Genomic DNA, 69,237 nt, shown 5'->3' on the forward strand with positions numbered 1-69,237 from the left:
CAAGCATTTTTGAGGCGTCGTTACTTTTGTTCTTCTTTGCTGTTGTTGTTGATTCCCTCTCCTCTAAGTTTGTTCACTGTCAACCTAAACATTTTTCCCCCTAAAAATGGGTTCGATTTACTTGATCAAATATAGGTCAAATCAAAACCTAACGAGCTAAAAGTGATATTTGCCGCTGGTCAGATTGTTATGCATGTGCAGAGTACATACAGTATTTGAGTAGATGTTGACACATCAAAGCATTATGAATCTTAAAGCATTTGGATTGTAGACCCAGTCTGTTGCTGGAACTTCAAACGCCTTAATTTAAATTCATCAATCAACAGCACAGTACAATTGAGTGATTTTTATGTAGGATTAATTTTCTGAGTAAAAGTGAAGTGAAACAAAAAAAAAAACATCAAAAATTTCACGTCAGTTTTAGTTGACAAAAACTTGAATATACTGGATATTTGAATCTAGCCAGATGGAAAAGCTGATGTTTAAGTTCATGGAATTTTTTTGTCCCTCCGCAGGCATGTCAGGTATATATTTATAGACTCAAAATTTTGAGCATGATCGTTTGTCTATATATGCCCCATGATTGACAGGCGAGAGGCGACCAGTCTAGGGTGTACCCTGCTTTCTACGGAAAAGAGAGCTGCAACGGGACAAGCAGCATAGAAAATGGATGGGTGGATACCTTGCGTGTTAAATTAATTCAAATACAATTAATCGCTGTTAATTAGTGATCCTTTCTAAAGAGTGCAAAAAAATGTTAATATATCATTTCCAAAAGTCTGCCTTTTATTTTGGGGGAAAAAAAAGTAATAGCTTGTCAGGCAGAAACATTTAGCAAAGTGTATGATTTTGTCTTATTTTTTTGTTGATCCCTCCCTCCACTTTCTGAGCCACTTATCCTCACAAGGGTTGCGGGGGTGCTGAATCCTACCCCACCTTTCGTGTGGCCGGGGGCAGGGTTGAAGAGTCATACATGCCATACATGTTTTGGGGTTGTGGGAGGAAACCAGAGTACTATGTAGGCACGGGGAGAACATGCATAGTCCACGCATGCAAGGCCAAGATTTGAACCCCGGTCCTCAGAACTGTGAAGCAGATGTGACGTGGTAACCAGTCACCCCACCGTGCCACCCATTTTGTAGATTATTTCCATTACATTTTCATTGATTTTTATTTGGCTATATGCAGTTCTCATGTCTGTCTCTGGCAATGTGCTCTGAAATGACTGTTGCTCCTGTAATTGTTGCTAAGGTTGACAGGTGTATTTGCTTCTGTTTGACTCGGGTTGGTGACGCGTTGATGACCACGGTCCATATGTGAGCATGAAAACAATCAACATTTCCATCCGTCCATCTATCCATCCATCCATCCATCCATCCATCCATCCATCCATCCATCCATCCATCCATCCATCCATCCATCCATTTTCTGCATGCTCACAAGATTCAATCCCAGGTATTTTTCCAACGAATCTTTAAACTTTCAGGGATTAATAATTATTTTAGAAAATAACACTAAGACTTTATTAACACGTCATCACCACTGAAATTACCCAACAATTATTATTATTTTTTTTTTGCTCACGTAAACAGTAGTGTTTAGTTATTGTTATTAGCCATTATCCGTAATTGAAGCTGCTTTTGTTGTGCCGCAAGTAAAATGATCATTTCCCACGCTGCGCTTTCTGGCCCGTCATACCTGTTTTGCAAAAACTCACTTTCACTGGCACGGAGAAAAAAAGGCAGTCTGTTGTGTAAATTATATTTGCACCTTCTTATTTGAACAAAATATAAACTGTATTTTCCACAAGTTCCTTTTTTAGTTCCAATGTTGTAAGATATCTAAACTGCTGTCTCGAACCTTGTCTCCAAAACATCCAACTTTCTCCCGCTTATGAGCTCATTTCTAATCCTATCCAACCTGCTCACTCCGAGCGAGAACCTCGCTATCTCTTCTCCCTGGAGCTTCACTCTTCTCCCACCGTGTAAATCATATTTGCACCTTCTTATGTATTTTCCATGAGTTCCTCTTTTAGCACCAATGCTGTGAGAGTTACCTAAACACTTCCTTAAATGCTCTCCCCAACCCATCACTAGCAAGCTTCAGATTGAAATGTATCTATCAATAAGTCTAAAAAATAGAGAAAAAGACAGGACAAGACATTGTTTATTCACTTAATTATTATTTTTTCAATGCATCTTTATACAGGAAAAATGAATACAATGACATTGTACTTGGAATAATTGCAAAGCACATTTTGGGACACGTTCAACTACATCGTAGTTAAAATTCTTCCAATCTACTTGTGGACATACTAACTACATACTGTATATATGTAGCGTGTCTGCCAACATGCTTGTGTTTTCAGGTTTTTCAAGCATTCGTCTTCTGTATTTCCACTAAACAACAACGACAACCTATTATCTGATACATTTCTATACACAGTAAAATGTATTACATGATCATTTTGCCACTCCTCACATAGACGTAATTGTGCTACTTGTGAAATGAGTGAAACTTCGGAAGCTTCCAAGTCACTGTCGCGTATCACCCAGGGAGAGTTTTTCCGAGTGCGCAGGAGACCGACCGCCTGTGGCCTCGCTGAGCACGTGGTGTGAGGACGTGGGTGTGTGAGCGCACACCTCCTTGCTTCAAGGCAGAGTTTCCCTAAATAACAATGGAGTGGAGATGTCGGAAGCACATGATGACATCCAGCGGGATGGGAGGGCTGAGTTGATTTCCATCCAAACGCAGGTACCTGCAGCAGCATAAACGAGACTTCTTGACATGTCGATGTGTGACGTCTTGCTCCCTGACACGATATTGTAAGTCTTTTTTTTCCACTTCCTGTTTTCGGGTGCCTACGTCACCTGACTCACCTTAGTCGGGGAATCAGGTTGGAGTCGCTCGTGTCGGCCTGGAGGCTCCGTGGGCAGATTAGGGTGCCGTTGATATCTGTTTAGCAAGAAGCGCAATATTTATTTGCAAGAAACCCCTTCTACAGTTTCATCATTTTAGAATTCATCTCTTATGTAACTTCCATGTGTGCCTGCGTGGAGAATATGAACATACAAAGACACAAAAGGTGCGGCACAGACATTACTAAATGTTCATTACTTCTTTGGTAGTTGTGACAGGCTATATAAAATGTTGAAATTTGTTTTTTGTATTGATTATTTGGAAATATTAACATCTTCAATCTAAGGCAAGTATGTCCTACGCCACTTTATTATGGCGTTACAACATCTTGTCTGTTGTGGCAGAAAGCATAAAGGAAACGTTGCAGGCTAAAGATGCACGGCACTTTCCAACGAACCGCCTTCGACTTACTCTCGATGGTGTTGTGATTGAGGTGCAGGTGCTCCAGGTGAGAACTGAAGAGAGGAATGGAGGCCAGCTGATTGTGGGCCAGCTGCAGGTCCAGCAAGCTGGAGATGTTGAACACGGCCCTGGGGACGCCTTTGTCACTCAGATGGTTGAAGTTGAGCCTCACAAAGGCCAGGTGAGAGAAGCCTTGGAAGTAGTCTCTGAATATGAAAATCCCCTTGTGAGAAGTCACACTCATTGCATATTACAACACATGAACCAGCCTCAACATTAGGTACACCTGCTCCACCTCATATTCCAGGACATTAAAGTAAGAAAAATAAAGAACAAACAAAAAAAAACAACAACGCAATCATACAGCTAAATACCCATATTTTAGACATTGATCTCAGTACAATACAGTACCATTCAAAATCATGCATATTTTTTACGTTAATCCAAAGCTCTCTGAGAAAGTGAATGTTATTAGATTTGTGAAGCAGAATTTTTACACCACCTCGTCATGAAGTTTTTCCTTCTTTCCAAAATTTCTTTGAGATTCATGACAGAGAATTGATCAATTCACAAACACAAGTCAGCAGAAATTGCAGTATTAGTACTGCATCCATCATTGTGGCTCCTTCACAGCATCATTTCTACATTTGCTGTTGATCAATGCCGTATTAACACACTAAGGGACACTTAATATTGTAGTATTTCTGTTTGTTGTACATTTGTGTTTCTGTCCTAAAAGTATCTTTTGTTACAGTAACATTTTCTTCAGTAGCTGAGTTGGTCAGAGACAAATTCTTGGCAAGTAAATATGACTCCTATTCTAGTATTGATTCTGATTCAGAGTAGTGATTAAATTAGATTACATTTTAAAAATAAATTTGAGGCCCCGTAGCTCAGTGGTTTAGAGCACTGGTTTGGTGAACCAGGGGTTGTGGGTTTGTATCCCACTGGGGCCTCCACTCCCTGAGAAGGGTTGTGTCAGGAAGGGCATTCGGTGTAAAAATTGTGCCAAACATATATATATACGCTGTGGCGACCACAAAAAGGGACAAGCCGAAAGAAACACACACATTTTAAAAAAATCCTGTTCCTGCAAGTTCCATCAGCCTAAGATCCTAATGGGTTTTGATTTGTGTATACCAAATTGTTCGGCCTGTGAACTCTGCTTAGGAACAAGTGACCAGGAAAACTTAACTTTTTTTGGGGGGGTGGGGGAGTGTATATCAGAATTTCCACTAGATTTCGATTTCATTTGTGAGTTGGAGCTGATAAGAATGGAGAGGCTAGCTATGCTAGCTCAGAAATTACCCCACCTACTGTATTGAATACAAAAACTTTGCATCAGGCGGCTTAAGATGTGATTGTGTTAACTGTGTAGACACGTGAACTTTGTATACTTACTTGGGGATGTCTTCAATGCGGTTTTTGTCTAGGAATAGCTGTATGAGACTGTTTGGCACGCCAGGCGGCATCTTTTTTAGCACATTGTGGGCCAAATTAAGCTGCATCAGGTTGGACAAATCCTTGAAAGTGTTTTTGCCGAGGTCACTGTCACTAAGCTGGGAAGGAAGACGTCAAGAGAATATTTATGGAAGGATGCACAGAGAACACATCGTGCGTCGAAATAAACGTTCACCTGGTTGTGGTAGAGGTCAAGTAGGGTCAGGTTCCCCATCTTACTGAGGGCGCCTGCAGGTATTTTGGAAATGCGATTCTTACTGAGTCGAAGCTGTTCCAGACTTGCCGGGAGGCCCGAGGGTACCTCTTTGAGCTGGTTCCGTTGAACATAGAGGTACAACAGAGCAGGTGTTCTCTGGAACACCTACACAAGAGACATCAATAGAAAGGGTTTGACGTTCCAGGCATTTCATAACATGCATCATACTGCACCTAACAAGGAGGCTGCCCTACCTGTTTGTCTATTCTATGGATGCGATTGTTCGCCAGGTTGATCCAACGGACATCTGTGGCATTTATGAAAGGTTCTGCTGTCACCTCTGAGATGTAGTTGTTTTGTAGGTACAGATAGTGGGTTCTGGACGGGATGGCGGGGACCACACGGATGTTTCGGTTCTCACAGTTGAGGGAGTTGGGATAGTTTGGCGAGCAAGAACACTCCCTTGGGCAGTCGGGGTAAGGGGAGGGCGGACCGAGGATGAGCGGGGGGATGTCGGTTGGCTCCTGTGGCTCAGGCTGGGCGACTGAGTGCTGCCTGGGGGCGACCGGGCGCCGGGTGGGCTTTTTTTGCCGAGGCCTCTGGCTGAGTACCGCTCCCATCACAAGGAGCAGCACCAAGGCAGAGAAGAGTCCTGTGGGGGCCTTCATGCTCCTAAACAAAATATCAACAAATGTTTCAAATTTGGTATTTTCTCATTATATCCACCAAGGATTTGTGCTTGTTTGTTTGTTTTATCTACTGTGCGTGGGTTTTCGGTATGTGGGATTGTCTTTTAATGATGGCTGAATGTTCTTTCAAAAGATGTCGTCATTAAATTTAATTTCCTTCATCAGATCCTTTTTATATTTCTTCCATGTATTTTGAAGCTTTGGAATCAGAAGATATTGGATGGATCTGGATTTTCCGTATTTCCACAAACTGTGGGATCCACCCTACAAATGCCTGGATCGTTCAACTAGACAAATTTTGTCCATCACGATTGCACAATGTCAGGGAGATGCAGAAACTGTGTCAAAGGTCAACGTGACTGGATACACCCATTACCATGGCGACGATAACAACAATGGATCATGCCAATGTATTCTGTTGTGGGTAAAAAAAAATAAAAACAAAATGAGGAAGAATGTGTGGTGATTGTCACTGACGTTCATTCAAGGATTGCTCCAGTTATGTTGAGGTACTTTTAATTCAATATACCTCGCAAGCAGACAACAAAATATTATTTTCCCTAGGAAGCTAGAGCTGGCACTGAGGGTTCTATGTAAACACGCCGTGGTTCGGTCTAATCACATGCGAAAGCTCAGGTAAATATTAGATTGTGCGGTTGACAGCAGGAGGTGATACGCCGGTCACAATTCGCAATCCTATTGGTTGATGTCAAGGTTGATATGTTGCAGTACGAAATTCCCAAAAATCAACTACTCGTTTGAGGTCGTAGGGCAATTGTAGGGCAAAACTGTTGCATCGTGGATTATATCACGATACAAGACATTTTGTTGTTCCCGGCAAAAATATGTCGGGCCTGAGCAGGGAAATCCTCCACGACAGCTAATCAGGCCAGCATCAGTGCTAAAATAAAGATTACTTACTTATGACGATAAATACTGAGAACTATAATCACAATGGTAAGAAAATACAGCAAAAGTAAATGTATAACTTCATTACTTAATTAATAGCTCCAATCATGGAAACCAAAACTGAGCAGTACGATCTTTTCATTTTATCTTGTTTGATTGCACATCTATCTTATTTTAAGGCTTATCAATAAAAATTAGATTCATGCTTCAAGATTCTGTTTGGAATAAAACGTTGCGTCCTTGACTTTTGCTGTACTTTTTGGTGTATAATTTTTACATAACCTGCTGTTGCTTATTTGGTGTCTGTGCGTGAGTGGAAAGGTTGTCGTCACAAGATCAGATAGCCAAGCAGGAAATTAATAGTTGAGAAAAGGAAAAAAGAAAGTAATGCTGTGTTAAAAGAACCAAAGAAAGGATAAAGACTCTTTTGTCAGGGCTCCTCCTAAGGGACACTTGAGGAAGAGAAGACTGCAGTTCTGGAAGTTCCAGAGCTTTGCACACGCACTTTCACTAATAAACTTGTTGCGCACTGTCAGACACAGTAAAATGTTTATACAACCACTAATCCAGACTCTTGTATAAATTTCACTTTATAAAGTGAAAGAAAATACAGCAAGGAAGCCACCTCTCACCCTAAACAGCAGTATTCTAATCGGGTTGTCAAGACAGTTAGGAAAGTCTTTAGCTCATTAGGCAAACATGTAAATTTATATATAAATCACTGTGCGGGAACCTCCGACACAGCATTTGTTCTGCCTGGAAAAACAAGAACATTTCTCTGACGACGATCCCTGGCACTGCCCCTCCTTTTCCCTCTCAGTCATCCAGAGCCTTCCAGACCCTCGTTCCACACCAGAGACCAAAAGAACTTGCCCCGCTTCCTCAATTCTTTCAGACTGTTGTCATGTCTGATGGCTTCTTAAAACAGAAGATTGTGCAAAGCGTATGTAAGAGCTTTATACCCATGATTAAATCCCCCTATCATGTGGCTGTTTTTATTTTACATTCTCTTACTTGTTTTGATCATATTTCAACCAACAGCACAACTCTGATGTTCTTTTTAACTTTCAGTAGCAACTGAGTCCAAATTATACCTAGTCCATCCATCCATCCATCCATCCATCCATCCATCCATTTACTTCCTACCTATCCTCACTAGGGTCCTATCTTTGGCGAAGAGGCGCGGTGCACCCTGAGCTGGCCATGCTACGTTAGTTGAAGACACCAAATTGCCCACAGGTGAGAATGTGAGTGCAGGTGTTGGTTTGTTTATATGTGGCCTGTGGTTGGCCGGTGACCTGGGATAGGCTCCACCACGCCAGTGACCCTAGTGAGGATACGCGGTATGGCAAATGGATGGATTACAGCAGTTGTTACCAACCTTTATGGAGGCAAGGCAAACATTTTACCATTAAAAAAAATCTCAGGCCACACCAGCAAAAAATAAGTCATAAAAAGTGAATACATTAATTATTGTATGTACTTCCTGCTATCTAATAGAAGACCATTCATTTGTTGTCTGTCACAATGCCTCACTGGCATAAATGGATAAACAAACACACATTATTTCATGTAATTTACTATGTTTTGAGCAATTAAACAACATTTTTTAATTTCCAGCGCCACACCTGAAGAGTGATCACAGCACACTGGTGGAGAATCACTGGATTGCAGCATTGTTATCATGTAGGTGGGGGTACACCCTGGACCGGTCAGGAGCCAATCGCAGCGCACATCCAGTAAAGACAAACACCCGTACACATTCTTATTCAAAGCTATGGAGAATTTTGAGTTTTGGGGAATGTGGGAATATCTGGAGAAAAGGCACACAAGCACGGGGAAACTACGTAAACTTGGATCGTAGCAAGTGTACCTAATGGTGAGTCGGTGGGTGGTGATAGAAATGTACAATCTAACCTAAAAATAAGCAATATCATGATGTGCAACAATAAAGTACACAGACTAGCTATAAATTATTGGTATAAGAGTATACACCATGTTTACAGGAGATTAAACAATAATGAGAACCACATAAGAGCCATCTTGCTGTGTTGAAAAACATCACCTCTGCTCAAATAGGCAAAAAAACAAACAAACACTTGAGTCATTTGCGACTAAACAATGAAAGCACAGTTGCATGTCTAAGTATATGTTGGCCACTGTGATGTCATAGAAAAAGCACACTTGGGCTGCTTTCATGTTTCTTTCATGTCTACAGCCCGGCTTGGAGGAAAGGAATTGCGTGGAATCGTGTGCCCCCCTTTGAATCACTCCCCACCAACACACTCTCTGCATTAGGCTGAGCACATGATCGCCAAGCATGTTCTCATGTGGGTGTGGCCGCTGTACCAAAAAAAAAAAAAAAATCTGCATCAGACCATCCATCTGAATGGACTGAGATGAACCTAGATGACAAAATCAGTACAGTAAATAAAATATTCAAAGCTAACTCAATTGAGAGCTGTGATTTTGCATTAGATTACGAGTACTTTATTGTCCATGGAGAGGATTTGAACCCTTTAATCAGTCTATTAAGCTGTAAATAAATCTGGATGATGGCTGAAGCAAATTTTGAATCTTAATTGTCTTTTTTTCAAAATTTTCTGATGGTTCACAGCAACTCCTTTGTGCGTGTGTTTAAAAAACATACCAGAATGTTTTTCCCTGTAAGAAAATATTAATTTTCTTCTTGAAACACTTTGACGCAAAAGGAATTTCTGCAACAACACTTGCTCTGTGTCATGATCCAGAAATGTAACGGAAAAAAAAATGTCAGCATCAAGCGAAGTGGACCTTGGAACAATTTTGGTCATTTTGGAAAGTTTGGAAGGAACGCATGAGTAAAGTAAGGATCTCATGAAGTACCAAAGTGTGGCAGGTATGGCACAGCACATTATCACCATGGAAACACTCTGGCTTTTGGCGTGCATGTGCCAATAAACTCATTACACAACACACCCTCTCTTTTCACACCCAAACAAAATTGTGGGGAAAAAAAACAAAGCCCTTACCTGCCTTTGGTACCTGCCCTCTTTTGTCAAGTCTCAAGTTGTGTCTTTTCTTCTCTCTGCCTTTCACCCTCCTTCCCTTAGCCGTCCACTCCCTCACCCTGCCCAGCCTCCCTCCTTCATTCCCTCCCTCCCTCGCTCTCTTTTCCACTCTCTCAAGGTCACAGTGTGTCTTTCTTCACGACCCATGACATTTACTCTTTGGAGTGTCCGGCTCGGGTTCCTTCAGTGAAAAAAAACAAGTAGCATGGTCAGTGTTGTACATTTGCATAGACGCAAAAAAAATGGGAAAGATGGAACACTATATATTTGTTCAGAACCACCCAGATACAGTTGCATCGGCCTCTCTCTCTCTGTCTCTCTCTCTCTCCCTCTCTCTCTCTTTCTCTCCCTTCTTGTTTAGATAAAGGCGCTCACATCTCATCATGTGGTTTTCATTAGCAGCATCCAACTGCAAACTGCATCCATGGCTTTTTTTTCTTTTCCGTGCGGGTTAAGTGGGCCCAACTCATTGTGTTCTACCAGAAAAGTAGAAATATCAACTAATGTGATGCATGAGGCGTATATTTCACCCCCCCCCCTTCCTCCACAGAGTCATCATTTGTCACCAAAGTTAAAGGTCCCCTTCCATCATTGTTTTCCCCCTCATAATCTTTTATTGGGTTTGCAAGACTGTATTGGAAATGCCCAGAATGTTATTTTTCAAGCTATTCTAGTTAATATGTTACACTTGGCAGTTGAAAAAGGTGCCTTTCTCATTAATATGCAACACATAAACAAGCTCTGATCTGGGTGGATTGCTGATTCCCCCCAATTTAAATATGGAAAACAACTTGGCTCTTTATGGGCTACATCATGTTGTCAACTGGCATTTAGAAGCTTGAGGCGGCCAAGCGACCTTGTGTCCTTCAATGTCTTTGTGTCATTGTGAAGATGTGGATAGGCCATGTTGTTTGGAAGCTGGGGAACTGCCTGCCCAAAATCGTTCTCTTTGGAGAACATAAAATGCCCGTGGCACGGTGATCCAGCTGGAAAGCGTTGGCCTCACAATTCTGAGGTTCAATCCCGGCCTCACCTGTGTGGATTTTGCATGTTCTCCCCGTGCCTGTGTGGGTTCCCTCCGGGCACTCTGGTTTCCTCCCACATCCCAAAAACATGCAACATTATTTGGACACTCTAAATTGCCCCTCGGTGTGATTGTGAGTGCGGCTATTGTCTGTCTCCATGTGCCCTGCGATTGACTGGCAACCAATTCAGGGTGTACCCTGTCTCCTGCCTGTTGACAGCTGGGATAGGCTGCAGCTCTCCCTGTGACCCTTGTGAGAATAAGCGACAAAGAAAATGGATGGATGGATGGATGGATGAATGGATGGATAAATGCACCATAGTGTGTTAATGCTGCATTGATCGTATCAAATGATGCACTGGAGAAGCTGCAATAATTAATGTAATATAACTGGGATGTCTGCTGAGTTCGGTTTCTGAAATGTTCAATACTCAATGATAAATATTAAAGGCATTTTGGAAATAAGGAAAAACATCATAATGAGGTGAGGCTAAAATTCATTTCAGAAATCTAACAAAGCTCAGTTTTTCAGAGAGATTTATAACAAATTAATGTTATCCATCAAACTTACAAAAATTGATAGTAGGGGTTTCAAGGTGTGTTATACAGTTAGTGCATCAATTAACTTCTTCCGACACTTGTTTGACTGTTAAGATTCATCAATCCATTCATTGTCCCTTTATAGTTTTATAAATCACAGACGACTTTGGGTCAAGACCTGCAGTATGCCTGGACTGGTTGCCAGGCAATCACAGTGCACATATGTACCGTATGAAAAAAACTGCCACTTTCACATCTTAATGCAGTTTAGAGTCTTCAATGACACTAACATACATGTTTTGGGAATGCGGGCGGAAGCTGCAATACCGGGTTAAAAAAATCCAGCAAAGCACAGGGAGGACATCCTAACGTCACACGAATCACACCCCCAAACGTCAAAAGTGATGTAGGGCTTGCGGTGACCTGGAAAAGAGGAATTCGATCCGCAGGCTTATTGTGACAGCTCAGCCGGGCCAAACATCTGGATAAGACTGACCTCAACCGGAAAAGGACAAGTGCTTAAAAATTTCTATTCATTCACTTGTTGTGATTATCTCATTGTGGTTAAAGTTGGTTCGTTATTTAATGCTGTTAAAGGGGAAATCCACTGGTTTGCATTAACAATGTATCCAATAGGTCATGTAATATGTAATCTATTTTGACAATGTGATGTACAGCGGTGCTCACGGCTGTGCATGGAAGTATTTCTCCGTCTTCCCAATCAACCGATACTGCTATTTCTTCATCAGATAAGGATAAATCAGAGAAATCAGGGCTGGGCATAAATGGTGTCTCACGTAATCGAGCCTTTGTTGCGGCACGGTACACGTCAGCTCCGCGGACGTAGCTCATGTGACTCGCGAAAATGGCAGCGCCCCTGAAAATTCATAATTGTCGATAAAAATCTTCTCAAAACACTATTAAATGAAAAAGGATTTAACATCACATTGTCAAAATGGAGTACATATTATATGACCTATTGCAAACCAGTGGATTTCCGCTTGAAGTATGGAAAACGATTAGCCGCCATCTTCACAGATACAAAGAAAGAAAAACTTCAGTCAAGTGTTGATTTCCAAATCAAATCGCAAGGAAGTCCAAAAATGAGTCCCATGTCCCTTCTGGCTCTTTATTAAAAATGCATCCCTTTTCAGGGGGATGTCCGAATTGTTTTGTTAGAGGTGGTGAAACCACAAGGTTACTTGTGTGGTTTGTTTCTGTATGTGCAAACTGTGTCATGTGACTTGTGGAATGGAATTCTGGCTCGCAGTGCTCAAATCCACCCAGATGGACAACAACAAAGGGCGAAATGTTTGAATCTGCGCTTCTACCTGTTGATTCTTGAGGGGGATATTTATTGGGGGCTCACACTTGCTTTTACTGCAGGAAACATTAAAAGTTTTGCTCTCTATTACATCGTGAAGCAGCTGTTTTCCAAACAGATGGTGAGGGGCTCTGGTCCAGAATGATGTTTATAATAATCAAATAGCTATCTAACAACGGTTTCTTCTGTCATCTGTGAAGCATTTAGTCTGAAGGGGTGAGTACTTGGTGATTTGAAGAGGATAAGTGGGAATCGGGGCAAGAAAGATTCCCAGAGGAAAGTTAGAGGAACTTATATTTTAACTCCAGTATCAGCAGTTTTGTACTGAAATGTTGTTGCACACATTGATATGAGACAACATCCTGCTAGCTGTGTGTGAACATTCTTGTCTTTTCCATGCCGCACCCAATCAGACCCCATAAACTCAGGCCAAAATCCACGTTTTTCAACTTTGTGTGAGCCAACATTTTTGCCTTCCAGCTTTTTAGTAATGTCAACACGTCTGAATTACAAGAAAATAGCAAAACAAATTTGATCATAAATCACTTACTGGTGACACAAATCCAAGTTGTCTTTTTGGTATATGAAAACAGACAGAAAACTGATGAAATGGAATACAATTTATTTGGTTTTTAAAAAATATTTTTCAGCATGAACAGTGTATAGTGGGTGAAAAAAGTTTTTTTTTAACACCTCACCATTTTTCTCATTAAATATATGTTCAAATGTGCTATTGACATGAACCTTTCACCAGATGTTGGGAACAACCCATTTAATCTATTCATACAAACTAGAACAAAGAAGATCAGAATTGACGTTGTATGTAATGTGAAATGACAGGGGAAAAGTATTGAACACGGCAAATGGTATTTATTTAATACTTTGCACAAAAGCCATTATTTGCAATGACAGCGTCAAGACGCCTCTTTTATGGAGAAACTAGTTACATGCATTTGTCTGGTTAGGGTTAGGTTGCGATTTGGGCCCGGTCCCCACACAAGCAGTCTTAAAAAGGCTTGAAGGTTCCGCTCACTTCTTTCCGGACTTTGAGTTTAGGTTATGGAACTTGCCAAAGTTTCTCGCTCATCTCGGATAGGTTCAAGCTTCCATATCACCATTTAACATCATATCTGAATTTATATATGTATATATATATATACACGTGGCTGCATCTGTGAATATAATGAGAAAAGGATAAAACTGAGTTTTGCTCAGGCCAGAAAAAAAAAAAAGACAGCATCTGTGCTGTTCCACTCCAGTCCTGTAGTGGCAGTCATTACAAAGTCCCACACACAGCAAGCTTTTTTAATAACAGCGCCACCTACTGGATCAAGTGTGTCGCTGCCTCACTTGGCCAAAATACAAGCAGCCAGTAAAATTGAAATGTGACAAATACTGTACATTTCTTCTTTCAAAAGTCTTCAAAATTCTTTTAGGCATTAAAGAGTCTTTTGGGGTTCTTCTTTTATATTATGACAGAGTCACATCTATATTTCCAGGCTTTTACTCTCTTCAACCCGACAAAGCTGACTTGTCATAAAACTCCACATGGACACGTGGTAGGAAGACACTGAGGACCGGACCAGATGAGTGAGTGAAGCTTATGTGTTCCGTGACTTGTTTCTGGGGCGCATTGTTTCAACTTTGTGGTTTTTGAAGACAGTTCAAAACCTAATTGTTGCCAGAAGTTGAAAAAAAAAAAACCAACCCAATGCCATTTATACAGCAAAGGTTTTTACAATCAGCTGACTTGAGAAAAAAAGTCCTCCAACCCACTCCCCACCCCCAAAAATGTGTTCAGGCTGTGATTGAGTGCTGCAACATATATAAATAAATAAAACCCCTAAATAGTATGACGGAACTCATCAACCAATGAAACCAGAAAGTGCTGAGCCAACATTTTTGTGAGTTCTTTTTCTTTTAATCATACAAACACAAATGGGAGAAACATAAAATCCACGCGTACCCCCCCCTTTTAATAGCGTAAGGTGTTAGATTGACTCGTTAAAGGTTTTTCTGCAAAACAACATTAGTGAAAGGAAAATCTAGCAGAAGCTCAATCTTTCAATCCCCAGTTGATTTAAGCATTCAGCAAGTGTGCACTTTGGATGGAAAAGACTACCTGATCTTGACACTGACACACACACATGCACACACACGCACACATGCGCACGCATGCGCACACAGTCCAATATTATTGTTGGTGATTTGAGAAGGAATGTTAGGAGTCAAGAAAACGTTTTCTCCACAATAAAAAACAAGAAAACAACACTTTCTAATGTTCAAATAGTGTACGGACCTGCCATCTGTTTTAACTTTTAAAGTTATGTAATGTGAAAATAATGTGTTGTATAAGAATAGCAGACAGTTAACGTCACTTAAGTATTACACTCTGTGTTTTGCAGGTAGGAAAAATTCAAAATATTTTCTTTATGCATTTGTAATCCATAATTGCAAGTTAAATGTGAAAGAGTCATACCTGTCAACTTTTTGGAGCGCCAACCAGCATAAACTACCAGAAAAATCCTTATAACATACTGAAGCAAATTATACGTCAAAATAACAGAGGGAAAAAACACAAAGTTTTTCAATGATTTTTATTGTAGATCTCCATAAAGATAATATCTGAAGTTAATGTCTAATCATCAAAGTCCATTTAGTGGCATTACTGTGTTCACAATTGTATTCATGTGTAACTTTCTTCACCAACTCTAAATGCTGAATTTTCAGAATCTGTATGATTTGTGATATACGGCCGTATATGTAAGATTCACCACAAAATCCATATGAACTACGACTAAACCGTGCAAGTTGACAGGTATGAAGAGTGTTAACACAAGATGGGTTCGACATAAACATTCTTTTTGGAGTTTTTGAATGATCTTTCTTTTGCCTTTTGGGGTTCGTTGCAGACATTGGTGATTTTTCTCTTTTTTGACACTCAAGGTTGAACTCCTCAAGATTCCCAAAATGCACGGCTCTCCATCAAGAGGTGCAGGCCAGATTTTTTCCCCCTTTTTTTTTGTGATGTTGATATTTTCTATGCCTTTTTTGTGTCAACTTCCATCCTGAGGGTAATGATGATGATGGAACTAGAAAATAAACATACTGCCATCGTTGCTTTCAAATGAAAAGCTTATCCTGCATGTCTCAATCTTGGGTGGTTGTTTTTATCCAAAACAAAGCAAAATGCAGAAACAGCAGTAAATGCGGATCCACATTAATTATACATCAGCTTTACGGTATTTAAAGTTGCTAAGTTTGTTGAAACAGGCCACTGCTGTCCAAGTACTTTAATGGCGGCCAAAACAAGGAGCCACTGAGAACCATCTGGAAACATTAATAGTCTTACAATAAATGCAAATACTCGTGAACAAAAGAGCTTTGTCTTTGCATCAGGTCATGTCTAAGCTCAGTACTTGTACTTGAATACTTTTCAAGAGGTTTCTAAACTGTTAGTGGATTTTTACTGCTCTTCTGACCCCACAGGAGCTCCTCTGTGTGCAGATTGTTTTGACTGCAGGTTTCAAAGTTGGAATTCATTCCATCAAAGGAGAATGGACGTTTTTATTGCTTTTAAATGTGTGAACAGGTCATCCCTATGACAACGAGTCTTTGTGGGAGAGATTTCTAAAGAAACAGGCGATATTGTTGTTTTTAGGCCAAACTGAACGTACTGGTCTGAAGAGAATTGAAAAGTTAGCCACCTGCTCATAATGGCTTTAACATTTTTTTTTTTAATTTTGCAAATCTGCATTTTTATTTATGTTCTCTTACGTTAGCAAAATCTGTGCTCGATTTAACAACATAAGCCATCGCCTACTAAAGGTTGAGCCAGGGATTTGCATAAATCGATCATTGCGGGCTAATTAAGCAATTGTGATAAAAGCTCAGAAGAAAGTTTATCAGGTGCATCTGCTTGTGCAACCAAAATCGGTCTGTTCATTATGCCACTTAACAACATAACCAGTGTAACTGAGTACTAATACACAGCGACCGAAAAATGTATATTTCACATATCTGTACTCATTATTTGAGTTTCTGGCAACATTTATTTTTACTTTGTAAAATTTCCCAAGTGAAATGCATGTTTACTCTGATCGCTTTCCCTAATCGTCTTTGCAATTACAAAAACAAACACACATTATACCCCCCGCCCCACCAGTTTACAATCTAAAAGTGGTTACATTTGTTTGACACCCCTGCAATAGATCGAAAGTCATACATATGCTCTCTTCCTGCTCTCTCTACCTGTAAATTGGTGCAAACAGATGAGACCCACATGCATGCTAAGTGACGGTTCTGCCAAAGATTTACTTCTTGGACCAGCATTTATTTTTGTCTGTTTGGGGTTTCCTTATATAAAAACTATGTGAAAGGCCCTCAGCTGCGTTGCTTTTGTCGTGATACAAATAATATTGATTTTACACTGATAATGCAGCCAGCTTTTAATGTGTTTAATGTGTTATCCACCCCTGCAATGCTTCCTCTCACAGCATAAACATTTGACATCTGGAACAGCCCTCTAAATCCATTTGGAGAGATGCATCGGTAGTCTGGCTCTGCAGAACAAGGCTGACTTAATGAGAATGCAGTAAAACCAGATTAATAGAGAGAAAAATATGTGGGGAAGAGTTGGACCACCTCCCAGCTCCTCTGAAGTGCCCTTTTTGCATGTAATACTGACCTGTTTCTTTGTTTTAGTGAACCTCACAAGATGTACTTTTAATGCACATGTAATGATTGACAGCTGCATAATGCGACAAGTCATTAATTCATTCATTCATCTTCCGTACCGCTTATCCTCACAAGCATTGTGGGCGTGCTGGAGCCTATCCAGTTAGCGTTGGGTGAGAGGCGGGGCACACCCTGAATTGTTTGCCAGCCAATCACAGGGCACATGTAAACAGACAACCTTTTGCACTCGCATTCAACACCCACGAGTAATTTTGAGTCTTCAATAAACCTGCCATCATGTTTGGGGGTTGTGGGAAGGAACTGGAGCATGCAAGCTCCACACAGGTGAGGGTGTATTTGAACCATGATCCTAAGAACAGAAAGGCAGATGTGCTTTAGTGGTTGTCCGCTGTGCTGCAAAAACTATTCCTGCAACGCTTTCTAAATCTGTTTTGTTTTTTCAGAAGTGTTTGAGTTTCCTTCAACGCCTTTTGGCGTCATGTCAATCAAGAGGAGAAAACAGGTCTAGTATGACTCATACCAAATGGAGGACTTGATCCAGACAATGTGAGCCCGCTCACAGCATCACAAGCACTTTGCAATGTTCATAGAGGACATAGTAAGATCTGGAAAATATGGATGGGGGCTTCAGCCATGCCGCATAAGACGCAGACTCAAAAACAGTGATTATGCTTTGATGATCACATTGACAGGAAAGTTAATGCTAAAAAATATCAATACATAGGTGTAAGTTGTCAAGATTTTTGTTACATTTATTTTATTCTATTCATCCATATATCCATTTTCTGATCCACTTACCCTCACGAGGGTCACGGCAGAGCTGCAACCAATCGCAGCTATCTTCGAGCTTGAGACGGGGTACACCCTGAACTGGTCGCCAACCAATTGCAGAGCACAAATAAACCAACAACCATTCTCGCTCACATTCACACCTCCAGGCACCGGAGTTCAACCTAACACTCATGACAAACAATGAGTTTGTTCCACCTCTGGTGAGAACTTTACTAACAGAATGAAGAATATAGTGAATTTTTTTTTTTCATATGTGAGTGAAGAAATGGGTCCAAGCGGGATGGAACAGTTGGCGGAAGGTGTCTGGTATTCTATGTGACAGAAGAGTCTCCGCTAGGATGAAGGGGAAAGTTTATAAAACAGTGGTGAGGCCGGCCATGATGTACGGATTAGAGACGGTGGCACTTAAGAAACAACAGGAAGCAAAACTGGAGGTAGCGGAAATGAAGATGTTGAGGTTCTCGCTCGGAGTGAGCAGGTTGGATAGAATTAGAAATGAGCTCATTACAGGGACAGCCAAAGTTGGATGTTTTCGAGACAAGGTTAGAGAGAGCAGACTTCGATGGTCTGGACATCTTCAGAGACGAAAGAGTGAGTATATTGGTAGAAGGGTGTTGAGGATGGAGCTGCCAGGCAAAAGAGCGAGAGGGAGACCAAAGAAAAGGTTGATGGATGATGTGAGGGAGGACATGAGGACAGTAGGTGTTAAAGACGAGGATGCACGAGATAGCTTTAGATATAAAAAGATGACACGCTGTGCGGACCCCTCACGGGACAAGCAGAAAGGAAAAGAAGATCCTAATTAATCACAGAAAGACACAAGTAAGGTCAAGTATATGGAGAATTCTAGGGTACCATCCCAAGTTTTAGATTGAGCACACTGTGAGATGACCCCAGGGCCTTATAGCACCCTGAGAGATTCCGTAAAACTGGGTCAGTTTCAATGTCAGCCACACACCAGGTGATGAAGTTAAACTAGACAGAACTGTATAACTGCCAATTAATTACAGTAGGCGGCTGACCTGTTGCATACCTATCGGGAACCACTGTTTTCAGGCATTACTTTTTTGTACATTATTATATTGAACCACAAACAACATGGTACGATTTCCAAGCAAGAAGCAGCATGCCCTAGCCACTGTAGTTATAGTTCTGTGTGGTGAAAATACTAAGAGAAGAAAGGGTGAGGAAAAAAGTAGACTGTGGTTATTTGCCAATGTGTATGTCACTGGAAGGACAGGACAGGACAGTGAACTCCTTCTTCTTCGCGGGAAACAGAGGATGTTTGTACTCAGAGAGCAATGGAATGGTGGTATGCTAAGGGAGGCACTAGGCAGGATGTTGCAGGTATACTTGTTCCTTGCTAATTTGGAGTCCAGGTGGAAAGATTAAGATGGAAGGGAGGGTAATGTCCAAGTCTTAGTTGGTGCACTCGATCTGACCATTTATCTGGGGATGAGAATCATAGGAGAGCCTGACGGAGATGTCCAGAGCAGAACAGAAGTACTTTCCGACCTAAAAAGTGAGAAGTGGGCCCTTGTCAGACATAATATTAAAGAGAAACATAAATGTGTTCGACCAGCATGTTTGTGGTTTTGGTGACAAAAGGCGAGCTTGTCTCGGGTAATGAAGTGGGAGCTTTAGAAAATGTATTAAAAACCGTTAGGATGGCTATATTGCCCTTCGATGGAGGAATACCAAGAACAAAATCCAGGACCAGTTGTGGCTCGAGATGGGAAATAGGCAGAGGAATGCATAGTGGAGGACATCTCCTTCCACACACTTACTCTGCATGTAGCAACAAAATACCAGTGATCTGCCTCCAAGGTTGGCCACCAGAATAATAGACAAAGGACCACTAGCGTTGTATGGAACCGTGGGCCACATAGGAGGCCCACCTCAGAGGCATCCACTTTCATACCTAACTGTCAGAAAGGGTCAGGATGAACAAGGACAGAGCCCAATGAAAACCATCTTTGAGGTTACAGATGGACTGCTGTGGAGAAAGCAAGAGACAGACGTTAAATAGGAGGTCAGTTTGCTAGAATGTGTCTTTATGTGCGCAGCATTGACATATTGGCCAAGCAAATCAAGCGATGAGATGGATGATTGGCTGATGTCTATTTTGGGGGGAGCACGTCGTTACGCGATCAACCAAAACTGCCTCTGCGATCAACTGGGCTGACTTTTTTTTTTGGGTGGGGGGGGCATTTTTGTCATTCAATCTTGACCTCTGCATCAGCTGCAGGGCTTCCACATGACACGGGATCGGGTGAGTAGAATCAGGAGCGCAATAGTGTGCAACCCAAGAGAGAAGAATTTCCAACACGACCACGACGGGAGCAGACCCTTCTAAAAACAACAACTTTTTCTTTTTCATTTTGGAATTTTTTTTTATTTTAAGATCGCTTGCATGCCTTCATATTTCATCTTTTTTTATCACACTTGCCATATTCTGTTATATATCTTTCCAATGTAAAATCAAAATTGGCACAAGCCTCAGCTTTGTTTACATGTTTCTGCATGTGCATACGTGAATAACGCTTTGAGACTTTTATACTGTAAATTCTTTTGACGTTGATCTTGCAATACCTACCCCCGTGGGACTCATTCAGCTCATTCAAAGCCACTAAACTGCATCCTGGCTGCCAAAACGAGACGGGGAGCTGATGACTTGGAGGAGCACTTTCATGAACTGGTGCATCGCAGCCCAACAAATATCTGGTTGTCGGCACTTAGACCGGCTGGGACCGTTACCTGGCCCAAGGGAAGGAGAGCTGCTCCAGAACCCCATATGTTCACAAAATTCCACATCTGTCACAATGTATTGTTGCTCCAGCCAAAGTTGTTGTCTAAAATGCGTTGATCAGCTAAGTATCTTAGCTACTGTAAATAAAAGTCGAAGATACTCGATCAAAAACCCCATTTTATGAATGAATAAAATTGTATTTACATGTAATTTTAATGCTAACTGTAATAGTAGTGTCAGTTCCTCCTTTGGAGCTTGTGGGGGCTTTGCATATTAGCCTTCCAGATCCAGGTTTCCACCGTATTATCACTTAATTGTGGTACACGGGACGACTCTCGCGCTCTGGTTGTAAGTTACTCGACTCCCTGCAGTCCCGCTTACCTCTTCATGTTCTTCTTGTTCAATTGCAATTTTCACCATTTTTCTGTACGTATTTCAATTAAAAGAAATAGCTTGAAATGACTGAAAATGTTCTCAAAACAAGTTACTTCTTACATCATGAGTCCTAATTAGTTTCTCCAAGAAATAAGACAAATAATCTTGGTCATGTTTTCATTTTTTTCCAGTGAGGGCCCATGAAAATAACATTTTCAATTTGTGGCATTTCGGGCCCTGTGCGGAAATATTTTTTTAGGCCCTAAATCGCTGGCTTTTCTGTTGCTGGTTTACTACATTTATGCACCTAAGAGATGAGACGTGATGCATGCTCGTAACTCTTCAGAGACAATTTACAACATTTGCAGATGATGTTCACCCCTTTGCATTTCTGCTGTGGCTTTTGGCCCAACCGAATGAGTCACTCTCCCCAAAGAGCGCTACTGAGTTTTGCCATTCCCAAATGTGGGGCATGACGCCAGCGCTAACATGTTTGTTAAATAATTACGTTTTATTCCGTTCAGGTAGACATGAGACAACATGTCATACCTGGTGTCAAAAATGGAAGCCAAAACAAAATGCAGCGGCAGCAGTTTAATGACAACATGGATGAGTTTTATTCATTTTCTGCATATTCAAATGTAAATACTTTGAATCACTCTCAGACACAAGATCCAGTCAGAGGGCAGATGCCGGTAGGAGATCTTGTTACCGTCCAGTCGCAGGATCTTCAAGCGGGAGTAGGTAAGAGGTCCCACCTCTCTGCAGAAACTAGTCACGTTGAACTCTAAAGTAAACACATTGTTATTCAATTATCAATGGTCCACTCTCACTTGGTGAAAAAGGCTTTGGTTCAATGCCATGTTCATGAGAGGAACTCAGACAACATTTCCTCTCACTCGGTCTGTGTTTCCTATAACACCTCACAGGTGCTGTGGTAAAAAGGGAGACGGTGAAAACCGCAGCGCATCGTTTCAGTCATAGCGTGGCTCTCGGCACAGACCAGGAGGTTTGGTGGTGTCGCGAGCAAACCTCTGAGGTTTTGTGTCATAGTGGGAGTGTTTTACCATCTGTTTGTCTCAGTACTTTGGAAGAGGAGCACAAACTTTTATTCCCACAGTCTTTGAACCGAAATTGCTTTCCAATTTGCATAGTGACAAAAATGTTTTATTGTGTATTCAGTGGCACTGTCGTTGAAATCCAATCCACAGCAGGTCCAGAATTATGGAGAGCAGACTGAGAGAGACGAGAGCAAAAAGTAGAACAGCATGTGCTTCTTGCTCATCTGGCACTATTTCTTCTATTCTAAAACCATCACAGATGTTTTCATACCAATCTCCCTTTTCTTCTGCAAACGCACTTTTTTCATCATCATACACCATCCCCCTAGCCCCCACCCCTTTCTCACCTCGTTGCTGTCCTTCCTGTGTTTCTCCTCATATTCAAGCTCTTTCCTTAAATGAGCACCATTCGGCCGGTCAGACCCACTTCACGTAACTTTGCTGACATGCAACAATAAGTCCATAACATAATGAAATGTGTAAAAACTAAATAAATAAGGAATTAATGACTTAGTTTAGGCAAATTATCTCACAATAGAATGAGAACACTTCACTTTCTCGAAACAGGTAAATGTCCTAACAGCTAATTTCTTGGTCATGCTTTTATTTTTAAGACCCATTTCTTCTAAATTATTTTTTTTTTTTTGCCTTAACATTTTAGAAGCTTCATTGTTTTTTTTGTTTTTTTTGCACCTGTCCTCTCTATAATACCAGCTCTGTCCTTCTCCTTAGTGTCAGATTGTCACTTGTGTTTTGGACTAGAACTAGAACTTTGGACCAATCTGTTTCCAAACGTTGCCTGTTAAGCCCAACCTCTGTCTCTTCGTGCCACCTGACCAGCTTCATCAGTCTTACCCTGCCTTCTTCTTTTTAACCACAGAAAGTAAAAGTTTTAGATGTTTTGGATCTTGGATGGATTGAAGTTCCAGATTTTCAATGTACACCCAAACCCATTTGGATGACTCCCAGATGGCTGTGCCCCCATGTCATGTGTACACACAGCTCACCTTGTATTTCATTGGCCTCTAGGTAGAGGTGTTGCAGGGTGATGGGGACTGTAGGGATCCTCGTAAACTTGTTATAGGAAAGGTCCAGTTCCACTAGGCTGGAGAGGTTGAAGGCTTGGGAGTGGACTTTGCGACTTTGCAAGTAGCACTGACTTAAACGAAGGTACTTGAGGTTCAATAGACCCACAAAAGTGTTCTCATCAATGCCAGCGAAGGAGTTATTGGACAGATAGAGCTGCTGCACAGAGATCGGTAAATGTCTGGGAACTGATGAGAAGGAATTGCCACTGAGGTCCAACAAGTTCAAACTGAGAAGACCTGAAAGACGTGTACATGTTCAGTGAAGAACTGCACTGCATCATTCTCAAACGTGTTTTTAATTTTTCAACCATGGTCCTAATCCTAACTAAAGTAATTGAAACATCTGTCAACATGATAAAGAGTATTAGTACACTACTACCTCCAAGCTCTCCTTCTTTGATGGTTTTCAGTATGTTTCCTTGCAGAAGCAGCAGTGTCAAGTTCGGCAGGTTCTTGAGAACCTTCGACCCAATGCTGCTGATTTGGTTATAGGCCAGTCGGAGTTGCTTGAGACCGCTTGGCAGATTATTGGGTATTGAGCTCAGGTGGTTATGGTTGGCAAAAAGGTATGCCAGTTGGGTTTGGTTTTGTAAGATACCCTGGTCAAGCCAGTCACTTTTCAATCGGTTGTGGTCCAGAATCAGCCAGTTCAGTCCGGTGATCTTTGCCAGAAATGAGGCGGTGAGGGACGAGATGTTGTTGCTCTGTAGAAGATGGAAAAGAAACACAATCTATGCTGCAACTTAAAATGCTAGATGAACTTTTGAAGTGTTTTCCTACTTGGAGAAAAAGGTACTGGGTGCTGGGTGGTAGGGGCTCCGGGACACCTGCTAGGCCTCTGTCGTCGCAGTACACTGCAGTGGGCCACTGAATGGGGCAGTCACACTGGTGAGGACAGGCCTGTGGGTTGTTGGCTCGGTACCATCGTGCATCTAAGCGGCCCCGCAGACTCATCACGCTGGGCTCGCCCAGCAAGCAGTCGATCCACAAGGGAACGCCACCATAGTCCGTGTCAGCCAGAGTGGTTGTCGAGGCCACAGCAAAAACACATGACAGCACCGAAAAACAACACAGCATACCCATGGAGACCAGCTGGAAGGTATAATGTAAGCCTGGATGAAAACAAAATCATGATTTTGTTGGATTACAACTCACATTTGGAGTTTTTTTATTCCAAAATTAGTTTTATTCATCAACATTTAGACCTTTTTTTTCTTTGAATGTGTTTCAAGTGAAAGTCCTAGGGAAATGTCTGTGTGGGAATTTAACAGAATTTCCTTCATAAATTGCAGGGTTAGGTTACCCCAAACCCCAATTGATCACACAGCATCAATAACCACACACCTCCTCATGTAATAATCATAAAAACGCATATCACTTACGTAGGGATTTTGAAAGCAGGGAAAGAGGTTGTTCCCCAAAATCTCACAATACACGGTCTTCCGTGCCATGCATGACTAATTTTTTAACGATTTATTTGTGATACAGCTGCAAATAAGTATTTGAACCCCTGTCTATCAGCTATAATTCTGACCCTCAAAGACCTGTTGATCCGCCTTTAAAAGTCCACCTCCACTCCATGTATTATCCTGAATCAGATGCATCTGTGTTAGGTTGTTAGTTGGATAAAGACATCTGTCCACCACATACAATCAGTAAGACTCGAACTTGTAATATGGCCATGAACAAAGAGCTGTACAAAGACACCAAAGACAAAATTGTGCAACTCCACATGGCTGAAAAGGGCTACGGAGAAATTGCCAATTAGCTTCATGAAAAAAAAAGGACTGTTGGACTTATCGTTAGAAAATGGAAGAAGCTAAACATGACTGTCGATCTAATTCGGAGTGGAGCCCCATGTAAGATTTCACCTTGTGGATTCTCAATGATCCTTAGAAAGGTGAGGAATCAGCCCAGCACTACACAACAGTACTTGGTCAATGACCTGAGAAGAGCTGGGACCACCGTTTCCAAGGTGACTGTTGGTAATACACTAAGATGTCATGGTTTGAAATCATGCTTGGCACGGAAGGTTCCCCTGGTTAAACCAGCACATGTCAAGGCCCGTCTTAAGTTTGCCAATTACCATTTTGATGATACAGAGGAGTCATGGGTGAAGGTTTTGTGGTCAGATGAGACCAAAATGGAACTTTTTGGTCATAATTCCACAAACCGTATTTGGAGGAAGACGATTGATGAGTTCCTTCCCAAGAACACCATACCTACTGTGAACCAATGGGGTGGTAGCATCATGCTTTGGGGGCATCATGCTTTGGGGGTGTTTTTCTGCACATGGGACAGGACCACTGCACTGTATTAAAGAGGAGCGGCCATGAATTGTGAGATTTTGGGAAACAACCTCTTTCCCTCAGTCAGAGCACTGAAGATGGGTTATGTCTGGGTCTTTCAACGTGACAATGACCCGAAGCACACAGCCAGGAAAAGGGGTGTTTTTCTGCACATGGAACAGGACAACTGCACTGTATTAAGGACAGGATGACCGTGGTCATGTATTGTGAGATTTTGGGGAACAACCTCTTTCCCTCAGTGAGAGCATTGAAGATGGGTTGTGGCTGAGTCTTTCAACATGACAATGACCCGATGCACACAGCCAGGAAAACCAAGGAGTGGCTCCGTAAGAAGCATATCAAGGTTCTGTCGTGACCTAGCCACTCTCCAGACCTAAACTCAATAGAAAATCTTTGGAGAGAGCTGGAACTCCGTGTTTCTCAGCGACAGCCCAGAAACCAGTCTGATCTAGAGAAGATCTGTGTGGAGGAGTGGGCCAAAGTCCCTCCTGCAGTGTGTGCAAACCTGGTGAACAACTACAGGAAACATTTGACCTCTGTAATTGCAAACAAAGGCTACTGTACCAAATAATGTATTAACATTGGTTTTCTCAGGTGTTCAAATACTTATTTCCAGCTGTATCGCACAAATAAATCGTTAAAAAAAGCATAGATTGTGATTTCTGGATTTTTCTTTTTAGATTATCTCTTTCACAGTGGACATGCACCTATGATGAAAATTTCAGACCCCTCCATGATTTCTAAGTGGGAGAACTTGCAATATAGCAGGTTGCTCAAATATTTATTTTCTTCACTGTATTTTTGTTTATGTTTGAGTCATTCGCTGAAACCTTTTCAAACAACAATTCAGAGAGGTTGCATCATCAAAAGGTCCGTCTACATCAGCACGTGCACAGTATCAAATTGTGCAAGTTATATTCCCACAATGTGACAGAACAGCACATAAGTGTTGCAACGAGGAACTTGTTGAGTCATTCCAAGTTAAATACTCTTTGAAGACGCATGCTGATCATCACATTTCCAGTTTGACAGGCCCGTGCAAGCATATTCGGTATATATTCACACTCGAAGAACATTGCAAATTTACCTTTATGTTCGGGAAAAATGTGGATGAAATTCCCAAACGAAGCGCTCGACATCCTGCAGGAGCCGTGAGGACGTTTGTGTGCGTGCCAAAGTGTGTGTACCAGTTTGAGAATGTTCATGCTATGTTTACTTGCTCCCTGATACATTCCTCTTTCTCAAACACTGGCACCATCCGAGACTTCCTCCACGGTCTCCTCTGATTAACTAGCAAGGCAGCGACATTTGGTGCAAACATGTCGCTGAATTGGAACAGAGATACACGTGCACACTCCAGTTACAAGTGCACGTGTGCTTACTTGAATGCAAGATTAGTCTGTGTGTGTGTGTGTGTGTGTGCGTGCGTGTGTGTGTGTGTGTGCATGTGCAAGTGTGTGTGTGTTGCCTTGAGGCCTTCTCCGGAGGAGTACCTGGGGATCCAAAGAGACCATTTTGGGTAAGCGTGTGTTTTGTCTGTGTGGCTGGTTCTCCACATCACAGAGGAGAGCAAAATTATTCCAGACTTTACTTCCAAATACGAGGGGAAACCAAAGTGGAAAGGTCAAGAACTGTGAGGCCTCTTCATGAACAAGCAAAGAAATTGCAATAAAGTTACATGCTCAATTAGTTTATAAGCCTGTTGATGAAACCAACACATACTGCGTCTATATTATCCCACTCCCCAAATGACAATATGAACATTCAGGGTTACATTTTTTTTTTCTGCAGTGCATTCTGTAGAGAATGATGCACCACGTGACGACGCTGCTGTACGATGGTATTTTAAGTTTCTTCTTCTTTTCCTTTCGGGTTGTCCCGTTAGTGGTCACCACAGCGTGTCATCTCAGATGAACGTATATTTGTTTGGCACAGTTTTTTACGCCGGATGTCCTTTCTGACGCAATCCCTCTGCATTACAGCCATGGAGAGAAGGTTACAGCACCTGGTATTCCCAGGCGGTCTCCCATCCAAGTACTAACCAGAGCCAAACCCGCTTGGCTTCCAAGATCTGACGAGATCGGGCGTTCTCAGGGTAGCATGGCCAAAAGCCGATGGTGTTTTCAGTTTAACTTCCGTTCTTGATGTTATGTTTGGTTGCATTGATAAAATTATAGAAATGGGAAGTAGAATTTGTTTTTATGTCATTTTTTTGGAGGATTAAAAAAACAAAGTGGAACATTCCTCCTGTAATTTCAGACCTCCCCTTGGAAATATATTCTTACCTGTTGAATGTGATTTTTTTGTTTTCGGAGATCACTGGACAGCTTCTCAACTTCAGTCTTTGTAAAGTGTAGTTTGAATCTTGCCGCATGACTGCAAGTTCTCTTCTGTGAGGCGGTTGCAGTATTTGGATTTAATGTAGTTCACGTTTGAGAATATCAGATCGCACAGGTATGTTGAGCCAAAGCTGCATAATACTGCACATGCATATTTCTTCATGTTGCTGTAACTGTCAGGGAAGAGCATTCCACGTTTCAAACAAGTTTCTCAGGTGTTGCGAGTCTTTCACTTTCGCTCCATTTGCGGCTCTGGGGACGCCAAACTTTCTGGCAAGTGTCGTTTTCGATCCCAACTGGGTACTCGACTGCAGATGTAGCACGGCTTCCCTGGAAATGTCGTTCCACATGACTCTTTTTGTTATTGGACAACTTCTCATTACAAAGCAGGCTTGTTGGCAATGAAACCATATGATTCGGTCCAAGAATTTTTCAATCCTCTGGTCTCCTCTGCAATCTTTCACTTTTGCCCTTTGCGATCCACGACCCCGGTTTGTTTGCGCCAGCCACCTGCCACGGCGAACTCGAAGAAGCACGCGTCGCAGGCTGTGATACAAATCTTCATAGACAGAAACGTTGACATTTAATCTTTATGCCACAGAATTTATACAGCATTGTAACACATTAAGAATGTTTGTGTCACGTTTCTCCTCCTACCGAAACCCTATTAAAAGCAAAAATATATTTTTCTCACCCATCTTTTTCCATTTTCATACATTTTTGAAAAAGCACCATGGAGCCACAAGGGCGGCGTGAAAGATCAGTATGCAGCCCGGGAGCCGTGGGTTGCCGACCCCTCCCCTAGACAATCGAAATTAGTTAGAAAGAGTTATTGATTAACAAAATGTTTAATATTATGGTTGTATTCTGCAGTGGTGGAGAACTCCAGTAACTCCCATTTACTGGTCCCTTATTTTATTTGGAATTGGAACCGAGACTTTTTCTGCTCTGAGCTACAGTTTTTGTTGGATTGGACAGAACATTACTGCCTGGAGGAGTTCAATCAATCAATCAATCAAACTTTCAATTCATACAATATTTTTTATGGATAAAATGCAACTCAAAGTGTTTTATATGGAATAAACCCCCACATCATACATCAACAAGGACAAATTTGGACACACGCTGAAATAAGTATTTAACACGTCACCATTTATGTCACTAAACATACACCAAAAGATGATCCATCCATCCATTTTCTTAGCCACTTGTCCTCACAAGGGTCGCAGGGAGTCCTGGGACATATCCCAGTTGTCAACAGGCAGGAGGTGGGATACACGCTGAACTGGTTGTCAGCCAATCACAGAGCACATAGAGACAAACAGCCACAGAGTTTCCAATTCATGTTGCATGTTTTTGGGATGTTGGAAGAAACCGGAGTTCCCCGAGAAAACCCACACAGGCACGGGGAGAACATACAAACTTGACACAGGTGGGTCCGGGATTGAACTGTGAGCCCAACGCTTTCCACCTGATCCACCGTACCGCCCCCAAAGATGATAATGACCTAAAAGTCTCATTAGACGTTGGGAACAACCCAAATAAGCGATATATTCAGAAACCAGAAATTAAACTGTGTGTAAAAATGTGAAACGACACATCCACCCATTCTCAGCAGTGCTTGTCCTCTTCAGGGTTGCATGGCACTGTAGATCAGCTCAGGCGAAAGGCAGACCTGACCCCAAACTGGTCACATGCCACACATATATATATATAGTGTAGACACTTTCAATCCATCACAAAATGGGAACTGAAACCACACCGAATGCAGGTGAGTGTACCATTACACCATCTCTGACCTGAAATGGCTCAGGGAAAAGGTATTGAACACACTAAGAAAAGGATGTGCAAAAAAGGCACTGATAGCCAAGACACTTAAAATCTATCAGTAACCAAAGAGCAATTCAACCGCTTGTCAGTACAAATCGATATCAGCTGGTTCAGTCCTAATTGATCGCCTACAAAAAGGTGGCATTGCCAAAGTGTGAGTGAAGATGCATCTCCTGATGAGTCAGAGGAGAGAGAGAGAGAGAGAGAGAGAGAGAGAGAGAGAGAGAGAGAGGAGAGAGAGAGAGAGAGAGAGAGGAGAGAGAGAGAGAGATAGAGAGAGAGAGAGATCGAGAGAGAGAGAGAGAGAGAGAGAGAGAGAGCAGAGAGAGAGAGAGATCGCAAATTAGTTGTTGCAAAACAATGATAGCATTAGTTAAAGGCACATATCTAAGATTTTCAACGTTCCAGCGAAAATGGTTGGGGGCATAACGCTCAAGTGGAAAGCCAATCATGGTACCATAAATTTGCCCCAATTAGGTGCTCCTCGCAAGATTTCTTACATGGGAGTGCAAAGAATAATCGGAAAGTCGTCCAAGAGCTAAAGACCATCTTTGGAGGGATTCAAAAAGATTTGGAATTACAGAAGCAGGTATTGTTGTCACAAGGCAAATCATGAGAAATGCCCTGTGCTGCTGTGGCCTGGATGCACACTGGACAAGCGAGTTAAATACGGAGAGAATATAGTCTGGTCGCATGAGAACAAAACTCAACTGTTTGGATGCCATCATGCAAAGTACTAAAACTGGTTGGTGTGTTGAATAATTTTTCTCTTTGGATTACGTGGGCGGGCGGCACGGTGGATCAACTGGTAAAGCATTGGCCTCACAGTTCTGAGGTCCCGGGTTCGATCCCGGACCCGCCTGTGTGGAGTTTGCAGGTTCTTCCCGTGCCTGTGTGGGTTTCCTCCGGGCACTCCGGTTTCCTCCCACATTCCAAGAACACGGAACATTAATTGGACACTCTAAATTGTCCCTCGGTGTGATTGGGAGTCCGGCTGTTGTCTCTATGTGCCCTGCGATTGGCTGGCAACCAGTTCAGGGTGTACCCCGTCTCCTGCCCGTTGACAGCTGGGATAGGCTCCAGTACTCCCCGTGACCCTCGTGAGGATTAGCGGCGAAAAAAAATGGATGGATTGATTACTTGGGCTGTTCCCAACATCTTGTCAAATTTTCATTGCACACATTTGGAAATATGTGTAATGAGAAAAATGGTCATGCAATAAATACTTATTTTTAGCTGCTGTATGTAAAAATGGGTTTTGTTCTGGTAACTTGGTTCATGAAGCCATGGGATGCAATAATTTTAGAGTTTCTTGGATTATTCAAGAAACACTGAATTTGCTTTTTGACACAATGAGGAATATGTTACACAATTTAATGGAAAATGAAGTTGTAGTGCATGTGTTGCTTTAATTCATGTTGCAAAATGTCGTTTTGCAATACATAGTTCAATGACAGAAAGTACAAAAGTGTTACCATGTCTCGTGTGCTGGACGGACCTAGAAGGAAAGTTGCAACACCAATTCAATCTTACCAAAACCACACTTTGAAAATGACTAATTTTGCTTTTCTTAAATAGTGGCAATGGAATTCGACCTTTCATAAAATGTCATCGAGACAAAAACACAAGTTGGAAAGATCACACGTGTCAATACAAAAGCACCTGACGGCACTACGAGAGTCTACGAAAGTGCATGCAGACCAATTGAGCAATCCACGTTTGAGCCGATGAATTTCAACACACCTCTCTGCTTCATTAGTTTCATTTATTTATTTTTGCTATAATTTTGCTATTTTTCTTCCAATTAAAATTAATGGCAAAAATATATATATACGAGTTTTACTTTTGATATTGCAAAGTGTGATGCATTGAACTTCCCGCAGTATTCTAATTTATTGAGATGCAATTGTCATAGTTGATCTGCAAAGGAGACTTGTTAAGAGCTCAATTTTATCTTCCCTCTCCCCTCTCATTTTTGTCATCATCATATGGTTTTACTTTTTGTCCCAAACAGCACAAGCTCACTCGTTCCTCAGCACCACTTTTTAGCAGGGACGGTAGGGGGCAATGTTTCTTTTATTTTTTTCAACAGTACAAAATACTTTTAGTTTGGTTTGACATTAAAACCCCCGCTCCCCCTCAAAAAAAAAAAAAATCTGTGTACTTGGCAATTATGCTGTTGATACCTGCCATGATCTGCCTAAACATCTGCAAAAATTAGTGTATGTAAGTCTTTTTCTTTTTCTTTTTTTGTATTACGTATGTGGAATTTAACGTGTGGCAGTTTTTTTTTTTTTTTTGGGGGGGGATAACTAATAATTAGGATGAGAACAATGCCATTCATATTATATATATACAACACGGTGGATCAGCTGGAAAGCGTTGGCCTCGCATTTCTCAGGTCCCGGGTTCAATCCCAGACGCGTCTCGTGTGGAGTTTGCATGTTCTCCCCGTGCCTGTGTGGGTTTTCTCCGGGCATGGCGGTTTCCTCCCACATCCCAAAAACACGCAACATTAATGGGACAGTAAATTACCCCTAGGTGTGATTGTGAGTGCGGCTGTTTGTCTCCATGTGCCCTGCGAGTGGCTGGCGACCAGTTCAGGGTGTACCCTGCCTCCTGCCCGCTGACAGCTGGGATAAACTTCAACAATCACCGCGACCCTTGCGAGGATAAGCGGCTAAGAAAATCGATGGATGTATGGATGTATATATATGTATATATACGTATATCTATACACACACACGTGTACGTGTGCGTACGTGTGCGTGTGTGTTACTGTGTGATGCAACGTTGGTTTGTGTTTGCAGACATCTGCTTCCCATTGTATCCTCTTTATATGGTTTCCTGCACCCACCCCGGGAAGGGTCCTGTTTAGTTATATTATAAAGGACTCAGGTTTCTTTCTTTTTATTTAAATAATTATTTCATTTGACATAAGCGGCTCATGGATGGATGGATGGATGCTGTTATCAGTGAGTGGTTTTCTCACTTAAATGGGAATACTGTATTGTTGTCCATCCATCCATTTTCTGAACCACTTCTCCTCACACGGGTCGGGTTGGTGCTGCAGTGTATCCCAATTAACTCTGGACTCGAGGCAGGGTACACATCTGAGCTGGTCGAAACCCAATCACAGTGCATGTATAGACTATTTTCAATTGCATTTACAGGTTGGGGAAATTTGGAGTTTCCAATGAATGTATGCTGTCATCTTCTCTGCTTTGGTTGGATTGGGTTGGTTGTAATTGTGTGTCGTGCTCATTTTATTTGCTGTGTTCACCTGTCCTTCCTCCCTTGTGTTGACCAATCAGCTCCCTCTAGCCACTCGTGTCCTGTCCAGGTGTTCCTCATTGTCTTGTCAAACTCAGTGTATTGAAATGCCAGTTTTCTTTCAATTCTTCTCATTCCATTATCCTTGTCGTATTTTTCAGAGTCACGTCCATGTCTTGCATTTTTTCTAGTTTAGGTTTGTTTAAGTCCAACTTTGTTACTTTGAGAATTTTACTTGCTACTTCATTTAGTTTTCTTTAATAATTCAACATTTTTGAGATTGCTGTACTCCTGCCTTGCTTCCTTGCACTTGGGTCCTCCACGGCAGAATTTCATGGAAATTTTTTTTTGGGACCTGGGAGGAAACTTCACTCCCTAGAGAAAACACACAAAGGCACGTAGAGAACACTCCAAACACGCGAGGCCGGATTTGAACGCTGGGCCTCAGAATTGTGAGGCAGATGTGCTAGTTTAGTCAAACACCGTTCCAACAAAGTATTGATGTAAGAATCATAAAATATCAAAGTTGCTAGAAGTAAAAGGTTTATAGCTATGAAGTGAAAGCAAATGAAACCATCAAATGAGATGTAGCCAGTAATGGTACCCCAGTAAATATCCTTTCTTTGCTTACTTCCTACTGAATATCATATGGTGACCCTGTGTGAGTCTGTCATAGCAAACAGTGTTGAGGAATAATGACCTAGGTGCACTTTTTCTATTGTTTGTTTTCCTACACAAAGGAAGTATAAATGTCTTCCAACTGGATGATCCTTCCAGTGAAAACATTTTTAAATCATTAACAGTTACATTGTTATTTTATCATGATTCGTGATTCAGCAAACAGTGACAGGGAAAGTATGATTTTTTTCACCAAATGATGAAAAAGAAGACACGAACCCAGATGGTATGAGAGGCAGGAAATGACCCACATTAACTCCAGACAGACAACATGTGGGCACGCTTACACGTGTGTTCGTTTAACCCTTAAAACGAACTGCTTGGAGATGAAGATCAGGAACACATGTGAAGGTTTCTTAGCAGCCTCCATACAGAACTGGGCTTTGTTGTTTGAGTCTCACTTAGCATTAAGGTTGTCATGGCAATCTTTTCATTCTAATACTGTATGCCCCCCAGTGGCTGGGAGCACAATAGGTAATGAGAATACATAATGTACAGTGCTGCCTCCGTTTCAAATTTTTATATTTTTATGTAGTTTCACAGCTTTATTTGAAGTCATTGAACAAAATGTGAATGGACAAATATACCCGAAATTAAGGTAAAATGCTGTTTTAAAAATGTGATTTCATTTATTTGAAGTTAAAAAAAAAACAAAAAAAAACAACAATGATTCAAAGCATCTGCCTAACAGTTCGGTTCAAATCCCGGTCCTGCCTGTGTGGACTTTCCATGTTCTCCCTGTGCCCACGCGGGTTTTCTTTGGGCATTCCGGTTTACTCACACATGCCAAAACCGTATGCATGGCAGGTCAATTGAAGACTCCAAATTGTCTGTAGGTGTGAATGTGAGTGCGAATGGTTGTCTCTATGTGCCCTGCCATTGGCTGGGTATACCCTGCCTCGTGCCCCAGGACACCTGGGAGAGGATGCAACAATCCACTGAAAGTACACAAATCAATGAAGGTGCCCTCTTGTGGCACCAACGAGTTAATTTTGCATCGTTAAAACTGAGCTCCCCCTGTAATGGTAAAGGGGATTTTTTTTTTAATGCACAATTATCCTTATTATTCTTCAAAGCATCTCTCCATGTCTGCACCACGGTGAATAAATGTATGGTTGTGTGTATCGTTTGCCCGTGCCTGCATGTAGAAAATGGGGGCAGGAGGGTGGATGGTCGAGTGGAAGAAACCATCACAGTGAAGGAGCAGAAAAGGGGTGGAGACCTTCAGGTCTATTTGTTGTTGTTGTTGGTCCGTTTGCCCTCCACTCTTGGGAACACTCGGACACGGCGAGGGGGACGCGGAGAACGGGCCTGTATCGCAAACCAGGTAAAGTGCTTATTTGTGTGCGTGTATGTGTATGGAGGAATCTGTCCATCAACAGATGCCCATCTTGCCGCAAATAGAAAGGTATGAGACCTCCTGCGGTGAGCCTGTGCAGATTGGATCATACTCGCATTATTGTTTGCTCCTAAGACACCAACTTCAGTGTTGGGTGCTCCACTAAAATGTATAGAGCATTTTTGAGGCCCATCGACAAAGAGTGCATTGTAACCAGGTTTCCATTTCTCGCTGTTTTTTTTTTTTTTTTTTTTTTACACTTCCTCTTTGGATCTCCTGTGGATTAAGACCTCTAAGAATGTTGCACCCTGCAGGCAGTTGCATTCCAAAACTATGCTAGTGGGTGCACTTCTTGTATGTGGGTGTTTATTAAACCTCAGTAAAAACTAGTGACATATTTGTAGGGAATTTGTAAAGCAAGAAAGGCATTCAATATGTACCCCTCTATTGAAATAACCGGGCTCATTTCTTTCGCCATTCAGGTTGAGGAGGATTTTGAGTGCCACTATGCAGCCGGTGGTCATCTTCTTGGTTGTCCTGCTTCCGCTCTCTCCTTGCTACGCGCAAGATCCTTTTGCCTGGCTGTACAGCCGCCGGAGCTCCATCCAAGCGGACACCACAGGAGGGGAGTGCCCCCCTGAATGTGACTGTCCCCCAACTTTTCCCATCGCCATGTATTGTGATGGAAGGGGCCTGACAGCCGTGCCCACCATCCCCTCCCGGATGAAGTACTTGTACCTCCAGCACAACGCCATCACAGCCGTATCCGACTCTGATCTGGTCAACGCAACCAATCTTGTGTGGCTTATGATGCACCACAACCAACTTACATCTGACGCCATCAGCGAGAGGGTAAAGTTCTCTGTTCTGGGTTGCACATTTAAAGTACAATGGACCTTTCCGACCTGTCAATCACTCGTACAATAATAGCCAATCAGATATCCGCATTGTCTTAACCCCTGGCTTGACACGCCCCTCCCGCCATGTTGTCCCACAAGCAATGCTGGTTATCAGTCGTGTGGGCTTTGAAAAGTTAATGTTACGAAGAAAATGGTCCTCAGATGCGCTTGTGGAACGTGCAATTCTGATGAAAGATACCTGGCCCGGTTGATTCATTTTCCAAAGCCTAAAACAACACAGTGATACAATGATATTACTTGTGATCTTTCACCCTGCTTTACATGCGCGGTACGATTCCACTATTTTATCCTGTTGAATTTCAATATGAAGTTTGTGAGGCGTCAAACTTTTTTGCATCGATCGGCAATGTTTCTCTGTAATTCTGACATGGAGTCGTGTTCCGTCCAAAATCTTAATTCCGTGTACATATACTCGCGTGAAATAGTTGAGACCTCTCTGTAGAACCCTCTTGGACAAGTGTGGCGCATTTGGCAAAAAACATACCGCAATGTTACCGGGAATACGCTATAGAGAATCCACTTCAAACCTGTTCTGTTCAGTCGTCATTTTGGAAGATTGTGGGAGATGGCAACTGTTGTTAAGGGTGGCGGAGCTGAAGATCGCCAGTTGGAAAGGTCCATTTAGCTCCAAGGTGTCAAACTTGTTTTAATTACCACATGATTTAGGAACTAATTTGACATAGGGGTCTTTAATTTGTTAGTTTGAATTCAGCACAATTGACCGAGATGGTAACATTGTTTTTAGGCCTTTTTGAACTTGGAACGGCTGGAGCGTTTTTATTTACAACACAACAATTTGACCAGGATCCCTCATAACCTCCCTCGCACCCTTCGAGACCTGAGGATCAACCATAACAACATTGAAAAGGTAACACTTTATAGCATTGGTGCAGCTTGTGGGGGGGTGTCACATATTTGTGGTAGCAGGATATCCATATCCAGTTGAACGTTTGTAGAGCAAACCTTTGAACCAACATTTTCTGTCCAATAAAACTTTGACATCATAAGCTGTGAAGTGATAACGGCCAGTGTTGGAAAGCGCTCAATGAGCATACAAATGTTGAAGCCGACAAGTACAATGATTTTTTTTTTATGCTGGCAAAAAGGCTAGCAGCCATAGAAATTAGAAAAAGTGTGACGACCATAGAAACAGAACAAGAACCTTTTGTGTCTTAGAAAAACATCTTACTGCTCGGATAATAAGAGCAAACATCCAGTTCTCTAAACATCATTTACATACATTGCACTAATTACGTATACCAAGCAGCTGGCAAAGTAAAATTCTTGTGAGCAAAAGCATAAAGAGTAATGACATGGATGATTGCCGCTTATCAACAAATTCCACAAATACCGACAAAATGCCACCGGGTGATGGTATCGGTCTGCAAACTCCTTGTTTCATCCCAAGTCCCCCAGCCGCCTGAAAAGAGTGTATAGTCCTATTCCACAGTACCATTATTCAAACTTGTATGGGAGTTGGGAGTATTAAATTGTTGCTTTGAGCAGAATGTACTGTATATGCTTATTATACATGATTTACAAATGGACATAAATACATTCAGTGTTTCTCAAAATGCAATATAAGCGCAAGGGGTTCAATTTTGAGATAGTGACTGTGAATCACCACCTGCTGATGGTGGATAGTGGGGGCTGGGGGGAGGCACACTGCTTCCCTCTCCTGGGTCTCACAAACCGTGTGATACCATTGCTGTGCAGCCTTTTTCAATTTGAGCCTCTCTTTTTGTGATGTTTGATTTTTGATCACTATAAGTCCCGATCATAATGTACATGCTGCTTAGGTAACACCTTCAGACCTAGGGGGAATGGATAACCTCACAATTCTGCATCTCCATGACAACGCCATTACAGACATGGGTGCATCACTCAGGTCCCTGACGTCTCTCACACTTTTGGATGTCAGCACCAACAAGTTAACAAAGGTGAGTGTGTGACTTTTTGTGTTTCAAAAAAAAAAGAAAAGAAGAAGAAGAACATTCGTGTGCCTCAAGTGTGCCCACGCTCTCTTCGCAAGGTGCCAGAAGCTCTCCCTGAACAACTCCACCAACTCTACTTGGACTCCAACTCCATCGCTACACTGCCCAAGGGCTTCTTGGCCGCGTTCACACAGCTGCAGTATCTGCGGATGGCCAGCAACCAGCTCACAGACAAGGGCCTCCCGTCCAACATCTTTAACGTGACGGGGCTGGTGGAGCTGGACCTGAGCTTCAACAAGCTGGAGAGAATCCCTCTGGTCAGCCCCGCCCTTCAGCATCTCTATCTTCAAGCAAATCATATAAAAGGTAAGAAACTGTAGGAGTTAATAGCAATAACTACTTTTAATATCTATCACAGTATGTCAAATGTGCATTTTCTTTCCCGATGTGTAACATCCCTTAAAGCCACGGCAACTTTAGCATTCCCTTTTATTCCTTAATGAGCTAGCACATTATTAATTATGCTCGTGTTTTGCTGTTGGAGAATTCACATTGGGGAGTTTCTGCCCTGTTGTGGACGTGACCAACTTCTCCAAGCTGGAAACGTTGCGTCTAGATGGGAATGAGATCAGTGAACTGGACATCCCGTCAGATTCGTCGCTCTGCCTGCGTTTGGCTTCCAGCATTGACATTTAAATATGTATCCAACATGTTCATTCCACCTCCTTTATTACAAACTTTTTCTACATTGGTAGGATTTTTTTTTTTTACATGCAGAACAAATGTGTTTTGTCTTTTGGTTTTTCAAAATATTTCTGTTTCTTGTAATAGTTTACTTCAAGAAAAAAATAATTTACAGAATTGTTAAGGACTTGCCCATCCACAAAATTACAATTATTATGTTTTAAGATATACGATTTTTGGTGTATGTGAAACTGATCTGACTAATACTGTGATCTTTCTCTCTCCCCCTTTTTTTGTTGTTGTATTTGATCATGTTTCTGAAATTCAGAGTCAAGTCTAACATAACTCTTCCTTCGGTTAACAGCTGTTGACCTAAGAGGTTCGTAACGGGAGTTGCATTCACAAGATAACCTTTCATAAAATGTCAATGTTTGATTTTGCGCAAATGTGCTCTCACAAAGTGAAAGATGATCACTTTCTAGTTTTTGCATGAATAAAATGTAACAAATTTAGACCTATTTGTGGACATACATGTAGTGACTATTTTCTGTTTTGTTTTAAATAGTATTATAAAGCCTATGCTACATTTACATCCTGTGAACAAATTTCTAGGGGTTTTGTAGGGTTTTATCCTCAAAACTTTACCACTGTCAGTATGAATTGGACAAATATTTATAATCTGACCAGTATTGTATCTCCCGGTCATCATCCATCCATCCATCCATCCATCCATTTTCCACACCGCTTATCCTTCACTAGGGTTGAAGGCATGCTGGAGCCTGTCCCAGCTGACTCAGACTCAATCAATTGCAGCATACATAGACAACCACTCGCACATATGAGGCCAATTTTGAGATTTTAATTAACCTACGGCAGCACTGTGGATCACCTGGAAAGCATTGGCCTCACAGTTCTGAGGTCCAGGGATTTAATCGCAGACTCGCCTGTGTGGAGTTTGCATGTTCTGCCTGTGCCTGTGTGGGTTTCCTCCCACATCCCAAAAAGATTCAACATTAATTGGACACTCTAAAAAATTGCCCCTAGGTGTGATTGTGAGTGCGGCTGTTTTTCTCTATGCGGCCTGCGATTGGCTGGCAACCAATTGAGGGTGTACCCCGCCTCCTCCCCGTTGACAGCTGGCATAGGTTCCAGCTCTCCCCACGACCCTTGTGAGAATAAGCGGTAAGGAAAATGAATGGATGGATGGATGGATAATTAACCTACCATGCATGTTTTGAGAGAAAAAAATGGAGTACCTGGAGAAAACGCATGCAGGCACCGCAACTGCGCACAGGACAAGCCGGATATGGATCCAGGTCCTCAGAACTGTGAGGCAGATGTGCTAATTCAGATGACCGATGTCCTAACCAATATGGAGTCAGTTTGTATAAAATGTTGAAATGATGACGTGATTCCACAAATCCAAGCTTCAAATCCAAGTAAGTGAAAAGTAAAAAAGTAAATTCTGCATCCATACTAAAAATGCATGCTCAAATATTTAGGAATGCAAGACTTCTGTGTTCAACTGATTTAGGTGACTAATGATCCATAGTCAGACACAAGATTCAGTAGGTTCCGATCAGTGTGGTGAAACAAGTTTTATAAGCCACGGGTTGACAACAAAGAAAATGTCGAGCAGGACATTTGTGTCTGATGGTGAAAGCATTTAAAGGACAAATTCCTTTCAATTTACTTTAGTAATGTTGCATTTAACGTTTTTGTTTCGACCAAGCCGAGCTGACGCGTGGGAGTGTGAAACCCATCTTCATCTGGAGATGCGGATGTCATCCCCAGATGGATCCATGATGAATGGACAAAGCAGTAATGATTGGTTGTGGCACCATCTGCGCTTAAAGCCTTGTCATGCGTTGCTGCATCAAGTGTACATTTAAAGGTTTGCAGTAGTCAGTCACATTGTGGCGTGGCCTCAAGTCACTGATCATAATGAGGACTATTAAATTATGTTGTGGCTCAAACTTTTTTTTAACTAACTTTTTCTATTGCGTTGTTGTGAGGAGTCTTTTTTTTTTTCTAAAACCTTACACATTTTGAACTGTGCTCATTTTCATAACTTTCGAATGCTTTTGTTCCCATAGTAAAGGGACATGGGAAAGAAAAGGATTTACTTCTTGTGCCTTTTGAGGAAGCACGGTCTGGCACGAGAGCTGCTAAGACAGTTCTTCAAAGCCATCATCCAATCAGTACTGTACACCTCCATCACAGTCCGGTTTGAGCCTGCCACAAAAAAAAAGGACAAACTCCGACTACAACGAACAACGGATTGTTCTCGACCCTCGAGGACTTACACGCCTCCAAAACTAGGACAAGAGCAGGCAGGATCTTATCAGACCCTCCACATCCTAGCCACCAGCTCTTCTACTACGATAGTGTAGACAGATTGTTGGCCCTCAAGACATGCGATGTTCACATACAGTAGTTATAGCCTGTTTTTATTTACTGATAGTCTAAGTATAAACCAGAACCATAAAATATATTAGCAAGCATTTAGAATTTACCGTTACATACCTCACTCCTCGTTGGACCACAGAACACTTTTCCACTTTCCACTCAGGTGGGCTCGGGCCCAGAGAAACCGGGAGCATTTCTGTGTATTGTTGATAAATGGCTTTTGCTTTTCATGGTAGAGTTTTAAATTGCACTTCCAGATATAGCCCCAAAAGCTATTTACTGACATTGTTTTTTCTGAAGTGTTCCTGAATCCATTTTGTGATATCCTTTACACATTGATGTTGGTTTTCGATGCAGGGCCACCTGAGAGATGGAAGGTCACAGGCATTCAATGTCGGTTTTTGGCCTTGCTGCTTTCATGCAGTAGTTTCTCCAGATTTGATTCTCTAAACCTTTTGATGAAATTATGGACTGTAGATGATGAAATCCTTAAATTCCTTGCAATTGTACGTTGACGAACATTGCCCTTATACCGTATATATTTATTCACTATCTTTCTTGTGAGTGAATTCAGCGAAGCTCCTTTTCTACCCAATCATGGCGCCCACCTGTTCCCATTTAGCCTGCTCACTTGTGGGGTGTTCCAAACAAGTGTTTCATGAGCAGTCCTCAACTTTCTCAGTCTTTCCCAACTTTTTTGGAACATATTGAAGCCATAAAATTCCAAGTTAATGATTATTTGATTTAAAAACAATAAAGTTCATTAGTTTAAATGTTAATTTTCTTGTCCTTGTAGTGTATTCAATTAAATATAGGTTAATCATGATTTGCGAATCATTTTCTGTTTAACATGGGTTCAATTCCCGCGTAGTGATAGAGTCAACAGTGGGTGACTGGCTCAGGGTGTAGTCTGGCTTTACCTAAAGTTAGATGGGATAGGCTCTCTTGGTACCCTTGTGAGGATAAGCGGCTTGTAAAATGGATGGACAATGTTACAACTTCATTGGAATTGGCTTAGTTTTATATTATACAGGTTTTAGGCTTGGCCTTCATTCCATTTGCAAATTCTCTGTCAAAACTCTCTCTTATCGTTGGCCCTTTGTATTCTTCTGTGTGTGTGTGTGTGCTGCTTGATATTCTTCCTCCAATTGCTTGACACTAATAGAATCCATTATCCTGCTGTCTGGCTTATCACATCGTGTGAAGTCACCGTGTTCTGCTTCGGAACATTGGCATCCTTATTTGGACGTCCATCATTGGGAGTGGTACGCAGGAAAAAAAAAAAAAAAAAAAAACTGCAGGCACAGGAAGAACCACAACAATCTCATCAGACCAGAACCAAGTGTAAGTGTCATCTCCAGCTTCTGGTTTTGACGGGTGTTTGGGAACCAATGCTGTCCCTGTCAAGTAAAGCAGAAACTCAGCCATCCAGCCTGCCACATTATTACATGAAGCCGGCAAAATTGTAATGTAACGTGATGGCATGTCATGTACTCATGCAAACATTTTTGTTACCTAACCTCTCTTATTCTTGACATTTGATTTGCAACCTATCGAAGAAACTATGTAAAAATAACATTTAGCCTTCTGTACAAGGTTTCACCGTCATAAAGGTCCCTCTGCGGAATCAATAACAACAACGTGGCCCGCGACACATATTGTGAAGGTTTGAAAGCCCCAAAACCAGCCTGTGAGACTGTGGGTTTGATCTAGTGACATCTAGTGGGCAATCTGTAAACTCCATCTCTTGACTACATCCATCCACAAGCGAGAACTTGTAATAGCACGTCGGCTAATTCATTTATTTCCCAATTCAGCTCTCTGTACATTCATATTGTGTAATGATAGTTATCCCCAGAATTGTTAAACCTCTGTAGTTTTTCAGTTCAAGAAGGAAAGAAACCCAACAGTGCATTTCTGTTGATGCTAAACTGGAATGGCACAGAGCCACGACTGGGTCTCAGTTTTAGGGATGCAAATCCCGGCCCCGCATGTGTGGAGTTTGCATGTTCTCCCCGTGCCTGTGTGAACTTTCTCCGGGCACTCCGGTTTTCCCACATCCCAAAACCATGCATTCATTGGAGACTCTAAATTCTCTCCTTTTCTAAAATGTAGTATAATTTCAGCAAAGTCATGAACAACTATAAAACCTTTAAATGGAACTAAACACCATTTAAGAAAAAATGTCCATAATCCAGTGAAGCAAGAGCATATAGTCAATGGCATTTTACCCATTCCAGACTTCAAGATGGTTATTCTATTCTGGTCTGTTCCATTCTTCTCCCTATAACTCATTGATAAGGTCTCCTTCGTTGTTATAGTAACCCATGATTAACCCCTTTAGTGGGCTTTAATATTGCAGAAGATGTGGAACAGTGTCTCGTAGAGTGTTTGCAAATGGAATGCTAGCTCTGAAAAGAGCTCCTCTGGTTGTGAATGTCTTTTATGAAAGGTCAGAGGACAAATACGTTAAAAATCCATCCATCCATCTATGCAGCCATTTTTTTTAGCCGCTTATTCTTGCAAGGCGCGCAAGGGCGCTGGAGCCAATCCCAGCTGTCAACGCGCAATAGGCAGGGTACATCCTGAACTGGTTGCCAGCCAATCGCACGGCACACAAAGACAGAAAGCAGTCACATTCACAATCACAGCTACGGGCAATTTAGAGTCTTCAATTATTGCATGTTTTTAGGATGTGGGAGGAAACCGGAGTGCTATTGTTTCATGCTGTTGATCCTCTCCTTCTATGTTTGTTGACGTATGATTTGGCGATGTCACAATGGTTTATTGTGTGGCATCTGGTTGTACAAATGGGTCAAGTGAAAAAGGAATACATGACCAGAGGATAGGGAAAGTCAATCAGCAGGGGGAAAGTTGTGGACAGTCACGGGTGCCTAGCAGGCATTCCAAACTATGTGCTGATCACTTCACTTTGAGAGACTTAACAGGAAGCAGCTGCGGCGCCAACTATTCTTCCTATAGCCATCAGGGCCTCAAGTGCCAGCAATGGGAACTCAATCTCTGAGCCGTTATGGTGAAGCAGTGCTGTAAAGAGGTGATGATTTCCTTGTATATACCTACCATTTTATTATGGTAAACTATGCACTGGGGACTAAGAAAAAAAGACCCACACAGTACCTTTCAGTACTGTTGTCTGTAGTTCTGCCTAACTAAAAGAGCTCCCACCTAGCTTGCCGGGCGTTAAGCCTCTTTGCGGCTTTCAAGTACTCCAGGTTTTTATGGTCCATCAGTACTAGGAACGGGACCTGACTCCCCTCCAACCATTGTCTCCACTACTAGAGGGAAGTCTAGCGAGCAACTCACAAACTCCGATGTCATAGTTACGGTCCTCCGGCGCCAGCCTCGTGGAGAGGAACGCACAGGGGTGTAGTCTCCCATCCCTGAAACCCTGCCCCTATACCCGAATCCGATGCGTCCACCTCGACAATAAACTGGCTCTCTGGGTCAGGCAAGACGAGGACCGGGGCTGCCGTGAAACCGACCTTGAGCTTGCTGAAAGCCGCCTGGCAGGCCGGATTCCAGTCGAAGGCACTGCGGGGTGATTTGAGTGCATGCAAAGGGCCAGCTATGGTGCTAAAATTACGAATAAACTTGCGATAAAAGTTGGCAAATCCAATGAATCTCTGTACCTATTTCCGAGTCGTAGGAGTGGGCCACTGAAGGATGGCCTCGAACTTGCCGGGATCCATGCGGATCCTCCCCTCCTTGCATTTCTCTGCCTTCACATACAGGTCGTGCCGCAACAGCTGCTGCAGCACAGCCTGGATGTGTGCGATATGAGAATCTTCATCTGGGGAAAAAAATCAGTATGTCGTCAAGATATACGAAAACATGCCGATTGAGCATCTCACGTAGAACGTCATTGACGATGTTCTGGAACACCGCTGGTGTATTTGTCAGTCTAAAAGGTATTACCAGGTACTCATAGTGCCCTGTGACAGTTTTCCATTCGTCCCCCTTCCGTATGCACACCAAGTGGTATGCATTCCTCAGGTCCAGCTTAGTAAATATCCTGGCTCCTTTCAGCAGTTCAAATGCTGTGCCCATTAGGGGAAGAGGGTACCTGTTCTTTATGGTGATATCATTCAGCCACTGGTAGTCGATGTAGGGGCACAAAGATTTGTCCTTTTTCTCAACGAGGAAAAAGCCAGCACCGGCGGGTGATGATGAGGGTCTGATGTCACCCAGTGCCAGCGGAGGTGAGGTGCCGGCCGGTCAATCAATGGCGCAGTTATATGGCCGGTGAGCCGGAAGAAACTTGGCCTTTTCTTCAGAGAACACCTCCTTCAGATCCGAGTAGCAGCGAGGCACCAGGGTCAAGTCCGGCTCGTGCTGCGAGTGCCGCAGGGGTTCCGAAGCGACCTGTGACGCCCCCTTCTCAGAGGATGCGAACCCGGGTGGCCAGTCAAAGCGAGGGTTATGTTGCTTGAGCCAGGGGTTCACAAGGAGGATGTTTCTGCTCTGTGAATTGAAAATGTGAAAACTCAAGCGTTCGGTGTGTGTATCTGGGAACGCCATGTTTAAGGTCTGGGTGCGGAGAGTTATCTGGCACAAAAACCTGCCATTGTCTGCATAAGAGTGTCGGAAACGCTGCGTTCTAAAAGTGTCTAGGCCCAATAAGTCAATTACTCGTGGGTTCAAGAGATTGGCGTCCGACCTGGAGTCAATGAACGCCGTAGCCATGTATGAACACCCGCCTGCATTTAATGTCACCTGAAGCAGAGGCCGCGTCGGACAGCCCATGGAGTAGTTCAAACTCACTGTCGTGGAGAGCTGGAGTGCGGGTCGTGCGGGTTTGACCAGACAGCGAGCCACGAGGTGGCCCAGCTGTCCACCGTACTAACAGAGGCCCCCCCCGCCGGCGTCATTGTCATTTTTCTGGAGAGCAATTAACTCCCTCAACTTGCATGGGTTCCATCCTATCGACGGGAGCCGATTAGAGAGCGGTGGGCGGACCGGGGCTCTCTCGAACATCCCACAATCGCGAGTCGACCTGTTCTTGTATTGCGAGCCTCTGGTCCGGAGGTAGTTCAAGTGAGATAAGACGGTTAGGGATAGCTCTAACCCTTGATCGCGGGTGACAGTGCCTGGAAAAACACGTCTAGGAGCACTCCTTCATTCCAATGCCTCGATTGCCTACGTTAACTCTGCTGGAGAGAGATCAGCGAGGTCACCCCTCGCGTTCTGGGGACAAGTACTGGAATACCTGCGTCATTGCTCTCACAAAGGAAGCCCAGGAGTGGCATGTGTCAGATCCGCAGCTCCACGCTGTGGTGGCCCAGGCTTCTGGCCTCCCCATCAGGTGGCAAATCACGAACACTATCCGGGACCGATTAGTGGGAAAAGTGGAGGACTGTAACTCACGATGTAGATAACATTGGGTGAGAAAGGGCTTAATATTACCCGAATCTCTGGAAAACCAGGAGAGTGGTGAACATCCAGTCCGCTTGGAGTCAGCGACCTGAAGGGGAGCAGGCTCGGACGGACTCGGATTCGTAGCAGTGGGAGCTGCCTCCGAAGTCGTGCCGGTAGTACTGGACAGGGATGTGGACCAGGAATTCAGCAAAGGCAACAATCTCCTGTAACTGGTGGTTAGTCGCTTGAAGAGTGGTTTCCTGCTCGGTGAGATGTCTTCCTTGGACTTGCAGGGCATGGCGGAACGCAGCTGAGTTAGCTGGGTCCATGTTATGGCCAGATCGTTCTGCCACGACCAGAACACAGGGTTGAACCCAAATGGACAACTCAGGAGGCAAAGAGGCAGTTTGAAAAGTGTCTTTATTCAGACTGGTGTCAAAAACCCAACGGGGAGTCAGTGGTGTCAGCAGCAATGGAATCGGCAGGCGTAAGAGGCAGGCAGGAGTCGGTACATGAGAGAGCAGGAACAGAATCAGGAACTTACTAGAATGAGGCATGAGGCAGCAATCTGCCACAAGCCAGACCGTACGAGTGGTTCTATATCAATGGGACGTGATCACTTGAGATGAGGCGCACGTGTGCGTCTCCGCTGATTACGACAGGTGCGTGCCGCAGCAGTGACCGGTCCGGCCAGGACAGGGACCAGCAGGGCCATGACAAATCACACCGCATTTTGATCTTCGGTTATGTCCAGGAGAGCGTAATATGCGTATTAAAAAAAAATCATTTTCAGCCAAACTACAGTTGCCAACTAGCTGGAAGTGGCGTGGATGTATGGATATAAACAGTGAAAATGTGAATTTTAACTGACCCATAACAACTTTGTCCTCTGACCTTTGAAATAAATCAACAACAACTAACAACACACTTCAAAGACCCGTGTTTGTTGATGTCTGGATCTAATCCACACATACTTGTTTTTCTTCTTCTTTTCCCTAATCCACACATACAACAGATAAAATGTACTAACCTATCAGGGGAAGAAAAACTAAAGACTAGAGCCTGGCAGGTTGCTGTTTGTTCAAGATCAACTAAAAAAATAAAGGCTGCCTTTCAGCTTTTTGACTTCCTGCAAGGCTACAGTAAGTCCCACCTGACTTGACAGCACCAGACAGGTTTTGTGATGGAAAAACCGACGCAACCGTTTTAGGTGAACAACTGGAGCTCATTATAGAGAGGAGCGGCAACATTTGCTGGATCATTTTTTTTTTCTTTTTGCGGAATTATGAAAATGACTTTTTTTTGGCAAGCGGTGGATCACAGCAAAACCAACAACTTTTCCCAGTTAGACTTTCCACTAACTGGAAGCAGCTGCAACAACATGAGGAAATACTGCTACAATCCTCCCAAAGACGCGCCCATCATAACCGCTCAGGTGAGATGGAAAGAGTCTGCTTCTTTTATAGCATTGCATGCTTCATTATTTATTTGTTCTTCGATGCTATTAAAAAAAATCAATGAATAATGATAAGCAGAAGTAAACGTTCCCTGGGCTTTGAGAACAAGCTGAACAGGCAGACAAAAAGACGTTGCAAAAATGAAAAAAATACATGAACTACATCTCTGTGCAGGATCCTCCTGTGGTTGATGCCGCTGCTGAGAATCCTGAACGTGGTAACTGGACCAACAAGACAGAATACATGCTCTCCTTGACAGGTTACGCAATTGGTCTGGGAACCATTTGGAGATTTCCATATTTGGCCTTTAAGAATGGCGGGGGTAAATATTCTAAATCGTAAATACGTTGAGTGACATCGATGGAGGGTTTCAAATGCATGGATGGTGTTTGTTTATTCCCCTTGAGCAGGTGCCTTTGTTATTGCCTATTTCACCATGTTGGTTTTGTTCGGGATTCCTCTTTACTTCCTGGAGAGTGCCATCGGTCAGTTCGCCAGTCAAGGCACAGTCAACGCATGGAGAGCAGTGCCGCTACTTCAGGGTAAGGTTTTTCACCCAAAAATGATTTGGGACACAAGTATTTTGACACACAAATGTGGTCACGGAGAAAAATCACATCTCAAAGAACCACTTTATATCATTAGCTTTCAAATAAAGAGGAAGTCGCAGTTTTTGACAATTCATTTTGTGGATGCATAGTACATTTTGGGCTACTCATGGTCATGGATGCACTCCAAACATCACGACCCATCAACAGGTGTCGGCGTCGGCTCGGTCTTGTCAACCGGCCTGATGTCAATATACTACAACGTCATCGTGTCCTATGGTTTGTTCTACCTTTTTGCCTCCTTCCAATCTCCTTTGCCGTGGTTGAAGAGCCTCAGTTGGGGAGACAGAAACTGCAGCGACAAGCCTTCAGGTGCCCTGATATACTCGCGTTCCCATTGATTTTGTAAGAACTGAATGACATCAGACTTTTTCTTCAGTGTTATGATGCAAGAGGCAAAAATAACATTTGAGTCATCTTCTTGCAGATTTGAGAAAATTTACTTTCTACCTTGACAACCTTATAATCCTTGTCGAGAAGAGCCTTTTTAAATAGTGGATAATAGCTTTTTACAGAAGGCCTGAGTCACATACAATTTTAGACACAGCTTTCAGTGATAAATGTGTCTTGCCAAAATAAATACTATTTTTTTGTTAAAGAATATGTCATCAAAGATCACAGAATAACTGTTGATTTACTTTGAAACTTTCACAAATGAAAATTTCACCTAATGGTCTCTTCAAAGATGCTGATTGTTTGACTTTCAGATTAAAACCAAAAAAAAAAAAAAAAAAGAGGAAATAATGAAAATACTGTTGGTGCACAATTTGATTTAAAATAAAAAGTCTGTGTTATGTACTGGCCAAATAAGTGAAAACAGGAGTTAACCACAGTGAAACCTCCTCAACATGTCACAACATGTTTTGATGCTGGAGTAACCACTGGTGGACACCATATTATTTCTTTCTTATACTTTTTTTTCCTCTGAACAAATTTAAAGAATCCAGGCCTTCCTTTTTTTAAAAATAAGCCAAAGAAGAAAAAAAAAACAAATTAAACTTTGGAAGCTTGCTGAATTGAACTGGCGTCATGAGTGCTGAGGTTTTGCACGTCGACTGTTGCAATAAATCACACAAAGAAAAAGAAAACACAAAACGTGCCTGATGTTCATCTGTGGATATGTGATGTGGTCATATGACATATGCTCATACTGAGGTACTTGGAAATGTGGTATCACGCAACCGCTTGCATGACAGCAGTGGGAACTCCAAAACTGAAGACAATTTTCAACGAAGAGGCAAATTCGGAAATTCTGCTTCAATTCTGAATTGTAATATCTCAGAGACATATGCATTTATCTGATGACACTAATGGTACGAGTAGCGCGCTGTTGTCAAGTACTATCTATTTTTTCCATCACTAGTAACTCACAGTTTTGCAACTCGTGAGCAGATTTGTCTTCTCACTAAGTACAAAGAGCATACGAGTTGATGGGCCTTACTCAACAAAGTATCAATCATAAGTAAAGTCAAAAGTATTAATCAACAACGTAATAATATATATGATATCATAAATATTTAAAATGCTCTATGTTAATATACTTTTTACCTATTTATGCTTACCTTTTTTATTTCTATCAACATTTTTAGCAACTCGTTGCAAATTCCTTGTTGCATTCACGTCCCTGTTAATTGTGATTCCATGGTTGAGACTACAAAGTTTGCGGCAATGCTTCCTGTGGGGGGGGGGGGGGTGTTTATTGTGTAATCATCTCTCGCTCTCTAGTATATTACAATCCAAGTGGTGCTTTAGTGGCCAACTGGACTCAGGACAACTTAACCTGCATGTCATCCGACAACCTCGATGTTCGAGTGCACAGCCCCAGTGAGCAGTACTGGGAGTAAGGATGAGTAGACATATTTGCACGCATTAGTTGATGTGTGTGTAAATTTGGGTCCCCTTCTTGTTCTTCTTCAGTGGCGTGGCTCTACAGAGATCCAGTAGTATCGAGGAGACGGGCCCCATCGTTTGGCACTTGGCTGTCTGTTTGCTGCTGATCTCCATCGTTGTGAGTGTGGTGCTCATCAAAGGAATCAAGTCCTCAGGAAAAGTAGGTCAATGTCAGATTTGGCCTCTGCACCCACAACATCAGAGAAGAAAAAGGAAAAGCTGGATGTGGTACAAATGGAAAAATGAATATTCACATTCAGTGTTAGGTTTTTCCACTGCCGCGTCTTCCTTCTTGGTAAATGATCCTCAGTGGGGATTTGCATACTTAATCCGCTTCACCACTTTCACGTCACAATCAGTGGTGGGTATGGTAGTCAAGTAATATTACGCTGACAAATAAAATGAGTCATCTTCAGCTTCCTTTCCTTTCGGCTTGTACTGTTCGGGGTCGCCACAGCATGTCATCTTATTCCATCTAAGCCTATCTCGTGCATCTTCCTCTCTAACACCCACTATCCTCATGTCCTCCCTCACAACATCCATCCTCCTTTACTTTGGTTTTCCTCTCGCACTTTTGCCTGGCAGCTCCATCCTCAGCACCCTTCTACCAACATATTCACTCTCTCACCTCTGGACATGTCCAAACCATCTAAGTCTGCTCTCTGTAACCTTGTCTCCAAAACATCCAACTTTGGTTGTCCCTCTAATGAGCTCATTTCTCATCCTATCCAATCTGCTCACTCCAAGCGAGAACCTCAACATCTTCATTTCTGATGCCTCCAGTTCTGCTTCCTGTTGTTTCTTTAATGCCGCCGTCTCTAATCCGTACATCATGCCCGGCCTCACCACTGTTTTATAAACTTTGCCCTTCATCCTAGCAGAGAGAACACCAGACACCTTCCGCCAGCTGTTCCAACCTGCTTGGACCCGTTTCTTCACTTCCTGACCACACTCTCCATTGCTCTGTATTGTTGACCCCAAGTATTTGAAGTCGTCCACCCTCGCTATCTCTTCTCCCTCAAGCCTCACTCTTCTTTCTCATTCACGGACATATATTCTGTTTTACTTCGGAAAAAACTACTCAAGTAGCGAGTAACTCACAAGTAATTTCCGATTTAGTTTTTTCAAATTATTGTTTTTAAATCAAAGCACTAACGTCAAATAAAATAAAAATAGCTAAATAAAATAGGCAGCATGGTGGCTCAGCTGGAAAGCATTGACCTCACAGTTCTGACGTCCCGGTTCAATCGCAGCCCTCCCTGTGTGGAGTTTGTATCTTCTCGCTGTGCCTGCGTGGGTTTTCTCCGGGCACTCCGGTTTCCTCCCACATCCCAAAAACATGCAATATTAATTGGACACTCTAGATTGCCCCTACGTGTGATTGCGAGTGTGGCTGTTTGTCTCGATGTGCCCTGCGATTGGCTGGCAACCAGTTCAGGGTGTACCCCGCCTCCTGCCAGACAACAGCTAGTATTGGCTCCAGCACTCCCTTCGACCCTTGTGAGGATAAGCGGCTAAGAAAATGGATGGATTGATGGGTGGATGTCATATTCAGCTTCATGATGTGTCTTTTTTCTGACATTGTTTCCACTTGTCAAGCAGCACAATACTGTGTAAATTGATTTCAGTGACTAGGATAAATGTATTAAAAATGTACTATTAAAAACGTAATATGAGATTGCAACTGTGCCATATGCAACACATCATCTTGAGCAGCTAAGTTTTATCAGTAGGGGGTGTGGGGGTGGGTGCGGGGCCCCCTGACCACAGTGCCTGGTCCCCCCGGTGGCCACCCCCTCCGTATAGTTAAAACGCATTACTGCAGTAAGATTTGTGTTTCATTGCGTCAATGGAATGGCCACAGCACGCACTGACCTGAAATACAGTATGAGACCCTGGACAGACTTGAGAATGCAATGAAAGAAAAGAAAACAAAATACAGCGTAGCAATCAAACACTTTTAAATTGTTACTTTTGTCGCTTGTATGTGCCCTCGTGTCTCTGCAGGTGATGTATTTCACCACTTTGTTCCCGTGTGGGGCGCTTGTGATCCTGCTGATCAGGGGCGTGACACTTGAGGGAGCCAGAGATGGGATAGACTTCTACATCGGTGCTAAATCCAACTTCACTAAACTGGCAGAAGTGGAGGTGACATTTATTGAGTATTCTCGTTAAGCGGCAGCAGGGCTCTAATGCACACACCCCCACCCCCACCTCAATATAAATTGTCACTTTTTCAATGGTTATTCTCTAACAGAGGAAGGTAGAGTAGCCAAATTACACAAACGCCTGCCACAAAAAAACAACAACATATGTATAGTACCTTACAGAAACTTGCTTTATTCACTCAAATGACTTTATGAAGAAAGTGTTTGCTGACAGAGAGAGTGTGTGTGTGTGTGTGTGTGTGTGTTTTCCAGTTGTTACCATAAAATAGTGCTTGCTATCTTATTGCCATATGCACAACCAAAACAACAGCAACAACATCGGTACCTAATCACAAGGTTTTCTCAAGTTCAAACTGGGCTAAAATATTCAGTGAAAAAAAAAAAAACTCCTCCAGTACTGTAGTCAGATGGTTCACTCCATCTCCTAGCACATTGTCAAAAGCTCAGAAGAGATGCCAGGAGACAGAGCAGCACACGAAGCAACAGCTCAAGAACAGGACCGCTATCCGTTCCTCTGCTCAAGGGAGAACTCCGGAACTGCTCGAGCCCAAAAATAGGGGATCTCTAACAGGCCAGTCTTATCATGTCTCTGGACAATCTGTCAGGAACAGACTTCATGAGGTTGGCATGAACTCCTCAAGTTAGGCCTGTAATCATTGGCCAAACACCAGAATTGACAGATTTACCAATTGCCTGTGCTGTGGTAAAATTGATCTTGAGCAAATAGATGCAGTATGATCCCTCAAAGATTGATATACTGTAGGATCGTGATAACGAGAGCGGTGTTTTGGTCATTGTACTCACCAGCCCTGGCATCTCTGTAGTCTTTGTGCTCAAAGAAACATGTTTTTAGGTCTGGAAGGACGCTGCAACTCAGACTGCGTTTGCGCTTGCAATTGCTGGTGGAGGACTTGTGACTCTTGCTTCTTACGGCAGGTTCCACAACAACGTGTTCGTGGACTCGCTGGTCATTAGCGTTATCAACCACGGTAGGACAACAAACACACGTACAGACACGCATGTGGCTGCAACTGTTTTTGTTTAGCTCATTCATATTTTTAGTTTTACTCCCGAGGATAAAAGAGGATTGTTCTAGTTTTCAATTCCAATTATGTAAATTAATGGGCACTGGGTTCAAATATCAACTCTGGCCTTCTTAAGCGGGGTTTTCATGTTTGTCCCCGTGCTTACAAGTGTTTTCTCCAGTTTCTTCATCTTGCCCTTCCATATAACAAAAACACGCGTTAGGTTGATTGAAGATTCTAAATTGCCCGTGAGTTGGAATATGAATCGTTGTTTGTTTACGTGTGACCTGCAATCGGCTGGGAGACCAGTCTCGTGTGTACTCTGCCGCTCAGTCATCTGGGATGTAAGCAACAGCTTGCCCGTGACTCAAAAGTGCAATGAATAGAAGATGGATGGACAGATAGATGGATGGAGCACACTTCAGGAGAGCAGTGTAAAGTCCCAAGATCCAGACATGAAACTATTTGACTTTTGATCTGTTTGAAAGGAAGCATACGTTGATTTGTGTTTAACGTGACGATTTTAATTGCATTCCAGCTGCAAGTTTTTTAGCAGGCTTTTCCATCTTTTCCATTTTGGGTCACATGTCCCACATCTACCAAGTTCCGATTGGAGAAGTGGTAAAAGATGGTCAGACACTTGTAAAAGCACTCATTCAAGATGTCGAAAAGCTTTTCTACTTTGTCTTATGACATGATTATCTCTCTTTGCACAGGATTCGGTCTGGCATTCATTGCATACCCGGAAGCCCTAACGAAGCTTCCCATCCCCACCCTTTGGTCAATCCTCTTCTTCTTCATGATATTCATCGTCGGCCTCGACTCTCAGTTCACAACTTTCGGTCAGGTCATCACAAATTTACTGGTGCCATGGCTAACTAATAGCAAATCGCCATGTTCACATGAAGTCATTAACATGTTCTCTTTCACCAGAAGTGATCGCCACCACCTTCATGGATGCTTTCCCTAAGTCTAGGCGGGCCTATGTAAGTGTAGGATGTTCCTGTATCTGCTTCTTGCTAGACCTGCCAATGGTCACAAAGGTGGGTCTTCAGATAAGTGCTACTAGCGCTGCCTGTATTTTGACACAGTTCATGTGGACTGTGTGTCTGTGCCATAGGCAGGAATATACTGGGTAACTCTCTTGGACACGTTCCTTGGAAACTCAGTACTGATTGTTTTGGCTCTGATGGAGATCATTGGCTTCTGCTACATATATGGTAAAATGGATTTTAAAAAAATGAATATTCTATTAACATGCACATTCCGATAACATGCTGTGTTTGTATGTGTTTATGTAGTAAGATGGATATTTCCATTCCATAAAACTTTCTATCCAAGGACTTGGTGTTTAAATAGGGTTCACCACTCACTATGGTTAAGACCAAAATCATATAAATGAAATATTGAGTTCAAGCGAGCTTTTTTTTTCTTCTGACCAGGTATACTCTGTCTTGGAATGACACAGGAACAAGACTGTAGAATCTACAATTTAATATCGCAAGACTAACATCTACACTGTAGATGATAGTCTTGCGATATTAAATAGTTTCATTGTTTTTTATGTTCACAAAATTATATGTGTTTTAGAAGAAATAAAAGATGTTGAACCATTGTGTAGGAGCCTGGTACCTTGAGACCACTACACAGTTAAAACATTGGATGTGCAAGTACTTAGAAAGGCCATAAAGAATTTTGAAAAGGGAACAAATGAATATGCACAAATGAAAACAGCTCAATTACAATGTTTTACATCCTTTTGCCACTTTTTTCAATCGATTCCTGTCAGACGAGACCCATTCAACAAAAAAAAATGCACTTTCACTCAAATTTTGGAATGATAATCATTTAGTTTAACTGCATACATCTTAATTCCTGCTGTTTTCAGTTTGTGTGTGTGTGTGTGTGTGTGTGTGTGTGTGTGTGTGTGTGTGTGTGTGTGTGTGCATGTGTTGCAGGTATGAACCGATTAATTGAGGACATTGAGATGATGATCGGGAAAAAGAGCTTCTGGTTCTGGCTGTGGTGGAGAGTATGTTGGTTTTTTATCAGCCCCTGTATCCTGTTGGTGAGTTCCTTTTTAATTTGAATCATAACAGAAATGCCATCTGTGGCATACATACCGTATGCACAAGGGTTAGAGCAGTACCATGTTTTTCAGACCAGGTACAAATAATTACATTTGCGTCCTCGCCAATCCAATAAATATATTTGATAATGCCATTGTGTGTTGCAATTGTGACAAATGTGTGTTATTTTGAACAAAATCACAAACCCTTCTTGAACATGGCTGATGTTTCAATTATGATGCATTTTAAAGTCACGGCTTCTCATTACTAACACTGTATATATTATACTATATATGATACTATATTAACATCGTTCTGTTATGTGGCGTCTCATTCTGAACAATCAGAGGCACAATGTAAAAGGAGCACAAACGTGACAGGGAAGAACTGAACGGTGAACTGCAGCCCCACACTACTGCCACTTTAAACAAAGCAAAATGAAACAACAAGACATATTTAACTGTTACATATTACCATAAATCCAGACTAATGTTGCCATATACATGACCAAAGCAATAGCAAAAAACATTTGCAAATTAGCACAAGCTGTCAAGTATGAAATGGACTAAAATATTCAAGTTTGGATAGTGAAAAAACTACAGTGCTTGTTTCAGCTGTTGTTTTTCTGAGTATGTAAAGTATATATGAGCTGCGAGTCACTTTGATTGGCCGGCAAAGCCCGATATAAGACTTTGAGTGCGGGAATTTGACTGTCCTTTGATCGCTGATCTTGAGGCAAACATCACCATGGTAATCACGGCGGATTGGAGCAACAGTGCCTGATGCAAGACAGAAGATGTCTGATTCCGATGGGCTCGATGCAAGATGCCTGATGTCAAAAACAGAAGTCTAAAAATAGCTCATGCATGCAATTACCAATAAATGAAAGTAGCAAATGGCAGGTGAATTATTGTAATGGAGTAAAAGTATTCTTTTTACTTGACAAAAATAAAAGGTAAATAAAAGGTAAAGTGGGCGGTACTGTGGCTCAGCTGGAAAGCATTGGCCTCACAGTTCTAAGGACCCGGGTTCACACCCAGCCCTCCCTGTGTGGAGTTTGCATGTTGTCCCCATACCTGCATAGGTTTCCTCCGGGCACTCCAGTTTCCTCTGACATCCCTAAAAAAACGCAACATTATTGGAGACTCTAAATTGAAATATTATATATAATAATATGATATAATTAATTTTTTAAATTTTTAATTCATAGATTCATTGATGACAGTATGGGTGACAACACGGGTGGCAAGGCATTTGGTGGGGGTGGCAAGTGGAAAAAGCAAAATGCCGAATGGGTTCACCCTTTAGAATAGCACTGTGCAAACGACTCAACAGGCGTCAATCACATCACTTGTGATGACAGTTTAAATGTTTTCTCTTCGAGGTCCAACTGAACAGACCTCTGTTTGACTTTTTTTTTTTTTTAGACAAATGCAACATGTCTATGATGAGTTTAAATGTAAAGTGTTGTGCTTGACGCGACCTATTGTTGTACAGGTCATCCTGGTGTGGTCTGTGAAGTCATTTAAGCCCCCCAGCTACGGAGAGGTAAAGCTCCCATCTTGGGCAGTAGCGGTGGGTTGGTGTGCTACTGCTCTCCCACTCATATGGATCCCTGTCATTGCTGTTTACAAGATGAGCAGAGCAGAAGGAAACCTTTGGAAGGTGTTTTGCTCCTTGGCCTTTTCTTCTTCTTTTTTTTTCCACAAAAAGTTCTGACCTCTGTGCATGATGCAAACTATTTCCTGCAGCGCCTGAAGTCACTGTGTTCCCCTGCGGAAGAATGGCATCCTTTTCTGGACATGCATCGAGGCGAGCGCTACTCAGATGAATGCTGCCAAAAACCAGCAGATGACCGACAAATGTCAATGCCAGTGTTCAGTGCTTTGTGACATCATGGAAACATTCCATCTAGATCTCTGTTCTCTGTTTAAGGTCTTCCGGAGTACTGCAAAACAAATGTGGAGTTTTTGCAAAAATAAATATTGCATATCAACAAATGTAACTATTTGTTACTTGGCGTTGACTTGTAGTACCAGTTGGGGGGAAATATGTGTAGTAGGAATTTCGAACACAAAGAAACAATCTGCATACTTCTACCATTATAATGGAGTGAAATGATGAGCAATTCTAGAAAAAAAAACCTTGATACCCTTTGCCAGTTTTTTTCCGTTATGTGATTTTGCGAATTGTAAAGGTAATTAAGACTTCTTTTATCATCTCGGCATACTTTCTTCACACAGCTCATCTTGAGTAGAGTGATACTGTCCAGGTGTACTTAATGTACATATGTGTTCAATTATTTCAAACTGAAGGTTCAAGAAAGATGTGCAGTTAAAATTAAGATATGATAGTTATGTCATGTAAAATACTTTATCAAAAACTACAGTAGTTGTGAGGAAAATGGTTTAGAATATGGACGGATGGATGGATGGATGAGAGTCTTAGAAAGTATGAAAAATAACGTTAAAACCAGTGGCTGCTGGGTCACCTTCAAAAAGTCCAAAATTATATAATGAAAACTGATTTTTACAACTTTTACCACAAATCATTACTCATTGACTCGAGTTAAAAGTTTGACAAGAGCGTGCAATAGACAAGGTCGGGTGTGAAATTGCAGCAGGCCGAGCTGACCAATTTGTCACTCAGCGACAGCCGGACATGACGTCGGCGTCTTGGAGGCGTGGTCGTCCTATGTAAATTCTGTCACGCTTGTTGACAAGTTGAACCTTGGTAGGTGAGACTATTTGAAAAGGGTGATGATATTTACTAATTCAGTGAAGCCAATTAACACATTTTGAGAGAAGAACATAGCATAAGATTATCAAAACCTTGACATGAAAGACCTCACACCGCACTCCACTGACATGACAGCCTTGCAGAGGAATGAAATACATTGAACGGTGCTCCATAATCAGGAAATTTTTTTTTAAAAGAATTCCTGTATTTTGTTAAATAAAAAAAAATACAATGAAATTACAGGTTCATTTATTAAAACGGGGTTTATTTCACAGGGTTACAATTGGGTTGGTGACAGTGGCTGTCGATTGGAGCCTCGGCTGCTTTCATGATGCGTCTCAGAATGATTTGCACCTTTTTTGCAAATCCGCAAATTCACTTTTCAATATTCAATTCACATGAATTCTTCACTCAAAAAATAAAACAAGAGTCCTACTCGGGCAGGTTGGGGAGGACCAAATAATACACTTATGCTTCATATGCAATACCGGGTATATAAAGTGGATTCACCAAAACTAACAACTTCCTCTAAAACTGAATGACTGACTTGGTAATAACTAGCCCCCACTTGGAGAAAACTTCCCCAGCAGCCACTGTTACAACACAAAGAAACATGGCTACAGATGATAACAATACAGAAAATATATATGAATATTTGCTTCTGGAGATATCAGGTGAACTTGATTAAATGATTACCTGGCAATTGATTAACAACTGTGTTAGGTTGAGGTCGTGTTTTGTTTTCCATGTTCAACACTTTGCTACTTTCAGTTTTACAACCTGCACTTTGACCGGCTCAGCTAGATCATGTATATATTTTCTGCTGCGGTAATTACACTCAACTTACCGAAGCCCTTAGCAAAATCTTCCTGTCACATTCACCATGGCAACCATGCACAGAGAACCTGGCGATTAACATAGACCTTTTGCCACCTCCCACGCAACAGACACACTCAAAACACACCACGGAATGACTCTCAGAAATGATCAAATTCATGAATATTTTACATTTTAGCAGAGGTAGGCCATAAGGTCACTGAGCGACAAGCATCTGCTCATTTGTCGGAGGAAAATAATTGAAAGAGAATTACGCAAACGTGTACTCTGGGTGTAGTTGTCTCCATGACGTCGCTATTCCATTAATATTGGATAATTAAGACAAAGTGTTAAGCATGCACACGAGTCTTTTCGACCTACCGGTGGTCCCTCGGTTGCTCCTTTCCACCACTCCCCCAAACTGCAGGCTTCTTAAGATCCTGTTATTAGATACTGCAAGCCTTGTCACCATGGCAGCAAATTCCCAATCTCCTGACCATGTGCGCACCACCCGCGTATGCGCACACAGTACGTCGCTGATGTGTTTGTGGTTGCGTGGTTTTTCCTTGAATCCATACATGAAGTCTAGTGGAGGTAAGAGCCACTTCAGTGCATGTGAAAGGCACCGGTAGTGGGAAAGTGACCTAAAAATATCTTTGTCAACATTTACTTGCATTAACACTCAAATTTCTCAATCACTTCTACTAAGTGGGCATTCGTGCAACATACTGTACATGCTGTATGCTTTTCAACTTGCGTATAAGACTAAGAATATCTTTATTGTTATTGAAATAGATACAATGAACGTGAAAGCGCATTCTCCCAAGCGGCCATAGGAAACTATAAAAGTAGATCGCGCGATAATAATATTATCTTGCACATTAAATAACAATAGAGCATCCTGGTTATAAATGATGTGTCTGAGTGCAGTCAAGTGATATAATGTGTAATTTCTTATAAATGTAAAGTGTGTGAATGTAATTTGCTCAGTGCAATTACAGCTCTTGCGTAAAAATGGTGTTGCTTTTACTGTCCTGAATTATCTGTCAGAGGATGACAGTTGAAACTGCTTGAGTCCAGACAGGTCAAGTGACTGAGGATGTACAATGCCTTCCTTCGGCAGTGACACCTGCAGAGTTCCAGCCAGTAATCTTCTGGACCACCGTTTTGACCAGTTGGAGCACTTTACAGCCTGCCACTGTGCAACTGAGAAATCTCACGTAGGTTCGGTGCTTTAGATGCTCTCAACACAGCATTGGTCAAATGACACAACCAGTTTCTGTTTGAGGTTGTTGCTTGTCTGAATCCTCAGGAAATCGTTTTTGGCTCTAGACTCAGCACCCCCGGTCAGATAATCCTGCATGCCCAGAAACCAGAAGTACGAGAGTGGAGACCCTTTTCACGCAGTCTCCGCCAGTGAAAAGAGGCTAGATGTCTATTGTCACACAGTGGTGACACAGTTCCAAGGACCTGGGTTCAAATAGGACCTTGCCTTGCCTGGGTGGGGTTTGCATGCTCTCCCTGTGCCTGTGTGGCCTTTCTCTGGTACTCCAGTTTCCTCCCACATCTCCAAAACATGCAAAGTAGTTTAATTGAAGGATCTAAATTCCTTCAGGGTGTAGAGTAGGGGCCTCAGCACGTAGCCCTGAGTGGATCCAGTGCTGAGGCTGAGGTGACATGAGGGCCTAAACTCACTTTATGGTAGCAGATTGTTAGAAAGCCTCTAATCCAGCCTCAGATATTCCCAAATTACATCACCAGATGGTTGGAGAATGTAGTGTATCCATCCGTCCATTTTCATTATCCTCACAAAGGTCGCGGGAGTGCTGGACTGTTGTCTGAAATCCAAAGAGAGCAGCTGTGCATCGCTGCCCTGCTGCTTCGCGTGTTCCCGTGCAGTGTGTAAGATTGCGGTGAGGGTGTCCTCCTTGAAACTGTTGACCTTCTAGGCAAACTGGTGCAGGTTGAGTTCAAGGCAAAGGCGGGAGGTAACGTGTGTTTGAATGAGTTTCTGGAAACACTTTCACTGCACATTAACAATCACTTACACGCGCATACATAAATGTAGTTGTGTGCCTTCAGTGAACATAGCATGCCTATTTTTGGAATGTGGGAGGAAGCTGGGGTACCAGGAGAAAACCCATGCAAGCAAAGAGAGAACTTGCAAACTCCTCACAGGAAGGCTGCGGCCAAATCAAACCCCAAACTGCAGACTGCGATGTACGTTTTAACCACTAGTCTACTGTGACGCCCTCAAAATGTGTTGAAAAAGAAATCTTTGCATGGGCTTTTTTCATATGGAGTATTTAATTACATTTGCGCAGGTGTACCTCACGAAGTGACGCATGAGCACACAACTCGTAGATGTGACTTCAATGAGATCAATTAACACATACCAAGAATAAACAAAAATGCAGGCCAATTCAGCATGACAGATATGGAGGTACAATGTGGCTGGCAGCGTGTTTCATTCCCTCCGATAAAAGCACAACAACCCCACGGTGTTGCTATGGAGACCTCCTCTCTTTTGCTTCCTTTCAGTGAGCGACCACTTATCCTTGCTGCCTTTCAGTTAGCAGGACGTGGGTGTCCGCGCTCTGAGTTTTCCCCTTCAGTGTGAGCTGAGTTTTTTGTGTGCTGGCTCCGCTGTGAATCCGGAAAATGGAGGGAGATGCATCGGAGAGCCAAGTTGGACTTGAGCACGGGCGCACATACAAATTCATGTCTGCAAATGCTAGCTCAAAGAAAAATTGTGAGGTTATGTGAAGAGCTTCTTCCCGTTCAGGATAATTCTCTGAGGTGAAAAAAAAAACCCCAAACAAACAGCGGCTGAATCTCATTTCATGACACACTTTCGCATCTAAACAGGCATGAAAAAACACACTGTTGACAAAGCCCCCGAAAAATGGAACTGTCATCTAAGCCAAGCATATATGCTAAGGGGATCTCGCAACACGGACGACACCTGCAATAGAAGACAGAAAGGAGTTTTCAATGTGGCTCCAGTGTTTTTGTTAGCAGTCCAGAAGCTGTATTTCTCGTCTTCATCATTTAATTAGCGCTCTAAGTGCTGAGTAAAAAATGTATGGCTGCAAGCAGTTTTCTCAGCTGGCTGCACCATTGGACTCCTGTTGCTATCTGCATCATTTTAAACGGTCTGAACACGTTTGATGGTTTTTATCACATGCATCAAATGAAACATTCATTTTCATTTTGTTTTTCAGTTTACTGCAACAATGAATGAGAAGTAAAAGGGCATTTTATTGCTTCTTGTGCGTATGAAATGGTTGTGTCTGATAAGATGTTAGTTATCCACATGCAAGATTTTATTTATATTGACTTTGAAGGCAGAAAGTAGACATGCTCTCTACAAAAAGAGACAAATTCAAACCAGTTCAGAACATTTTGTATCAACACTAAACTGACATCTGTGTCAAAACTCACCCACCGCAAGTGCCTCAATTGTGAATTATGATATATGATATGGTATATAACCTGCTTTAATGCCAATCCTCAATATGTGTAGAACACAGAGAGGGCTGAAATTTCTTTGTCAAGGCCTGGTGTTCAAAAAAAAAAAAAAGACAATAAATATAATGGAAAAATGTGCATTTTTCCCTTGGAAAATTCAACGTTTCCATTTTCCCTCAATCGACAGAAAAAGGAAACACTGACACTCACCTCCACGAAGGAGTATCAAGGCCACATTTAAAAGAAAGGGGGGAACAACATTATGAGAAAAGCGTAATGCTTTCAAGTACTGCTCGTGTGGAAGTAGAGGAACTAAATCCAATTTAAAACCTATGAGGTGACCTTAAAGAGGGGCTGCACACGAGAGATATACTCAATCTGACACACTTGGTGGGCTTTTTATAATAATGTGTGGTCAAATATCATCATGCAAGATGTACTGAGTACATTGTACATTCTGACTGAGTGCTGTTATTAAACGAAAATGTGCCTCCCATTGCATATGTAAAATACCTCAAGTTCCAATTCCAAACTGTATAGGTTAAGTCACTTGATAGTTTTAGGTGTTGAAAACGATTTATCATGGTCTACTGCTACAACAACAGGGGTGGTTCTACCTCCTTACCCTAGCGCAAATATACCCCAATGACAAATGAAAAGACTGTGCTGATTTTTGGTGTTTGGTAGCCGCATTCGTAATCTTTAAAAGTCATTTTCACTTGACATAGCAGCTGAAAAGCACAGTCTTTTGTTATTGAGAACAACGCAAAAGTGAATTTGGAAATGGGAAAAACATTTGAAGCCCACTTCAGGGTGGAGGCAAGAGGAGTTCACAGACATTCTGGAAGGAATTAATCACATTATTGATTCATTTCTGTGATAGTATTGATGAAGATGTTTTAGCTTCAACTTGATTCTGAAATGTCCGTCTTGCAGCCACAGACAACACAAACACTACAGAAGAATTTAGGGCAAGTTTTGATGTTCAGCATTTGTATATAATCTGGAGAAAAAAATTATTTCCATTTTAGCACATTGATAATTATCAACAAAGATCCAAGTACAATTTAATGCTCAGCAATATGCTTCATTGGCTCTTTCCATTTTCCCTTTTATAACGGCATATTTTCAAGTGGTGTTTCCCTAAATATGCACAGTGGGGTAATTCTGTTGAAACATCTGCATGCATATTTTTTTTAATTCGGTTATAAAATGCCCCCACCACCTGCTATTTTTCTGGACAGATTAGGTATTATGTATCACATCACACATACAAGAGTAGACAAAATCCTCTCTTTGTGTCAGCCTGATGATGAGCATGCAGTCATTTTGTGGGTTGTAACTTCTGAACTTTACTTTTATCTCAAGTTGACTTGACTATTGTAATGTTCTTTTAATTGGACTCTCCCAAAAGAGCAGCTCATTCATAACGCTGCAGCTCAGGTTCTGACCAGAACAAAGAGGTCAGAATGTATAATTCCAATCCTAAAGACAGCCTCCTAGTCATCTTTGGAATAGATTTTAAACTTCTGCTACTGATTAATAAATCACTACATAGGTCTTTAATACATGAAACGAATAGCAATGGAATACAAACCCAGTAGCGCTCTGAGATCGACAGACGTGGGTCAAATAGTGGAGTGCAGAGTCCAAAGCAAACATTGTGAAGCAGCATTTAGCTGTTATGCTGCACACAAATGGAAAAAGTTGCCAATGGAAGTGACGCCAGCCCCAAGTGTAAGTGTTTCTAAATCCAGGTTTGTGATGGCAGTTCTACTTTTAAATTATCCTTCTTGTACTGTACGCTGTTTAACATAATGTGCTTTCAGTGAGGTTTCAATGCGGGGAGTGTTTTTGAAAAGAAGTTTATACCTTGTGCTGCTCCCACTATATTATTTATTCAGCAAAGGGAAACAGACTGTTTTGTATGCACGTCGACACAGGTCTAAAACTGTTTAATGAGATGAGCTAAACTTTTTTTAAAAAAACTAAAACTGATGCATACATTACAAACTAGGAGGCAACATGTCATCCACACGCTGTTCCCCACGGCAAGTATTTTTCCATCAACGTGTGGCAGACAAACAGAGAACGAAGGAGAGAGTGAGGCAGGCGATGCAAGAGGGGAGGCAACATGAGAGGGACAGAAGCTCTGCTGCAGAGCCAAGTACCTCTCTCACATAGCTGAAGAGAGAGAGTGGGAGAGACTGAGGGAGGGAGACAGACAGGCAGAGAGAGACAGAGAGAGAGAGAGAGAGAGAGAGAGAGAGACTTTGCAAATGTTCTCTCTAGCTCCAGTGCAGCAGAGACATGATTTTTCAAGAATCTTAATTGTGTGGCTGAGAGGGCGACGAGAAATAACAGCGTCAGCGCGGGAAGCACGGCTTGAACAGAGCTCAGCACTGATCCTTCCTGCTCTGGTAAGAGAACTGAAATGCGCTGATAGCACAGACAATGTACACATGTTTACATGTAGCTGGGGACGCATGCATGCCTGCACGGCGTGAGAGGCTTGTCGGCGAGTGGAAATAAATGATAAGTTTGTGCATAAATGTGTCTGCAGCAACAGCCCGCATCATCATGCGTCTTTTCTTCTTTTTTTTTCATACAATGTATCCATGTATCAGTGTGTCCATATCCATCTCTTTCAACACATTCTGCACTCCTGCATGTAATCCTTCCTCTCGGTACATGCAAATGTTTTTGCGTTCTTCATGCAGGACCTGTTTTGTCACTTCCAGCCGCTTAAAAAGCTTCAAGGTCTCTCGAGTTTGCTCTCTGATCGACTGAAGAGCACTGATAAGCATGTTATTCCCATCACAGTACTAATGAAAATGATTTCTGTTGCAATCTTTCAAGAGTAGTGAAATCATCGGGCCACTCATGTTCCATCAGAGGACAGAGCTCTGATGTATTGCTAACAGGTGAACATGGATGGGCTTGATATGACGACTGCCATTTTAGAAATATTAGATGCTACAGGATGTATAATTGTGGACGGTTCTGTGGTGACAACTTGTCACTTCAAACAGTCTAATCCAAACGTTGCCTTTACTTCATTACTTAACTGCTTTCAAGTAGGATGGAGTTCAAGTATACAAAGAACAGAGTAATCCTTGTTTGGAAAGAGGTGATTTTGCAAAAAGGGCTTGAGCTGCAGTATGAACATATCACCACTTTGGCTGTGTCTCAATGTTCAAATTTGAGTGACCGACATCTTTTTTGCATACATCCTTTTGCAAAGTTACGGAAGTTCAATCAGCAGGGACATGAAAAAATGAAGAAGGACAAAGCCATGTATCCGGACATAATGAAACTGAGAATCCTAAAACTGAATCTAACAGCCATGTACACTCAAGTGACATTTATTACGTCAAAGAGCTATAACAAATACAATAATGCTAAAATTAATTAGAAACATGTAAATCCTTCATTACTGTCGTTGTAGTTTTTAGTAAAGCAGAACTACAGGATATGCTTTATATCTAGTTTGACAAGCTCATGTAACTCAGTAAGCTAACCAAAATATCAGGGACAGTCAGTTTGAGGTATATTTGTTTGTATTATCGAGGATCTGATAAGATTGTGCAGGTGTACCTAATGTTATGGCTGTTGAGTGTATAACTATTGGTCTGCTGTATTATAAGTAAGTGTATGCGGCGTTGCTGTGGGTAATCTGCAAGATATTGTGCGGTAGCATGGTAAACTTTGAATGAGAACTAGAGAAAAAAAAGAAGAGAAAGCCAACCATGACGAATCCTGAGGAAGAAGAAGCCAGCGATTGATGCACAGCCATATATTTGAAAATCCTCTTAGAAGCAGTATGAATTGCAAAACCTTTTTATGCATGCTTCAGTTCACCGCTCTGCTTTTCTGAAATTGACACTGTCGACGTTTGAGAGCAAATGACAAAAACATGGGGCATCAAAATTAAATGATAAATGCATTATTGAGCAGGTTGCATGTGGAAAGATGAGAGAGTGGAGATGAAAGTGAATGGCTGATGGAAGAGTGAGAAGAAACCCTGGAGGAAAGATCTGCTCCGAGATGATGTTGACTCAAACACGGTCGTACAATGCTCACTTTGTATTGTTCATATAATTTAAGGAATCTAGTCTCTGTTATTCTCTATATCTGTTTATGTTTATCTTAATAAAGGAAGAAACTTAAAGACCACACCTTTAGCTGTAAACAAGAACCACAGTCTTTTAATCTTGATTGAAATTTTACATTATTCATTCATTCATTTTCTGAGCCACTAATCCTCACGAGAGTCGCAGGGAGTGCTGCAGCCAATCCCAGCTGTCATCATGTAGGAGGTGGGGTACACCCTGAACTGGTCACCAGCCAATTGCCGGACAAAGAGACAGACAACAGTCTCACTCACAATCACACCTATGGAGCAATTTAGAGTGTCCAATTAATGTTGCATGTTTTTGGGATGTGGGGGGAAACCGGAGTGCCTGGACAAAACCCACACAGGCATGGGGAGAACGTGCAAACTCCACACAAGCGACGCTGGGAATTGAACCCAAGTCCTGAGAACTGGGAGGCCAACACTTTCCAGCTGCTTCACCGTACCACTTGCTTGTTTTTTTTTCTTTTATTATCTTGATGTCTATTGAATCCTCAGAACTGCGAGACCAATGCTCTAACCAGATGCCCCATTGTGCCCCCATTTTACATGATAAGAGTCTAAAAGCAAGACTTTCAATTGAAGTCAGAAGTTTACGTACACTGTTCAAAAACACACATTTTATGTTGTGTCTCTCCTTCCTCAAACTTCTGTTTCAGGTCTGTCAGGATTACCAAATTTATTTAATTTTGTTAAATGCCAAAATAATGAGAGAGAATTTCTTAGATAATTTTATATTATTTTCTTCGAGGTCAAAAGTTTACATACACAAAAGTGGAAGCTCCTCAGTGACAACATGTGCGTCAATTGATGGCACACCTGGGGATGTATTTAAGGCCACACCTCAAAAACTCCTTCTTTGAAATCATGGGAAAATCCAAAAAAATCATCCAGAAAATCAGAGAAAGTATTTGGCGCTCCACAAGTATGGCTCAACCGTGGGTACGATTTCCAGATGTCCAGCCATCACATCGCTCAAGAAGGAGACGTGCTCTGGGTCCCAGAGATGAACATGTTTTGGTCCTAAATGTGCGACTCAACCCCAGAAAAAAACCCAATGACCTTGTGAAGATGGGGGATGAAGCTGGTAAGAAAGTGTCATTTGCCACCATGAAATGAGTCCTGCACTGAAATGAGCTGAACGGCCACTCACCAAGAATGAAGCCATTACTCCTAAAAAAAAAAAAAAAAGAAAAGAAAAACCCAGATAACAGTTCGCAAAAAGACACCTTGACAAAGATCTTAACTTCTGGAGACATGTTCTGTAGTCTGATGAAACTAAACTGTTTGGGCATAATGATCAACATTACATCAAGAGGAAAAGGGGGGAAGCTTGTACAACTGAGAGCACTATGCCAACAGTGAAACATGGAGGTGGCGGCATCATGTTGTGGGGCTGTTTTGATGCAGCAGGAACTGGACCTCTTCATAAAATGGAATGATGGCATCATGAAGAAAGAACATTACATGGAGATATTAAGACAACATCTCAAAATATCAGCCAGGAAGGGTACAAACAAGTCTTCCAAATGGACAATGACCCAAAGCATCCATCCATCCATCCATCAATTTTGCTGTATTAACTAAAAAGCGTGATTCTTCTAAATACTGAGAAAGGGTTCTGAATACTTATTACTGTGATATTTCAGTTTTTCTGTTTTAATGAATCTGCAGACATTTCAACAATTCCATTTATTTCTGTCAATATGGGGTGCTATGTGTACATTGAGGAGAAAAAAAACGAACTTAAATGATTTAAAGAAATGTCTGTAATATAAGAGTGAAAAAGGTTTTGGGGGTCTAAATACTTTCTATACCCACTTTATACACACTCAGAAAACTGAATTAACATACACCTACAATACACATTTAATATCATTTATGAAAGTTTGCATTAAATCTACAGTACATGCATGTAAAACATGTACAGTAATGAATCTGATTTTTTTTTCTTCCAAAATGATAATTCTCACATAGTGACTGTTTTGTGATATTAACTTTATTATTGGCTAAACATTTCTCTACTGTAATTGTATAATGAGTTTTTCTGCAACTCCGACCCCTGATTCATTAGTTTTGTGAGGCAATGCCACTTTTGGCACAATATAGAGTAATCAAGTATTTTAGTAGCTATGAGTGTTTGATCTGAGAAATATAATAGCTCACCCACCCACCCAAAGCTCCACATTTTATGCTTTAAGACTGTTGTGGCTACAAAAATGCATGATGAGAACAAGTTGAAGCACTGTAGAGAATTATGTTTTGTTTTATGAACAGTAGCGTGATTGAAAATGCTTATCTCTCAGCACTCAAAATTAGACAATGAAGAAAACATGCATTAGACGCTTCACAGATCCAGTCAAGATGTCCGATGCCTCACTCAAGACATCAGTTGGTGTTGTTCTTATCAAGTGCTGCACAGATTGTATCAAAACAAATTACAAGTGAAAAAACACAGAGTCATAGCAAAGAGAGATTTGTTTTCATGGTA

The 69,237-nt window shown here is 42.0% G+C and overlaps 4 protein-coding genes and 1 pseudogene across 7 annotated transcripts; 2 read left to right on the forward strand and 3 right to left on the reverse strand.

Moving 5' to 3' along the window:
• Positions 1-2,148: 2,148 nt before the first annotated feature.
• On the reverse strand, positions 2,149-9,664 carry prelp (proline/arginine-rich end leucine-rich repeat protein). The gene is made up of 7 exons (XM_061832366.1): positions 9,588-9,664; positions 5,233-5,650; positions 4,958-5,143; positions 4,723-4,880; positions 3,331-3,527; positions 2,880-2,955; positions 2,149-2,758 (listed from the first exon to the last, which is right to left on the reverse strand). The coding sequence occupies exons 2-7, from the start codon at positions 5,644-5,646 to the stop codon at positions 2,668-2,670; spliced, it is 1,122 nt and encodes a 373-aa protein (XP_061688350.1). The 5' UTR covers positions 5,647-5,650; positions 9,588-9,664; the 3' UTR covers positions 2,149-2,667.
• A 12,099-nt stretch (positions 9,665-21,763) lies between these two features.
• zgc:113307 (uncharacterized protein LOC553753 homolog) lies at positions 21,764-26,797 on the reverse strand. Its single transcript, XM_061833348.1, has 5 exons — positions 26,674-26,797; positions 24,058-24,389; positions 23,657-23,981; positions 23,197-23,514; positions 21,764-21,915 (listed from the first exon to the last, which is right to left on the reverse strand). Exons 1-5 carry the CDS (start codon positions 26,789-26,791, stop codon positions 21,764-21,766), a joined length of 1,245 nt encoding a protein of 414 aa, XP_061689332.1. The 5' UTR covers positions 26,792-26,797.
• A 782-nt stretch (positions 26,798-27,579) lies between these two features.
• LOC133508186 (5S ribosomal RNA) lies at positions 27,580-27,698 on the reverse strand (annotated as a pseudogene).
• Positions 27,699-31,899: 4,201 nt separating this feature from the next.
• On the forward strand, positions 31,900-39,032 carry fmoda (fibromodulin a). Of its 4 annotated transcripts, none has more exons than XM_061832563.1 (6): positions 31,900-31,977; positions 35,528-35,897; positions 36,711-36,833; positions 37,765-37,905; positions 37,998-38,265; positions 38,444-39,032. In XM_061832563.1, the coding sequence occupies exons 2-6, from the start codon at positions 35,553-35,555 to the stop codon at positions 38,593-38,595; spliced, it is 1,029 nt and encodes a 342-aa protein (XP_061688547.1). In that variant the 5' UTR covers positions 31,900-31,977; positions 35,528-35,552; the 3' UTR covers positions 38,596-39,032. The 4 variants fall into 4 exon arrangements, with proteins under 4 accessions (XP_061688547.1, XP_061688548.1, XP_061688545.1 ...); XM_061832564.1 differs by lacking the exon at positions 31,900-31,977 and adding an exon at positions 32,796-32,928; XM_061832561.1 differs by lacking the exon at positions 31,900-31,977 and adding an exon at positions 33,139-33,422.
• An 8,598-nt stretch (positions 39,033-47,630) lies between these two features.
• On the forward strand, positions 47,631-57,477 carry slc6a14 (solute carrier family 6 member 14). Its single transcript, XM_061832279.1, has 15 exons — positions 47,631-47,803; positions 48,000-48,147; positions 48,236-48,367; positions 48,584-48,745; positions 50,186-50,273; positions 50,351-50,483; positions 52,331-52,471; positions 53,345-53,480; positions 54,055-54,147; positions 54,233-54,358; positions 54,450-54,559; positions 54,637-54,736; positions 55,475-55,584; positions 57,083-57,250; positions 57,337-57,477. Exons 1-15 carry the CDS (start codon positions 47,654-47,656, stop codon positions 57,475-57,477), a joined length of 1,938 nt encoding a protein of 645 aa, XP_061688263.1. The 5' UTR covers positions 47,631-47,653.
• The last annotated feature ends 11,760 nt before the right edge of the window (positions 57,478-69,237 follow it).

This window comes from Syngnathoides biaculeatus, chromosome 10, assembly GCF_019802595.1.
Source record: "Syngnathoides biaculeatus isolate LvHL_M chromosome 10, ASM1980259v1, whole genome shotgun sequence".
In the NCBI taxonomy this organism is placed as follows: domain Eukaryota; kingdom Metazoa; phylum Chordata; class Actinopteri; order Syngnathiformes; family Syngnathidae; genus Syngnathoides; species Syngnathoides biaculeatus.

Bases quoted from the DNA above. Each gene is read 5' to 3' on its own strand.
- prelp (XM_061832366.1), bottom strand. From the start codon at position 5,646: ATGAAGGCCCCCACAGGACTCTTCTCTGCCTTGGTGCTGCTCCTTGTG. The intron at 5,144-5,232 runs GTAGGGCAGCCT...TCTCTTGTGTAG, and splicing joins TCCATAGAATAGACAAACAG to GTGTTCCAGAGAACACCTGC. The intron at 2,956-3,330 runs GTAAGTCGAAGG...CTTGCTAAACAG, and splicing joins CAATCACAACACCATCGAGA to ATATCAACGGCACCCTAATC.
- slc6a14 (XM_061832279.1), top strand. From the start codon at position 47,654: ATGAAAATGACTTTTTTTTGGCAAGCGGTGGATCACAGCAAAACCAAC. The intron at 47,804-47,999 runs GTGAGATGGAAA...ATCTCTGTGCAG, and splicing joins CGCCCATCATAACCGCTCAG to GATCCTCCTGTGGTTGATGC. The intron at 57,251-57,336 runs GTGTTTTGCTCC...TATTTCCTGCAG, and splicing joins CAGAAGGAAACCTTTGGAAG to CGCCTGAAGTCACTGTGTTC.
- fmoda (XM_061832563.1), top strand. From the start codon at position 35,553: ATGCAGCCGGTGGTCATCTTCTTGGTTGTCCTGCTTCCGCTCTCTCCT. The intron at 36,834-37,764 runs GTAACACTTTAT...CATGCTGCTTAG, and splicing joins ACCATAACAACATTGAAAAG to GTAACACCTTCAGACCTAGG. The intron at 38,266-38,443 runs GTAAGAAACTGT...TTGCTGTTGGAG, and splicing joins TCAAGCAAATCATATAAAAG to AATTCACATTGGGGAGTTTC.
- zgc:113307 (XM_061833348.1), bottom strand. From the start codon at position 26,791: ATGAACATTCTCAAACTGGTACACACACTTTGGCACGCACACAAACGT. The intron at 23,515-23,656 runs GTAGTAGTGTAC...CACGTCTTTCAG, and splicing joins CAAAGAAGGAGAGCTTGGAG to GTCTTCTCAGTTTGAACTTG. The intron at 21,916-23,196 runs GTGAGCTGTGTG...TGTTTACTTTAG, and splicing joins AGAGGCCAATGAAATACAAG to AGTTCAACGTGACTAGTTTC.